Source organism: Megascapheus bottae, chromosome 31, assembly GCF_031878675.1.
Source record: "Megascapheus bottae isolate mThoBot1 chromosome 31, mThoBot2.hap1, whole genome shotgun sequence".
Lineage (NCBI taxonomy): Eukaryota > Metazoa > Chordata > Mammalia > Rodentia > Geomyidae > Megascapheus > Megascapheus bottae.
Window position 1 is genome coordinate 402788 of NC_143539.1, and position 64206 is coordinate 466993.

The 64206-nt window shown below is 56.9% G+C and overlaps 3 protein-coding genes across 5 annotated transcripts; 2 read left to right on the forward strand and 1 right to left on the reverse strand.

The window, feature by feature from the left end:
* The first annotated feature begins 21338 nt into the window (after positions 1-21338).
* Positions 21339-42780, forward strand: Peg3 (paternally expressed 3). Its single transcript, XM_090322055.1, has 10 exons — positions 21339-21414; positions 23543-23617; positions 24690-24769; positions 24924-25432; positions 29537-29684; positions 30694-30797; positions 35976-36078; positions 36905-36997; positions 37092-40275; positions 40396-42780. The coding sequence occupies exons 4-10, from the start codon at positions 25010-25012 to the stop codon at positions 41534-41536; spliced, it is 5196 nt and encodes a 1731-aa protein (XP_090178181.1). The 5' UTR covers positions 21339-21414; positions 23543-23617; positions 24690-24769; positions 24924-25009; the 3' UTR covers positions 41537-42780.
* A 3900-nt stretch (positions 42781-46680) lies between these two features.
* Positions 46681-55294, forward strand: Zim2 (zinc finger imprinted 2). 3 transcript variants are annotated; one of them, XM_090322034.1, is made up of 7 exons: positions 46681-46823; positions 47766-47854; positions 48805-49223; positions 50449-50537; positions 50626-50752; positions 51938-52030; positions 53571-55294. In XM_090322034.1, exons 3-7 carry the CDS (start codon positions 48857-48859, stop codon positions 54380-54382), a joined length of 1488 nt encoding a protein of 495 aa, XP_090178160.1. In that variant the 5' UTR covers positions 46681-46823; positions 47766-47854; positions 48805-48856; the 3' UTR covers positions 54383-55294. The 3 variants fall into 3 exon arrangements, with proteins under 3 accessions (XP_090178160.1, XP_090178163.1, XP_090178162.1); XM_090322037.1 differs by lacking the exon at positions 46681-46823 and adding an exon at positions 46830-46887; XM_090322036.1 differs by lacking the exon at positions 46681-46823 and having other exon boundaries at positions 47747-47854.
* A 4147-nt stretch (positions 55295-59441) lies between these two features.
* LOC150043356 (olfactory receptor 6Z7-like) lies at positions 59442-60377 on the reverse strand. Its single transcript, XM_090321929.1, has one exon. It carries the CDS (start codon positions 60375-60377, stop codon positions 59442-59444), a length of 936 nt encoding a protein of 311 aa, XP_090178055.1.
* Positions 60378-64206: the final 3829 nt, after the last annotated feature.

The following is a 64206-nucleotide window of genomic DNA, read 5'->3' on the forward strand; positions in this document are numbered from 1 at the left end:
TCACATGACGACAGCACCCCGTCCCCGCATCGTCACACACAGGCCCGGGACACATGAACGTGGCCTCTGAGTACAGACACTTGCTATGGGATTCTGATCACAGGGGACAAGACAACCCCTGCCCCCCCCTCGACACACACACACACACACACACACACACACACACACACACACACACACACACACACACACCGGGTCCCAGGGATCTGGCTGTGGAACTACCTAGCTTTGGGGATATGGCAGTCCTTCCTGAGGCAGAGCAAGCCACCTCATCCACCAAGTATAGGGGCTATTGTCCCCCTCCTGCCCTTTGACCCTTCCCAAATAACTGGGTCCCCAGGAAGAGCTAGAGAAGCATGGAGACCCATGGGAGCTAATCTGGACCACAGGCACCCACACTCTACTTCTCCAGTTCTCCATCTTTTCCACCCAGAACAACAGAGGGACTCAGGTGTGGACTTGGTGACATTTTCCTGGAGTACACTCACCAAAACATCATAAATCAACAGTAAACAAAAACAAAAAGTCCTCCAGGAGGTTTGTCCGGGATGTCCGGGAAGGAGGTGGGAAAGAAGGAGCAGAGAGGCCGGCAAAGAGGCCAGAGTGCCTGCCTGCCCACCTTCACGATGCTGCGCCCCACGCCCCCAGACTTGGGAGAAGGCATCTGGATGGAGTCCTGGCTCCGGGCTCCGGGCTGCCCACCCACAATGGCCATCCATTCACAGAGGCTCACCTTGGGAAGGCAGCAGAGAAGGTCTGAATGGGTTGATCCAAGCATCTCATTTTATTCTGCTTTGTTTTATTTTGGAGGCTGGGGTTTGTACTCAAGGCCTAGAATATACTACGAAAGCCCTCTGACTGACTTCCACCCCTAACCTCGACGGAAGCATTTTGAATTTGGGGAGTGAATCTTCTGTAGTGAATCATGTGGACTTTATCGTGGCCTGGAGGAGGTACAGTGAAGCAGTGCAGGGCAGAAAAACAAAAACCAACATCACCACCACAACCGTCATCACCATCATTATCTACATCATGGTGAGGGACATTAATGAGTTCAACTCCACCTCTCACCCTTTCACTTATTGATTGAGACCAAAGAATCCTCTTTTGTGTGTATGTAGGGGTCGTGGGACTTGAACCCTGAGCTCTTCAGCTCAAGCCTACCACTCTACCCCTCGAGCCACAACACCACTTCTGGTTTTCTAGAAGTTAATTGGAGATAAGAGTCTCACAGACTTTGGTGCCCAGGCTGGCTTTGAACCATGATCCTCAGATCTCAGCCTCCCGAGTAGTTTGGGGGACAGGTGTGAGCCACCAGCTCCGGCCACTTTTCCTTTCTTTCCACCAAAACCTAAGTCTCCATGAGCACAGGTGTCAGGCCTGTTTTCAGCAGTGTGGTCCCCGGCCCACAGCAGTGCCACGCTGTTGAGCGTGGAGTCGCGTCTTGGGGGCTCTGCTCTGAGTTTCACTCACCCTGACACGCAGGCCACTCCCGCTCACCACGGCTTGCACGTGGTGAAGGGAAGCCAGCCGTCGGATCACACGCGGCCACAGAGGAAAGGAACACAGCGGAGGCCTCGGGGAGGACTGCTGAGCAACCTCACCCCCACCCCACGGGGTGTGCCAGCACACACCGCATGCTGCCACAAGCTAGGGCTGTTAGTGAGGATGGCCCTCGGGTCCCCAGCCCAGCCCAGCCCAGCCAGGTTGATGGGGGGCCAGGCCCCAGGCAGCAGGGCCCCTGGCCTCTTCCAGCAGGGCCTCACCTTCGTCACTGTGGCCCGGCTGAGTCTGTTACCATGGGAACGGCAGCCGGCATGAGGAGGAGGGAGAAGGCCGAGCGAGGGACCGACAGCCCTACCAGGGCCATCAGTCTCCAGTAAGCATTGGGGGGGGGGTGTGATTTCATGGAGACAAGAGAAAAGAAATGATCACCACCCAGAGTTTCTGCTAAGAAGAAACAGCACCGCCCATTCTGTCCTCTCTTTCTCCGTGGTCTTGGGCCTGCCTCCTCATGGACCTTACTCAGACTTCAGGTGTTGTTTCCTTCCCTCCTTCAGCCCCTCCTCACCGCCTGAGAGGGCGCCGCGGGTGGGGAGCCTCCAGAGGGGCCACGATTCAGCCTAAAACAACAAAACCTCACCATCGCTTTATCTGAAATTCAAACTCAACCCAGTCACCCTGTGTTGTTTTTTCTTCTTTTTCTTTCTTTTCTTCTTCTTTTTAAATCTGACAGCCTTGGCTCTCACACTAGGCTATCTTGTTGCAAATACAAAGTTTGTTTCATCAAGCAGTGGTCAGATAGCCCTGTTAACCATCACCCCAACATGGGGTACCCCTTCAGATGCCTCCACCCAGGTCACAGGACCACTCGCCCCCCCAGCAGGTAGAGAGGCCTGACCCTCACTGATTGCAGGCCCTCATCTCAGGGCTCCCCTCCTAGCCACACACTGGCCGGCCTTCCACTCCCCAATTACACTCAAGGCCTTTGGAAATCAGAATCTCTCTGGAAAGCCGGTGATTGCATTGCCTAGGTGGCCACGTGGAAGTGCTGTGGGTGCTCCACCTGGCTCCCCCTGGGCCCCTGGGAACGGCCCAGGCCTGCCCGCCGCTCCAGATCTGTTTCCAGGTCAGCTTCCTCGGCTTCCTGGGGGCAGAGGTCACGTGGCCAACGGGCTGCTTCCCACCTCGGCCTTCTCAAGGAGCCGAGACCGAAGGCACCTGGGCCACCATGCCTAGCAGGAGCGGTGAGTGGAGGGAGTCGTTTCCTGACCTTGTGGAGGAGCGGCCGCTGACCACAGCGGTGGGCACACACAGGCGAGGCCTGGCCGGAAGCCAGGGCTGACCCCTGCACAAAGGCCTGGGCCCTGCCTTGTCTCAAACTCGAGTGAGAATTGACCAGGTGGGTGGAGTTGGTGGGCCTGCTGTTCCTCGGGAGACCCCTCCGCCTCCCCAGGGTCTGGACCGTGACTGAGATGGACACAGAGCGTCTCCGGCTCATTTGTGGGGTTGTGGGGCCTCTCCTGTCCCATTCCCCTCCTGGTCGTGGCAATCCCAGGCAGTACTAGTTCTGTCTCGAGAGATGTTGCTTCTCGGGATGTTTCATGGAAATGGGATCTTGGGATTTGTTGAATGCTGTTGAAGTTCATTCGCGTTGCCGCGTTGATCTGGAGTTTGGTCTCGTTTCACCTGCGTGTGTGCGTGCACGTACACTGGTCCCGGGGCTTGAACTCAGGCCCCTCTATGAGCTCTTAACTCATGGCTATCACTCCACAGCTTCACTTCCAGCTTTCTGATTGTTAATTGGAGGCAAGAGCCTCACCGATTTTCCTGCCCTGGGCTGGCTTTGAACTGTGATCCTCCGCTCTCAGCCTCCTGAGTAGCCAGGATTGCAGGATGCCCACTGAAGCCTGGGTGGGCTCTGCAGACTGCGCCCCTCCCCAGCCCTCACACCTGCTTCTCTCTTTCTCTTCTCCCTGGATCAAACGTGTTTTGAGTTTGGGGATGTTGAGGACTCTTGAGGTTGCTGGTTTTGCTGACTGTGTGTCACGGCCTTGGGGCCAAACCTTTTGGTCTGCTAGTCGAGTGACTGCACAAATCTTCCAGTCTTGGGGCCCCGGTCATGGGCCCTGCTCCTACACGGAGTGAGCTGTTGGGAAGGGAGCATCTAGACAGGGTCGGGGCGGTGAGCCAGGCGCACAGGACCCTCTGTGTGGGGAGAAGTGCAGGTGGTTTAGAGACAGGATCAAAGGCAACTTTAGTCTCCTAGGCCAGAAGGTCAGGGTTGGCCCAGAAGCCTGTTCTTTTACAACCGAGTCACCCCGTGGCACACCCGCCCTCTCGGTCACCGGTGGGGCGTGCGTGACCCCACCCAGCAGGAGTTATGCTAGTTTTGGAACTTACATGTTGCCAGGAAACGATCCATTTCCTGATTATCCACAGGTTTATTGGATTAAAATTAAACCGGCATGGTGTGAGGAGCGGAAAAGCGGCTGGAGAGACTGGGGCGCCTACGCAGCTGCAGGGCGTGTGGGAAGCGGGCCTGGCCTCCAGGGGGTCCCGGCCTGGCCTCCTGGGGCCGAAGAGGGCAGCAACACCCCAACAGATGCCAGCAGTGGAGGTGTCTCTCCTGCCTTTGCCGGATGCTGGCAGCCCGGGGGAAAGGGCCGTCAAATCTTTGTTATTTTCATTACGCAGAGTTCTTTCCAGTGAAAACAGCTTGGGGATTGCAAACCTCGGAAGCAGCTCGTGGAAATGGTTTTCCAGGCCCTGGCACACCTGCTGGAAAGGGGAAAGGACTCGTTCCTTGAAAGCTGGGAAGCATGTCTCCTTTCCTGCCCCGTCGCCCTGGAAAACCGTGCTTTTTCTTGCTTTTTTTTTTTTGTGGGTTTTTTTTGGGGGGATGGGTATATTTTTGTGTACTCCCCATCATTTATTTCAGTGAAGGTTTTGCTTTACTTTGCTTTGTTTTTGTTGGTCCCAGGTCTTGAACTCAGGGTCTGGGCACTGTGCCCATGCTCTTTTGCTCAAGGCTAATGACCTGCCACTTTGAGCCCCAGCACCGTTGCTGGTTTGTTGTTGTTTTTTTCTGGTGGGTCATTGGATATCAGGGACTTTCCAGCCTGGGCTAGCTTTGAACCCAAATCTTCAGATCTCAGCGTCCAGAGTACTTAGGACCACAAGTGTGGGCCACAGCAGCCGGTTTCAACGGGTAACAAAGAATGGAGGTTGGCAAACATTCTCTGTAAAAGGCCCAGTGGCTCTGTTTTTGTTTTTTGTTAAGGTTTTGTGGCATGCAAGGGACCCGTTACTTTCACTGTGGTGGGAGCCAGCACCCTGACGTCCCGGTGTGCAGTCAGACCTCGTCTGTGGGCGAGGCGCTGGGATCGCGCTGCAGTTTACTGGTGTCTTTTGATTTTCCTCAGTCACAGAGTCACATTTTGCACTCGGGGCTTTGTGAATACAGACTGTGGGTCAGAGGGAGATGTCAGGCTCTAAGCGTGGTGACCCCTGCTGTAAGGATTCTCAACAGTGGCTAGGGTTGGGGTCTGGAGTCCGAAGGATCTGGCTTTGAATCTTGGTTTGGGGATCTGCTAACTGGGTGTGTCTGAGCCATTTACAGGTCCGTCACTCCCGGCCTCACGTTCTTACCTTCCTGCCCGTGACTAGTTGGTAAAGTTTCTCTGATGGGTCTTGTCTAGTCCTGAAGGCTGATAACCATCTACCAGCTTATTCTGGCATGTTCTTAATCTTAATTGTTATTGCTTTTGGTGTCATTCTTGGAGTTGGAACTCAGGGCTTTGAGCTCTGGCTTGGTTTATTTCACTGATGGCTCATGCTCTACCTCCCACTTGAACTTGTAACTCCAGATCTGGCTTTTTCATGGTGATTCGGAGATAAGAGTCTCCTGGACTTTCCTGCCCAGGAAAGGCTGGCTTTGAGCCACGATCCTCAGTTCTCTGCCTCCTGAGTAGCTAGGATGACAGATGTGAGCCCAATTCATATTGTTTGTTTGAAAATAGGGTAAGTGTTAGGAAGTTGCCCTGGGTTTTAATCCTGGCCCATTACTAGGCACGTGAGTTTAGATCAGTCAACCATCAGGTCTGTGTGTCTCCTTATCTGTGAATCTGGAATTGTTGCATGGTTCTTTCCTTAGACCGTTGCCCCAATACTTAATAAGCTAAAACTATAGTGCTTAGAAACATTCCTGGCAGGAGCATCTCTTCAATGAAAACCAGTGTTCTTGTTTCAAAATGAAGTCTATGTGAGGTTGGGAAAAAGCAATGCTTTTCCTGAAGTGTTAGAACTGACAAAGCCAGAGGTGACTCGCGCTTAGATCCCCAAGGAAGCTGTGTGGGCATGGCGGTGTAACTGGTAAGGGCTCTGAGTGTTTTCTGAGGAAAATACTCTCTTGGCATTTGCCGAGGCTTATTCTCAGCCTTCCCTTCAAGAACGATCCATTTCATCATGTCTTTCAAATCTAATAGACTAGCAATATAGCCAGTGGCGGCTGAGAGCTTGCCAGCATCTGGCAGGTTTGGGTTTGGTTCAGAAAGCCATCAGCCACCGTGACTCGGGACCTGGAGAAAGACTCCGATGCCAGGGCTCAGCTCCCGCCCAGCATGCACGGGGAGTCTCAGTGGCTGCCTGCACACTGTCTTACCACCACTACCCCTGCCTTACATAAAATGCCTCGTGCCAGGGCCTGGCCTTACACGTTGTAAAAGTTTTATAAGTGATCGCTATTATTATTATTTTTTAGTGTGCCCTGGGCATTCTCAAAGTCAAGAAAGACCTGTGTGTGATCAAAAGCCTTTGGTTGACTTCTTAAATGTCTCCATTTCCTTCACTCCAGGGTCTGACATGCTTTATAGCACGCTTTATAAGCGTTCTGTGGTCTTAGGAGGGGCTTTTGTCAGCAGGGAGGAATGCGAATCTGCACAGGGGGCTGTCTTGCCATTCCCAGCCCGGGAAGAGAAACCAGATTGGGAGCTGTTGGGTACACGTCTTTAACAAGGGTACCGGTTTCAGGTTGTTGGGTGAACACACCCAGATGTTGATTGATTGATTGATGATTGATTGATTGATTGCGACTCCTCAGGCTTGAACTCAGGGCCTGGACTCTGTCCTTGACCTTTTGTGCTCAAATCTAGTGCTCTGCCCCTTGAGCCACAGTTCTACTTGCTGGCTTTTATTCGTTCATTTACTTGTTTGGTGCTTAATTGGAGATAAGGATCTTATGGACTTTCCTGCTTGAGATGGCTTCAAACTGCAATCCTCAGATCTCAGCCTCCTGAGTAGCTAGGATTCTAGGCCTGAACCAGTGGTGTCAGGCCCAGATATTTGTTCTTGTTATTATTATTTTGCCAGTCCTGGGGCTTGAACTCAGGGCCTGGGTGTGTCCCTGAGCTGCTTTTGCTTGAGCCACAGTACCACTTCCAGCTTTTCCTGTGTATGTGGTACTGAGGAATCAAACCTAGGGCTTCATGCATGCTAGGCAAGCACTAAGCCACATTCCTAGCCCCAGACACTTGCTTTTACTAGCAGCTTTCTCAAGGCATAATTCATTTATCTACAGTTTGCCATGTAAAGTATGTGACTCAGTACTGTATAGTACATTCTTAAAGATGTTACATCACTGTAGATAATTTAAGGATTTTTCATTACCTTATAAAGAAACTTGCTTAGGTGTCGGTGGCCTTTCATCTTATCTACTTATGTGGCTAATGAGATCTGAAGATCACAGTTCAAAGCCAGCCGGGACAGGAAAGACTGTGAGACTCTTATTTCCAATTAATTGAAAGTTGGGCAGTGGTTCTAGGGGTAGAGAGCTAGCCTTAAGTGAAAAAGTTCAGGCCCAGGCGCTGAGTTCAAGCCTCACGACTGACAAAGAAAAATGAAAGAAAGAAAGAAAGAAAGACAGACAAAGAAACCCTCACTGTCTCCATTTCCCTGTTGCCTAGCTGAAGGCAGCCATTCAGTCTAGTTTATGAGCCTCAGTGTGTTATTCTGGACATTTCATGTAAATGATATCATGTGGAATCCCAATCTTTAGGCTCTGGTGATTGGTTTTTCACGCCTCAGTTCCCCCATGCTGTGTTTTTCATTGTCAGGCAGTACTCTGTCGTGTGGCTGTGCCGCTTTCGTTTCTCTCTCATGGTGGATGTCTGTCTGTCTGTCTGTCTGTCTGGGGCTGTGAGGCCGCCCCGCCCACTCCCGGGAGCACCCCTTGAGTAGATTCCTGTTGACATAAGTTTCCATGTCACCCAGGAGAACTGCTCAGTCAGGCGGTGCCACTTAGGTTTAACCTTTTGAAGAACCAGGGGACTGTTTTCCCATTGCCACCAAGTCTTTTTTTAAAACACTTACCCCAGAGCTTGGCCCAGAGTGAGTGCCTGGTACACGGATATTTATTCTCGTAGCATGGTTTCATTGTAAGAAATATGTTCTCGAAAGCCACTTTTCTAATTTTATTAAATGAACTGGCAAGCTTCCTGTCTGTTGCGATGCCCGGGAACAATGTGTGTAGACTAAGAATAATTTGTTCTTGGGCATTGGAAGGATATTTCCAATCACACTGAGATTTCAAGTAATTGTGGCTTCCTAAAAGCGCGTACACGTGTGTGCGTGTGTGTGTGTGTGTGTGTGTGTGTGTGTGTGTGTGTGTGTTCATTCGCTCACATTTCCCCAGTCTCCTAGCACCGAACTGTCTTCAGCAGGTGGAGGGCCTGACCTCCTGGGTCCTTGCTGGGGACACAGCTCTGAGTGGAGAGGGTCCTGACTGAGCACAGTGAGGTCTGACTGCCAGTCCATCCATGCCTGACGCTGTGCCAGCACACAAGCTTTGTATAACTGCTGGCTGTCATCTCATGAATTCTGTACACGGACTGGGACCCAGAGTCTGGAGGGTGCTACACTCATGTTCAGTCAATCACCAAGCTACCTCCCTGCAAGCCAGTGTATACACTATTGTTTTTTGTTTTATTTTGTGTGGGGGGTGGGGGTCTTCTTGTTGAGACAGGGTCTCGCGAAGCCTCTGAGGTTGGCTTCACCTTGTCATTGCAGAGGCAGCTAAGGTTAGCTGAGATTACAGTAATGAACCACCACACCCAGCTTGCTTGCTTTCGTTGTTTTGTTTTGTCTTGTCTTCTTCTGCTTTTTCCAGTGGTATGAGGGCCAAAGTCAGAGCCTCGCCCTTGCTTTGCTTGTTTGGTTAGTGCTCTACCATTTAAGCCATGCCTCCAGGTCTGTTTTCTGCTGGTTACTTTATTATTTTTATTATTATTAATTATCATGGTTTTATTATTATTTTGCCAGTCCTGGAGCTTGAACTCAGGGCCTAGGCCCTTTCCTTGAGCTTCTTTTTCTCAAGGCTAATGCTCTACCACTTGAGGCACAGCACCACTTCCGGCTTTTCTGTGTATGTGGGACTGAGGAATGGAATAACACCAGGCCATGTTCCCAGGCCTCTGCTGGTTGTGAGAGCTGGGGGCTCATAAACTTTTCTGTCTGAGTTGGCCTGGGACCACACGCCCCTGTATCTCCGCCTCCCTCCGGAGTGTCTAGAGACCACAGGCGCCAGCCAGCCAGTGCGGCGTGAGTCGCGCGTTAATTCCTCACAGTAATTGTGTTGTCTGAGGACAGCGTGCAGTGATTTCCTGTACACATCCCACCTCTCAGCCCCCAGAGTTCCTCTTGTGCACGAGTGGCGTGGGTGTTTCGCCAAAGCTGTTCCACGCACAAAGAAGCAAGTGTGAACAGTGTATGCTTCTTTTCCTTCAACAAACGTGGTCTTGTGATCACTGCTTTGTTTTTAGCTTTGCGTTTAGCTGCGAATCTTGGAGAGGATTCTGTAGTCTCCCATGACCTTCCCCTGGTCACATTATGCACGTGCCGTGTTTTATCCAGTGAGTCCACTCTTGGTAACTATTTTGGTCATCCCTGGGATTTTGTTTTTAATCTTTTTCCTATCTGCAGCTGTATTCCTGCCTTCTGCCTCATGTGGTACGGTCTCCGCGACGGTCTTTCCCCTACTCTCTTTAGCTTCGTCTGTGGCGCAATCTAATAGGAATGCCTCCTCTCCTGGCCAGCTCTGCGCTGCGGAAGGCAGATTCCTTTGCTCACTCAGGGTCGGGCTGGCCTGGCCTGGCCTGTCCCCAGGCGGTAGTGTGTGGCGGGTCCCTTGTGACATTCCGCAGAACTCTGGGAGCTGACCCTACCAGGGAGGAATCCAAAGTGTGCTAGAGGTCCTCAATCTGTGAACCACCTGCAGGGCCCCACAGCCTCTCCCTCCGCTCCCTCTCCAAGCTCCCTCCGACCTTTACCTTAGGCCCTCTTGGCTCTCCAAGCCCATGGCCTCTCCCACCTTCAGCCTGTGTGCCCCTGGAACCAGCTGTGAGGGGGGAGGTTTCCCCCCACCTGGACCTTGACCAAGAAAAAAAATTACATTTCTTCTCATGTTTACTGCCAGCAACGTCGAGCTATTTGTATAGTTGCTGGATTCAACAAGCACCAAGTATCAACACCGACTGTGCCATGCGGCAGTAATAGAGTGAATTTAGAAATTTGCACTCAAAAGATAATTTGGTTTATTTTTATTTTTTCTTTGTAAAGAACTGGGAACCCGAAACACATTCCTTAATGCCACCCACAGATACGCAGGGCAGAACTGGAAGTGTGGAAGTACGTGGGGCGCGACCCCAGGCACACAGAGGCACACGAGGAGCTAAGCGCGTGGTTAGAACGTGAAAGGAGCTGGGCGAGGTGGCTCACTCCCGCCATCTTACCTACCCAGGAGGCTGAACTCTGAGGATCACGGCTCAAAGCCAGCCTGGGCACTAACGTCTATGAGGCTCTTATCTCCAGTTAACTAGTAGGAAACTGGAAGTGACGCTGTGGCTCAAGGGGTAGCACAGTAGTCTTGAGCTGAAGAGCTCAGGAACAACACTCAGGCCCAGAGTTCAAGCCCCATGATCAAGAAAAATAAAATAAAAAAGAAAGAAAGAAATGAAATAAATATGCAACCAAAGAAGCTAGGAACACCATCACCAAGAAGTAGGAAGGAAAAAATAAGCAGAAAAGAAGGAGTGGGAGGAGGAGGAGGAGGAGGAGGAGGAGAAGGAGGAGGAGGAGGAGAAGAAGAAGAAAAAGAAGAAGAAGAAGAAGAAGAAGAAGAAGAAGAAGAAGAAGAAGAAGAAGCAGCAGCAGCAGCAGCAGCAGCAGCAGCAGCAAAACAGCAGCAGCAGCATTCACTTTAAAAAGACATTGTCGGGGCAAGGAGTTTAGCCTAGTGGTAGAGTGCTTGCCTAGCATGCACAAGGACCCAGGTTTGATTCCTTGGTACCACGTGCATAGAAAAAAAAAAAAAAAGACTTGGTTGGGAGTTTGGCCTAGTAGTGGAGTGCTTGCCTAGCATGCACGAATACCTGGGTTCAATTCCTTGGTACCACATACATAGAAAAAAGCTGGAGGTGGTGCTGAGGCTCAAGTGGTAGAGCTCTGGCCTTGAGAAAGTGCAAGGACAGTGCTCAGGCCCTGAACTCAAGCCCAGGACTGGAAAAAAAAAAAGCCATCATCAAAATTATCAAATCTTTAGCAAAAAAACAAACAAACAACTAAAGTGAGACAGTGAGACATAACCCTCCCCTGAGAAAAGATGACACATTTCGGGATAGAAGTCCAAGTGATGTTTTAGGGCAAGTGTAACCTTCATACCAAAACCAAACACAGATGAGGTCATTTTTCTTTAAGTGAACAAAAGTAAAATGTAACTCTGCATGACTTGCCAGCAAGGAGGGCTTTAAGATTCTGTTTCAACATCAGAAAATCTGCCCTAACTCTCTGGCTTATCAGATGATGTGGGATAACAAGATGTCTTCTCCAGAGCTGAAGAAAAGTAGCCACTTAAACTTAAGTGACACGCTCTTAATTAGGACTAAAGACAAATCTCTAATTTCTTCAATAAAAAGGCTTTGCAAAAGAGATAGAGAGGAAAAGAAAAAAAAGTTTTAAAACCGTGTCATTATGATTAAAACCTTCATTAATGAAGATGTGAGTATGAGTTTAAAAAAAGGAAGGAAAGAAAGAAAGCCAGGAACATCGACAGCAAACTACAGCCAGCAAATGAAAACAGCAGCAGCTTATGCTTCTCAGATACTCACACCCCAAGTCAGGCCGTCCATCTTCACTGCCCCTCAGAACTGCCAGTGTCCCCGGGAGTGAGGACTGTGGAGAGGAGGAGATGCAATCTTCAGGTCCACGTCCAGTTCTAGATGGAACCTGGGTAGAAGGAGGACCTCTATGTGTGTTTTAAGACGTCTGCGTGACCATGGCCCACACCGAGGCATGTGAACGGCTGTGAAGGGCTAGCTGAGGAGTCCTGCAACCTTTGTGACCCTTCTTTAGGTCTGAAATGGCCTTTGAAAGTTGTCGGTTAGAGATAGGGGAAACAAGGACAGAAATAATCTTCCTAAATTCAAATGGCAACTTTGTGGGGGGAGGAAGGGAAGGGGAGATTTGCACGATATTGCTGTTGGAGTCCACAGACCCAGGCGGCTGTCCCAGGGGGAGGTCTTGACACCCCGCTGCCTGTCCATTATCCTCTGGGTTTAGTAAAAGACCTTCATAGAGATCGAGACCTCGGTAGGCAATTCCAGCAAACTTGGCAAGTGGATTCTCTATGAAAACTACAAAGAGTCAGACATTTGAGTGTGTGTGTGTGTGTGTGTGTGTGTGTAAACTAAAGACAAACAAGGTGAAGCCATTCCACCTCCAGAGGTGAGGATGCGGAGGCCGTGATCGTGATTCTGGCAGCAGCAGGGACTGACTGACCGGATCCGAGAGCTCACCAAGAGGCTACTTGCGGACAGAAACAGGGCATCACCTTGGGGTGGGATTGAGGATGGGGGTCTGATCCCTACCACAGGACAGGAGCCAAGAGAAGCCTTGAAAAGTGAACTTTGAGAGGGCTTGGAGTGTGGCCTAGTGATGGAGTGCTTGCCACGCATGCATGAAGATCTGGGTTCGATTCCTCAGTCACATATACAGAGACAAGCGGAAGTGGAGCTGTGGCTTGAGTGGTAGAGCTGCAGCCTTGAGGATAAAACCCAAGGACAGTGCCCGAGCCCCAGGACTGGCAAAACAACAACTTTAGGGAGGGCTTTTCTTAAATAAGGCATGAAATCCACAGTCCTGAAGGGAAAGATGATAAAAAAAAAAAACAACTTTATGGCACCATGATAAAAAAAAAATATGTCCAAGACAAAAATACGAGGTGCCTGCTCACTCTGTGGCACTTAGGGTAGAGGGCAGGAGGTGATTCCTGCTGGAGCCTGATGTCACTCTGGGCTCCAGAGCCCGGTCCCACGCCACGTGTGGAATGTCGGAGGGCGAGGGGGGCGAAACGGTGGGACATGTCTGGGGTGTGTCTCGGATGTCCAGTCAGCACACCGGCACGGACGGGATGGAGTACACCAGCAAGCACACTTGTGAAAACTTGCCCTGCAGCAGCTGGTGATGTTCACAGAGATGGAGGAAGGGGAGACGAACGCTTGTCTTGTGTGTTTGAGTGGCTCCTCGGTAGCCGACAGTGGACGGCTGAGAGGCATGGGTTGGGCCAAGCCTCTCCGTGAGGAGGAGAGGAAGCAAATGGCTGAGGCTGGAACACCCAGCACGGGTGCACACAGGAAGAGCCGGCAGTGACAGGCAGCCTGAGGGGTTTTATTGGGGGGTGGAAGATCCAGAACACAAAGAATTCCCCCAAACATGAGAAAAATAGCGTGGGGTTTTGTTTGTAAAGGTTTTAACTCAGATGCTAGCTGCCAGCATACGCGAGGAGAAGTTTTCTAGTCACTGAAGGAATTGGCAGAATTGTCAGATTTCGGGGCTGGATGCCAGCCAGGGTAAGGTTTACTCTAGCTGGGAAGAAAGTGCAAACAGGGAGGGCCTGGAGTCGGTGGGGACAGGCGTGGGGGCACGGAGCCACGGGGGTTCTGGGGCAGGTCCCACTCACTAAAATGAGTGACCCACAATCCAGAAACTGGCGTTGTGGACGGATGCCTTTGAGGAATGAGGATGGGAGCCTGCCTGGTTCTCACACCGTGTGAGAAACCACCTGGGAGACCTTCCCCATACAGCAGGATTTGTCAGGAGCTCCAAAACCAAAACCTCTCTGCAGAACGCGACTCAGAGCTCTCAGTGCTGGGGTCCTAGAAACCTCCATTGTTTTACCAGTTTCCTGGGCAAACAAAACCTCATGAATAGCCAGGCTTGAAAAACAACGTTGACCTGAGCTAGTCGCACGTTCCCGCGGGGTGCAGGCAGCTTGTTTGGAAGGTGTTTGTTCACCTCATAAGCACAGAGTTTCCATTCATATTTTATTTTTAAGTGTCATGGCTGTCTGAGAAGGGACTGGAATGTCTGGGAAGTGTAACACACAACCCACCCTGAGCGGGGACTTCTCGACACAGCAAGGACTCAATCGGCCACTGGTTTCTAATTATAAATGTGAATTTTAATTTGGGATGTGATATTCTGCTGTGTGTGCCCAGGCAAACCGCTTTAAGAAGTCCACATCTCATGAATATTTTCCCCTGTGAAAATAACATCATCACTGCGATTTTGTGCGCCTGATGAAATGTTGTGTCGTTTTAATTTTTCACTGGCTACATATGGATCCCCGCCCCAAAAAAGCACAGTTGGGTTCTGCTCTTCAGAGTGCGTTTCAGATGATGACCTTCTGCCCTGCAATCTCTCTGCACAGCCTTGCTCATCTTCTCCCCGCTCTGGGGTCTGGGTGGAGGTGGTGGACGTGAGCTCACACGAGTTCACCCATTGTACTTGGTTTTTACGAGCAGAAGGAAATCTGCGCTGCTGGGGACACTGGTGGAGGCGCAGGAAGATCCTCCCCTGGCTCCCTGGAGGTGCTCGTGGTGCCCCACACGCCCGCGCACAGCCCGCGCGTGGGAGCTCGCGTCCCCGCGGCCGGGCACACGCGTGTGGATGCCGCGCGCCCAGGGAAGGCGCCCCACACAGGTCCACTTCTTCCCACAAGCTTCAGCCTCGAGGTCCGCCTCGCCCGGACCCGGGCGGCCTCCTGCCGCTGACCTGGCGCTCTCCACGCCTCAGCCCAGCCCTGCGGCACGGGGCGGGGGCGCGCGGGGCCCGGCGGGGGCGGGGGGCGCGCGTGGGGCCCCGAAGGGGGCCGGGAGGGGCCGGGGGCGCGCGTGGGGCCCGGAGGGGGCCGGGAGGGGTTGGAGCGCGCGTGGGGCCCCGAAGGGGGCCGGGAGGGGGTCGGGGGCGCGCGGGGCCCGGAGCAGAGCGGGCTGACCGCGGACCGGCCACGGCGCGCGGCACCGCTCGTGCTCCGACCCCGGTTCCCCTTCTCCCTCGTAGATGGGGCCGCCATGTGCCCGTTACGCTATAAACGGTCAGCTTTGCCCCTGCGCCGGGAGACAACGCGACGTCCTGGGAGGCTCAGGAGGGGCGCGGGGCCGGGGCCGGGCGTCGTGCCGCGGCGTGGATGCTCGGCACACTCTCGTGCGGGTGCGTCCGGCCCGGCTCTCCGCGGCCTCCGCGGCCTCCGCGGCCTCCGCACCACCTCTGCCGAAGGTGCGCGGCGCTGCGTGGGTTTCCGCGCCGCGTTGGCACCTGGGTGTCACCTCGGCGGCCGGCGCGGCCGCGCGCGTGTCCGCGGGGCTGTCACCCCCCCCCACCAGCCGCGGCCCCCGGGCCCTTCCCCCGCCCCACCCCCCACCCCCACCCCTGGCCCCGGCCCCCGGCCCCCGGCCCCGCGGGCGCTGCTGACGTCAGCCCCGGCCTCCGCGCCAAGCCGTCGGCATGGCAACCGCCGCCTGATTGGCGGAGGCGCGGGCGGCGAGGGTCCCGCGGGGCGGGGCGGCCGCTGATTGGCCGGCGCCGAGGCCCCGCCTCTGCAGAGGAGCTGACAAGGAGGCGTCGCGCGGCGCTCGCCGCAGTCGCTGGAGCCGCGGGAGGACGAGGCCGGAGGGAGCCGCGGGAGGACCGGACCGTCCGCACGGCGATGTGCACCCTGCAGTCAGGGCGCCGCTGGGCGCCCGGCGCGGTGCGGGCGCACTAGACGGCGAGTGCCGCGGGAGGTGAGTCGGCCGCCCGCCCGCCGGCCGGCGCCGCCCTCGGCCGCTGCCCGCGGTGCGCGGCGGCATCCGGGCGCGCGCTGCGGGGCCGGGGCCGCTGCGCGGCACGGGCGCGGGGATGCGGGTGCCCTGCGGCTGCAGTGCCGCGGGCGCGGGATGCGGCCCCTGCCGGGGTGTCGCGGCCCCCGGTCCCTCCCACCCCGTCCCGGGCAGTCGCGGCCGTGTTGCCGCGCGGCCCCGGTGCCTCCCACTCCGTCCCAGGCAGTCGTGGCCACGTTGCCGCGCTGCCCCGGGTCCCTTCCACCCCCGTGCCGGGCAGTCGCGGCCCCGCGGCACGAGCCCCCCTGGGCCTCCTCGACTCCACTGCCCGGGGTGGGCGGGGCGGGCGCTGGATGGCCGGGCTTCCCTCCACCGGGAGTCCAGCCGGGGACACCCGGCGCCGTCCCTAAGGGTGCTGTCACCAAGTCGCCGCCCTGCGGCGCCCTCCCGCAGGCGCCCCTTTGCTCTTCAGGGCGGGGGAGGGGTGGCGGGGACCAGGTGCCCCAGGCCTCTGGGTGTTGGGCTGGCTGGACCCCTGTCGCCCGCCCCTGCGCCTCAGCGCCACCTCCGGGGGCGGGGCTGGATTTGCCGCAGTGGCGGTGGGCGGGGCTGGGGCTGCAATGGGGCGGGGCCAGCGCTTGCCCGTCAAGCTCCGCCCAGCCCGCAGCACTGTCCTGCTAGCCGCAAGTTGCCGCGCAGGCGCTGCTCTGATTGGCCGTGGGGAGGAGGGGGCGGGGCCAGGGCCGCCTTTCAAGCTCCGCCCAGGCCGCGGCCCTTGGCCGGCAGACGCCGCCCTGATTGGCCGTGGGAGGGAAGGGGCGGGGCCAGGCCGTGAGACTGCGGCGCGGCCTGCTGGGGGCGGTCTCCTCAGGTCCCGGCGCCATATTGGTGGCGCTTGCCGCGCAGGTGCGGCCGTGCCGCGACCCTCTGTGGTGAGCAAGGTGCTGAGGCGCTGCGCCCGTGTTCCTCCTTGGTCCACTGGGCCGCAGTTGCCCGGATAGCCGTTTGCGGCTTCCAATGGAGCGGAGCGCGGAGCCTGGAGTCCTCTGCGGCAAATGCGGCCGCCACGCCAGGTTCATCTGAATGTGGCGATGCCGCCTGTGCCGACGTGGCCGCGGGACCTCTCCACGCTGCGTTCTGTGTGTGTGTGTGTGTGTGTGTGTGTGTGTGTGTGTGTGTGTGTGTGTGTGTGTGTGTGTGTGTGTGTGTGCTGTTGCCATGGTGTGCATCTGGCCACCCTGGAAAGGGCTGCCGAGGGGGGCAGGGGGCCGGGGAGGGGGAGGGCGGCGGAGCTGCGGGGCCCACTGCGCAGGCGCCGGCGGGAATGGCCTGGGTCCGGGGGGCGGGGCTGCCGTCTGAATGACAGGCCACGGGCCCCGCCTGCCGAGATGACGTCTTAGCGGGGTGACGTACGGCACTGATGATTTCTGAATGGTAGTGACTCTAAGGGACGAGCCCGAGGATGGGGCTCTCATCCTGAGTGATGGGTCCGCAAGCCCCGCCCCGCGCCATCTTTCCGTTCCCTGTTTGGAGCTTTATGAATGACAGTGCCTAGAGACCGGGGCCTGGGGGCGGGGCTTCCTTATATTGAGTGAAGCGATTGGCCTTCAAGCTCCTCCCACTCTGGCGCCATCTTTGTCGTTCTCCGTGTGGAACTTTATGAATGACAGTGCCTGGAGGGCGGGGCTCGGGGGCGGGGCTTCCTGACGTTTAGCCAGAGGCCCCGGAGCTCCACCCACCTTGGCGCCATGTTTGCGATTCCCAGTGAAGCTGCATCAATGACTGCCTTGAGGGCGGGTCTTCCCCGCAAGCCCCGCCCACCGGGCGCCATCTTTGCCATTCCGTGTATGGAATTTTATGAATGACAGTGCTCGGGGGCGGGGCTTGCGGCGGGCTTCCCCCGCCCACCCTCAGTCCGGCTCTTCCTCGGGAGCGTTTTGAATGACAGTGCCCGGGGGCGGGGCCTCCTTATGTTTATCAATGGGTGGTGCAGCTCCGCCGGCCCTGGCGCCCCGTGGTGGGAATGACGGTGCCCGCAGCGGGTGGGGCCGGGGCTCCCTCCCGTGGGGTGGCGGCCCACCAGCCTCGTCCTCTCTGGGGCTGTATTTGGTGAGGATGCAATCATACTCACCTCCATTCCGTGTGTGAAGGACAGTAGCCACCGAGGGGCGGGGCGGCTGGAGTGACAGCCAGGCTGGTTTCTGGGCCGGAGCGTGTCCTGCGCTGGGAGCGGGCTGCGCCCGAGCGGAGCGCGGCAGCCGGGGTGGGGCCCCTGCGGTCCATAGGCGGCCACTGATGGGGTGGCATTCTCGGGGCTAATAGACTCAGGAGAGGAAGACTCCTGGCAACATTAGAAATTTTACCTTAAATCCTACACTGCGGACACTGGATCTCTAGGCAGACCCGGGAAGGGTGGGTCCTGACGCTGGGAAGAATCGTGTTTGAGCAGGTGCCACCCACTTGGGGGCCTCCGGGCACTGCTGTCAGTCTAGGGGCGGGGGCGGGAAGACACTGTTGTCAGTCTAGGGGCGGGGCCAGGAGGATGCACTCTCAGCCTAGGGGCGGGGCCAGGAGGATGCACTGTCAGTCAAGGGGCGGGGGAGGGAAGACGCTGATGTCGGTCTAGGGGAGGGGCCAGGAGGATGCACTCTCAGTCTAGGGGCTGGGGCGGGAAGACACTGCTGTCAGTCTAGGGGCGGGGCCAGAAGGATGCACTCTCAGTCTAGGGGCGAGGCCGGCAGGATGCACTCTCAGTCTAGGGGCGGGGCCAGGAGGAGGCACTGTCAGTCTAGGGGCGGGGCCAGGAGGAGGCACTGTCAGTCTAGGGGAGGGGCCAGGAGGAGGCACTCTCAGTCTAGGGGAGGGGCCGGGAGGATGCACTGTCAGTCTAGGGGAGGGGCCGGGAGGATGCACTCTCAGTCTAGGGGCGGGGCCAGGAGGAGGCATTGTCAGTCTAGGGGAGGGGCCAGGAGGAGGCACTGTCAGTCTAGGGGAGGGGCCGGGAGGATGCACTGTCAGTCTAGGGGCGGGGCCAGGAGGATGCACTCTCAGTCTAGGGGCGGGGCCAGGAGGAGGCACTCTCAGTCTAGGGGAGGGGCCGGGAGGATGCACTGTCAGTCTAGGGGTGGGGGCGGGAAGACGCTGCTGTCAGTCTAGGGGAGGGCTGGGAGGATGCACTCTCAGTCTAGGGGCAGGGCCAGGAGGATGCACTGTCAGTGTAGGGGAGGGGCCAGGAGGATGCACTGTCAGTCTAGGGGAGGGGCCAGGAGGATGCACTCTCAGTCTAGGGGCGGGGCCAGGAGGAGGCACTGTCAGTCTAGGGGCGGGGCCAGGAGGATGCACTGTCAGTCTAGGGGCGGGGCCGGGAGGATGCACTGTCAGTCTAGGGGCGGGGCCAGGAGGATGCACTCTCAGTCTAGGGGAGGGGCCAGGAGGATGCACTCTCAGTCTAGGGGAGGGGCCGGGAGGATGCACTGTCAGTCTAGGGGTGGGGGCGGGAAGACGCTGCTGTCAGTCTAGGGGAGGGCTGGGAGGATGCACTGTCAGTCTAGGGGCGGGGCCAGGACATGCACTGTCAGTCTAGGGGCGGGGCCAGGAGGATGCACTCTCAATCTAGGGAGGGGGCGGGAAGGCACTGCTGTCAGTCTAGGGGCAGGGCAAGGAGGATGCACTCTCAGTCTAGGGGCGGGGCCGGGAGGATGCACTCTCAGTCTAGGGGAGGGGCCGGGAAGATGCACTGTCAGTCTAGGGGAGGGGCCAGGAGGAGGCACTCTCAGTCTAGGGGAGGGGCCGGGAGGATGCACTGTCAGTCTAGGGGCGGGGCCAGGAGGATGCACTCTCAGTCTAGGGGCGGGGCCAGGAGGAGGCACTCTCAGTCTAGGGGAGGGGCCGGGAGGATGCACTGTCAGTCTAGGGGTGGGGGCGGGAAGACGCTGCTGTCAGTCTAGGGGAGGGCTGGGAGGATGCACTCTCAGTCTAGGGGCGGGGCCAGGAGGATGCACTGTCAGTGTAGGGGAGGGGCCAGGAGGATGCACTGTCAGTCTAGGGGAGGGGCCAGGAGGATGCACTGTCAGTCTAGGGGCGGGGCCAGGAGGAGGCACTGTCAGTCTAGGGGCGGGGCCAGGAGGATGCACTGTCAGTCTAGGGGCGGGGCCGGGAGGATGCACTGTCAGTCTAGGGGCGGGGCCAGGAGGATGCACTCTCAGTCTAGGGGTGGGGGCGGGAAGACGCTGCTGTCAGTCTAGGGGAGGGCTGGGAGGATGCACTGTCAGTCTAGGGGCGGGGCCAGGACATGCACTGTCAGTCTAGGGGCGGGGCCAGGAGGATGCACTCTCAGTCTAGGGGAGGGGCCGGGAGGATGCACTCTCAGTCTAGGGGCGGGGCCGGGAGGATGCACTCTCAGTCTAGGGGAGGGACCGGGAGGATGCACTGTCAGTCTAGGGGAGGGGCCAGGAGGATGCACTGTCAGTCTAGGGGCGGGGCCGGGAGGATGCACTGTCAGTCTAGGGGAGGGGCCGGGAGGATGCACTCTCAGTCTAGGGGAGGGGCCGGGAGGATGCACTGTCAGTCTAGGGGAGGGGCCAGGAGGATGCACTGTCAGTCTAGGGGCGGGGCCGGGAGGATGCACTGTCAGTCTAGGGGCGGGGCCGGGAGGATGCACTCTCAGTCTAGGGAGGGGGAGGGAAGGCACTGCTGTCAGTCTAGGGGCGTGGCCAGGAGGATGCACTGTCAGTCTAGGGGCGGGGCCAGGAGGATGCACTCTCAGTCTAGGGGAGGGGCCGGGAGGATGCACTCTCAGTCTAGGGGCGGGGCCGGGAGGATGCACTCTCAGTCTAGGGGAGGGGCCGGGAGGATGCACTGTCAGTCTAGGGGAGGGGCCAGGAGGATGCACTGTCAGTCTAGGGGCGGGGCCGGGAGGATGCACTGTCAGTCTAGGGGAGGGGCCGGGAGGATGCACTGTCAGTCTAGGGGAGGGGCCAGGAGGATGCATTGTCAGTCTAGGGGCGGGGCCGGGAGGATGCACTCTCAGTCTAGGGAGGGGGAGGGAAGGCACTGCTGTCAGTCTAGGGGCGTGGCCAGGAGGATGCAATGTCAGTCTAGGGGAGGGGGCGTGGCGTCTAGGGGCGGGGCCGTGGCGTGGTGTGAGCTGAGGGCCCCACCCAGGCTGGTCAGAGATCCGCATGCGCAGAGCCACTAGAGGGCTGCAGAGCGGCGGCCCGGGAGGAAGAGGGGCCTGCGAGGCCTCTCATGGAGGCGGGGAAAGCCGTGCCATTTAGATAACACGGTGTTTTAGTTCTAATCGAAGTCCACGCGGTGGAGGACCAGCATTGAGCACGGCTCCCGTCCCCTGGAGACCGGAGTCGGGATCGCTGCGCCGGCCCTGCGGACAGCACCCGGGCAAGGCTCGCGGGCATCTCCGGGCGGGGCGGCTCTGCCTGGTTCTCCCTAACCTTTGATCAGGAGCTGGAAATGCCGCTGGAGGAGCGTGGTGACCACAGCAACCTGGGATCTCATGTTCTCCTTTCTTCTCACAGCTCTGCTTCTCGACCTCCACCCTTCTCGACCTCCACCCTTCTCGACCTTCACCTTTCTCGACCTCCACCCTTCTCGACCTTCACCTTTCTCGACCTCCACCCTTCTCCACCTCCATCCTTCTCCACCTCCACCCTTCTCCACCTCCACCCTTCTCGACCTCCACCCTTCTCGGAGACGGACTGGCAAGAGGAGGTGGGACTTCGCCCAAACGCGAGGTGGCTGGGCCCAGGTGAGTAGCACCCCTCCTCACATGCCACAGCCCTTTTCTTTGGCGACACTGCCTTCCTGAGCCTCGCTGGTGCTGCCACCACGCTGGCCTGCCGGGTGACCCACCTTCCTGGAGAGCACACACCCCCTCCCAGTGTCCCACACCCCTTCTAACTCTCAGGGACTCTCAGCCCTCTTTTTTACTTACTGGGTAATTAAAGAAGCACTACATTGTTGAGCGGGTCTGCTGGTATTGACCATACGCATGCTTTGTGCCAGGTACTGGGAATACAGTCTCCCTGTGGGAAAGGAAGTAGTTTTCTAATGCACCAAGCATACAGGCAGATACAGTGTAGAAAACAAAATTGCATGGTTTATGCCTTTGGAAGAGAGTATTTGCTAGGGGCAGCTAACTTCACCCTGGAGAGGCCACATAGGACACCACCCAAGGTATTTGGGGGACTTGAAGGTGAGCTCTGAATGCTTGTGAACGGTGATTGTAAGGGAAGAGTAATCCAAGCAGAGGGGACAGAGATGTGCCCAGGGGATGCGGAAAGAAGAGCCACAGAAAGAGACCCGGTGACATCTGACTGAGGCCGGGAAAGGTAAGTGTTTGATTCATTGTGAAATATCCTCGAATTGATCAGATCTGGGCCTCCTGAAGTTACGTGCTCATGATGAAAGCAATACAGCAGTCACGCATGCCTCACCTGGCTGCAAGACACAGAAGGCGGGGGCAGGGCGGGCGCTGGGCAGGCATCCTGAGGCTCAGGAGGGTGATGGCGTGGCCCTGGGGGAGGGAGTGTGCCAAGGAGGAAGGCTTGGCAAAACCACGGTTGTTCATATTTGCTGACTGGTTCAGCTGACCCTGTCTGAGTCATGGTGTGGGGAAGTGAGAACAGCCAAGATCGTTTGTTTGCTCAGTGTCTCCGGAAGTGTTGGTATCCAGCCAACTTTGGCCCTCTAGGAATGAGGCGTGTACTCTCTGCCCTCAGCAACCACTGCATGAAGTACGGACTCCAGGAGGCTTTTTTTTTTTTAAATAACATAGAAATACTTTATTTTGGGCTGGGAGTGGTAGAGTCCTTGCCTAGCAATCGTGAAGCCCTGGGTTCAATTCCCTGGTACCACATACACAGAAAAGGCTGGAAGTGGTGCTATGGCTCAGATGGTAGAGCTTTATCTTTGAGAAAGTCCAAAGATAGTGCCCTGGGCCTGAGTTCAAGCCCCAGGACTGGCAAAAAGAAAAAGAAATACTTTGTTCTTAGTTTATTTGGGAAGTTATTTTAGCATTTAGATTCCTTCCCTGGAGTTGTATTTTCAGCTTTCTTTGCTATTTTTGATTAAAATGTGTTGATTTTCTGTTTGACTTTTGAAGATCATAGATCTTACAGTTTTTGCCAAGTGCTTCAAATGCATGCCTATTAGAGAGTGAAATTCATATCTATGAGGAGGTGTAAGTCCCATAAGAGACAATGGTAGTCTTATTTTTTCCTTTCTCTGTGTCTTGGATAAAACTCCATTGAATAATGTCCAACATCATTCATTTCTAAGGCCAGAGGCATGGCTTAATCGATAGATCTTAACAAGGACAAGGCCTGAGTTCAAATCCCAGTGGAGTCAGCAAAAAGAACAAAACCAGAACCATTCATATTTGCCTTGGTGAATAAGTTTGTTACATGAAGAATTCGTAGGATTTGTGCTGACATTACCTTGAGATTTAACATTTCTCTGTTTTTTTTTTTCCAGTCCTAGGGCTTGAGCTCAGGGCCTGAGCACTGTCCTTGGACTTTCTCAAGGCTAGAGCTCTACCACTTGGGCCACAGCACCACTTCTGGCTTTTTCTATGTATGTGGTACCGAGGAATCGAACCCAACTCTTCGTGCATGCTAGGCAAGCACTCTACCACTAGGCCAAACTCCTGGCCCCATTTCTCTAGTTTAATAAAAAGAATGGAAAGGCTTCTTTCTCAGCTCTGGTTTGGCTCTGTGGTATGGGAAGGGCTTTTTTTTTTTTCCTGAAGAGGGGCAAGGCCAGACCCCACCACCATCCCCAGTCGTGGACACATGGGAGGTGATTCCCTAACACTCTCTTTACACTTCTTCCACTTTTTCTTAGTGCACATATCTCTTTCTTTAAAACGTTTGCAGGTGCCCGTGTTTTGACTTGATTCCTGAGGGTAGCCGCTTGGTCTGACATTCCGGAAGGATTCTATTCCCAGACAGGTGATTATAACACCTGCGGCACCTCTGCCAGACCGGAGATCCAGGGCAGTGCTGCTCTGGAGTGTGGAGGCTGCAGAGTGGGGTCTGGGGGACCCCTCCCTGCCTCCCCCCTCAGGCGGAGGCCCTGCTTCCAGTCTGAGCGCCTGGCACTGCCCGCATTCCTGTTTGCAAGGCTGCTCCTGTTGTCTGTGAGGCAGCAGCAGTGTCCCTACACCATCCCTGTCCCCTGTCAGGGTAGGGCCTTCCCATGCCCTCCTGGGAGCACGTTCAGGCTCCTCCTCCTTCCCTGGCCGGTGCGGGGGAGTCCCCAGGCCGGAGGGGAGCAGGTAAACACATGCCCAGAATATTCCTATGGAATTTCAGTTGGGAAGGTAATCTCCTTGTGGTGATAAAGGTGAGCCCAAGACAATCTGTCCCCCTAGAAACACCGGCACTGCTGCTCGGGGCGCATTCGAGCCTCGTTTGCGAAGTGCCACGGTGCAGCTCACATCCTGCTTGTGTCAGACGTTGACGCTGGGGAGTGTGCGAGATGGGAAAGCTCCCTGCTGCTGTCTCTGGAGGTCCCGAGGACTGTGGGAGGTCAACAAATAACTCCAAATAGATAGGCGGTTGGGAGGGGCTCCCAGCTCCCCACAAGCCTGAGCAGGCCGGCGGAGGTGAGGATGGCGAGTTCTTATTTCCCACCTGGCGGCCTCCAGCCCCTTGGTCCGCCCTGCCTGGCACTTGCAGTGACCAGTGAGGAGGTGCAGAACTTCCACTCGACTACATTTTCCTTGGGATCGCAGTGTAGGACTGAGGCGGGCCTGTACAGGACCCTCCAGGGTCCAGCACTCGTAGCTCTCCACCCTCTGCCTCTGGATTGCTTCCCAGCAGTCACAGCCTGGGGAAAGTGACAGGACTCCCTCGCTCCTGTGTCCTCCCTGCCCTTTGGCTGCAAAAAGCCTCCAATCTACTTTCAGTAGTGGAACAAGTTCCACGCACTTTATGTGGGGCAGGGAGGCCATGGGTTCCCCAGCTTACTGGAGCATCATGTTCTAAACAGAATGTGGGTGCCATTGTACCCCTTCTGCAGATTTCCAAGGAAGTCTCCAGGCTACTGGCAGAGTGGGCCACTATCACATTGGCCCTTTGTCGGCTGACGCCTGAGCACAGGTCTGTATGACCCGTGCAGCCCTCTGTGTGTGTGTGTGTGTGTGTGTGTGTGTGTGTGTGTTCTGGGGCACCTCTTATCCCAGAGCCTGTGGGCAGCCAGGCCGGGCTGGCCCTCAACCTGTGGGACATGTATGTATCTCCTTACGATCCACAGGTCCCCGAGTACTGACTGTCACAGGCTGCCGCGTCTTTCCCGTTGACTCAGGTTTGGTTCCTCCAGTGGGGACCTAACTTAGAGAAATGCTGCCTCCAAATCCCTCGCTCACCACCAAACCTGAGATGTACTGGGCCCCAAATCTCTATGAGCTAGACAGTGACTTGACTAACGAGCCGGACGCCATCCTAGGAGAAGGCCCAGCGGTCTGTGAATTGTCTCGTCAGAGGTTTCGGAACTCACTCTATGTGGATTTTGTTGGGCCTCGGAGAACCCTGGTCACACTCAGAAAACTCTGCCTCGATTGGTTGCAGCCGGAGATTCACACCAAGGAGGAGATCATCGAGCTCTTGGTCCTTGAGCAGTACCTGAACATCGTCCCTGACAGGCTCCAGCCCTGGGTGCGAGCTGGGCAGCCAGAGAGCTGTGAGGAGCTGGTTGTCCTCCTGGAGACACACAGGATGTACCAGCGCGAAGGTGACGACTCCGCTCGGGCTCCGGCGGGGGCGGTGGGCGGAGTGGCCCGGTGTCGGGGCACGCTCCCGGGGTGGGCTCTGGCCAACGTGGCAAGGCGAGGCTGGCCCCAAGTGTGGTGAGGGCCCTGGAGGCCCTGTGCGCTGCAGGGCCTCGTGCAGGGCCCTCCTCCTACCCCACGCGCCTCCACATATGTCTCAAAATGTGTCCCAGATGCCCTGGCATTTGGGCAGAAGGAAGGGTGATGCATTCGCTAGAGGAGCGGCATCCATGTGGGGGTCTTCTCGGGTGCGGAGCCTCTCAGATGTGGCCTGCTGGCCACACGTGGTGGTAGTGTGCTCTCTCTCCAGCCTTCCAGTGGTGCAGGTGGCAAGTTTAGAGGGAGAAGGAAGGTCTCAGCTCCCTGAGATGAGAGGAGTGGGGACAGAGGAAAGAGGAGGAGTGGGGGGGGGGTGGGCCTGGGGGCAGAAGGGAGAGGAGGAAGGGGGGGGTGGATCTGGGGACAGAGGAGGAGGAGTGGGCCTGGAGGCAGAGGGGAGAGGAGGAGGAGTGGGGGGTGGGTCTGGGGGCAGAGAGGAGAGGAGGAGGAATGGGGGTGGGCCTTGGGGCAGAGGGGGGATGAGGAGTGGGGGGGGCAGAGAGGGGGTGATGAGGAGTGGGGGGGGCAGAGAGGGGGTGATGAGGAGTGGGGGGGGGGCCTGAGGGAAGAGGGGGAGGATGCAGCATTAAGAGTATTTGCTGTCCCCAGACGACGCCAACGGCAACGGCGACATGAGGTGGAATGGAGAAGGAGCCTCCCCGACCCGCCCAGCCCCGTCCTCTAGCAGTGAGTAGTCTGGCCACCTGCTCCAGTGTACCCCACCTCAGGACACCCCACCACACCTACCACAGGACACCTGACCACATCCCACCACACCTCACCTCACCACATCCTACCACAGGACACCCCACCACACCTACCACAGGACACCTGACCACACCTACCACAGGACACCTGACCACACCCCACCACAGGACACCTGACCACACCTACCACAGGACACCTGACCACACCCTACCACAGGACACCTGACCACACCTACCACAGGACACCCCACCACACCTACCACAGGACACCCCACCACACCTACCACAGGACACCCCACCACACCCTACCACAGGACACCCCACCACACCCCACCACATCCTACCACACCTCACCTCACCTCACCTCACCTCACCTCACCTCACCTCACCTCACCTCACCACACCTCACCTCACCACACCTCACCTCACCTCACCACCACCACACCTCACCTCACCACACCTCACCTCACCACACCTCACCACACCTCACCACACCACACCTCACCTCACCTCACCTCACCTCACCACACCTCACCTCACCACACCTCACCACCACCACCACACCTCACCACACCTCACCACACCTCACCACACCACACCTCACCCACCCCACCACCCCACCACACACCCCACCACACCACACCTCACCACACCTCACCACACCACACCTCACCACACCACACCTCACCTCACCACACCACACCTCACCTCACCACACCTCACCACCCACCACACCTCACCTCACCACACCACCACACCTCACCACACCACCACCTCACCACACCTCACCTCACCACCTCACCACACCTCACCTCACCACACCTCACCACACCTCACCTCACCTCACCACACCTCACCTCACCTCACCACACCACACCTCACCACACCTCACCACACCTCACCCACCACCCTCACCTCACCACACCTCACCTCACCACACCTCACCTCACCACCTCACCACACCCACCTCACCACACCTCACCACACCTCACCTCACCTCACCTCACCTCACCACACCACACCTCACCTCACCTCACCTCACCACACCTCACCACACCTCACCCACCTCACCACACCACACCACCTCACCACACCACCACACCTCACCACACCACACCCACCACACCACACCTCACCACACCTCACCACACCTCACCTCACCTCACCACACCTCACCTCACCACCTCACCTCACCTCACCACACCTCACCACACCCACCTCACCACACCTCACCACACCTCACCACACCTCACCTCACCTCACCTCACCACACCTCACCACACCTCACCACACCACCCCACACCACACCACACCACACCACACCTCACCACACCTCACCTCACCACACCTCACCTCACCTCACCTCACCACACCTCACCTCACCTCACCACACCTCACCTCACCTCACCACACCTCACCTCACCACACCTCACCTCACCTCACCTCACCACACCTCACCACCTCACCTCACCACACCTCACCTCACCACACCTCACCTCACCACACCTCACCACACCCACCTCACCTCACCACACCTCACCTCACCACACCACACCTCACCTCACCTCACCACACCTCACCTCACCTCACCTCACCTCACCACACCTCACCACACCTCACCTCACCTCACCTCACCTCACCACACCTCACCTCACCTCACCTCACCTCACCACACCTCACCACACCTCACCTCACCTCACCACACCTCACCTCACCACACCACACCTCACCTCACCTCACCACACCTCACCTCACCTCACCTCACCTCACCACACCTCACCTCACCTCACCACACCTCACCTCACCTCACCACACCTCACCTCACCACACCTCACCACACCTCACCTCACCTCACCTCACCTCACCACACCTCACCTCACCTCACCACACCTCACCTCACCTCACCACACCTCACCTCACCACACCTCACCACACCTCACCTCACCTCACCACACCTCACCTCACCACACCACACCTCACCTCACCTCACCACACCTCACCTCACCTCACCTCACCTCACCACACCTCACCACACCTCACCTCACCTCACCTCACCTCACCTCACCACACCTCACCACACCTCACCTCACCACACCTCACCACACCACACCTCACCTCACCTCACCTCACCACACCACACCTCACCTCACCACACCACACCTCACCTCACCTCACCACACCTCACCTCACCTCACCTCACCTCACCACACCTCACCACACCTCACCTCACCTCACCTCACCTCACCTCACCTCACCACACCTCACCACACCTCACCTCACCACACCTCACCACACCTCACCTCACCTCACCTCACCACACCTCACCTCACCTCACCACACCTCACCTCACCACACCTCACCTCACCTCACCTCACCACACCTCACCTCACCACACCTCACCTCACCACACCTCACCTCACCTCACCACACCTCACCTCACCTCACCACACCTCACCTCACCACACCTCACCACACCTCACCTCACCTCACCTCACCTCACCTCACCACACCTCACCTCACCTCACCACACCTCACCTCACCACACCTCACCACACCTCACCTCACCACACCTCACCTCACCTCACCTCACCACACCTCACCTCACCTCACCACACCTCACCTCACCTCACCTCACCTCACCTCACCTCACCTCACCACACCTCACCTCACCACACCTCACCTCACCTCACCACACCTCACCTCACCTCACCTCACCACACCTCACCTCACCTCACCTCACCACACCTCACCTCACCTCACCTCACCTCACCTCACCTCACCACACCACAGAACAGCCCACCCCAGGGCCATCTCCAGGTGCCATCTGGGGAGGACTCTATGCAAACAACTCTCCGTGGTCACATCATAGATGTCTGAGGGGAAAATATGTGAAAAGCAATGTTTTATATCAAAGCAGACATGGACAGATGTGGTCAGCTGTTCCAAGCTGCCCCAAGAGCTTGCACGGATCGTTCCAGGGAAGAGCTCGGCAGCCTTGCCTTGGCCTGGCTCTCTGCAGTAGAGCCATGTGCAGCCTGACACCCACGGGGAGGGCCTCCCTCCGTCTCCAGAATTTGGACTTGAACTGGGAGAACAGTGGAACAGGGGGGGCCAGCAAGGGGAGGAGGCTTCAGGTTTGAGCAGGGGAGTGTGTGGCCTTAGATTTAGATCCATCTTACCAAACAAGGAGTCAGGCTGTCCCCCTTCTGGAGGAGAGTAGAGCTGGCTGCATCACCACCCTTTGCTAATCACAGAGTCATCTTACCCCTCTCCCCCCAGGTGACCGGGACCAGGACCAGGAGCGGGAGCAGGAGCAGGAGCGAGAACAGGAGCGGGGCCAGGACCAGGACCAGGACCAGGACCGGGACTGGGACCACAGAGGCAGAAGCAGAGATGTGGAGCCTCGAGACCGTTGGGCTCACAGCAGGAGCCCCAGAAACAGTAAGTCCATGGCCTGTACTTGGAACATGGGCTGTGTGCACAGACTCGGGGAGAAGTCCCAGCTGCTCACCCAGAATGAGTAACCGGTCCTCAGAGCTCAGCCCAAGGCTCTGGCTGCTTAATCCCCACTGGTACCATCTTGGCAGTCTGAGCTGTAGATACCGGCTCCCTGTGCTTCTGTGGCACCACATTTTTCTTTATTAGGCAGCAATCAAGAAAAAGCGTTGGGGGCCGGGAGTGTGGCCTAGTGGTAGAGTGCTTGCCTAGCACTCACAAGGACCCGAGTTCGATTCCTTGGTATCACATATATAGGAAAAAAGCCAGAAGTGGTGCTGAGGCTCAAGTGGTAGAGCTCTAGCCTTGAGAAAGTCCAAGGACAGTGCTCAGGCCCTGAGCTCAAGCCCAGGACTGGAAGAAAAAAAAAAAAGAAAAAGCTTTGAAGACTGGGTGCAGTGGTTCACACCTGTAATCCTAGCTATCAGGAGGCTGAGACCTGGGATTGCAGTTGAAAGCCAACCCGGGCACTAAGAACTGAGAGACTCTCATCTCCAATTAACCACTAGAAAATGGGGAATGGGGCTGTGGCTCAAGGATAGGGCAGTAGCTTTGAGATGAAGAACTCAGGGACAGCGCCCAGGCCCAGGGTCCAAGCCCCACGACTGACCCCCCCAAACAATAAGAGCTTTGAAGGTTCTGTCTGGGGTTACTTAAGTAGCCCAGGTGGCCCCAAGGCCAGGCCTCTGGTCCCTGGTGAGAAAACCAGTAAACAGGCCCAGCTCCTGAGGGGAAGATTGCTGGGAGCAAGGCTGGTGAGAGTTACACTTGGACCCTCAAGAAGGTCGGGTCTGACCCCACCCAGCTCTGGGAGAAGAAGCCAGAGGCCAGGGCCAGGCCCTGCCTCCATGGGGGAACACCCAGCTTCCGGCTAGCCACGTCCCCAGACCCAGCCTGGGGGCGGAGAGGGGGTGACAGACTGGGCCTCGGGCTCCTGATGCGTTTTTTCCTCCAGGGCTGCCTCAGCGTGACCTGTCCCTTCCTGTGATGGCCAGAGCAAGCCTCCAAATGGAAAGAGCAGGCAGCAGGGCATCCATGGACTTTGAGACCCGGGCCCAGGTATGCTCAGGGTCCTAGATTGCCAGAGGCTCTCTCATGTCTCTAGACATAGGCTCATCTGTTCCAGGGGTGCTTGTGGCCACACAAGGAGTCCAGGCCCTTCCCAGGGGTAGCCAGTGGCTGAGTCCCTGCAGCCTGCTCCCCAGGCCCCCCCGCACGCCTCCCCCAGGCATGTGGCACCTGGCAGTGGGTGTGGGGGGGTGATCCAGAGCACAGAGCAACCTGGCTAGAAAGGAAGGGTGTGGAGCTGAAGAGACTTGAGCTTCACCCAGGCTCTGCTGCCTGCTATGGTGTGGGCCTGGATATTTGCCAGCAGAGCCAAACCTCAGCTTCCTCACCTGTAAAATGAGTGAAACTCAGATTGGCAAACGCGTGCACACACATGTGCACACACACACATGCACAAACACACGCAGGCACACACCCTGCCTGCTGTGGGGCCCAGTGCAGAGGGGCTTCCCAAACTAGGAGCTGTGCAGTCGCTGGTCAAGAGGCTGATGAAAGAATTTGAGCCAGACATTGAGGAAGAGCCAGACGAGAGCCCAGGACCTCAGCCTCAGGCTCTGGCAGGAGAGAGGCCTCACTAGCTGAGCTTCCTCTTCTTTAGCCAAGTGCCTGCTCCTCTGCAGAGGGTGGGGAGGCCGAGACAAGCAGAAGGGGCCAAGAGTGCTCCCTGCCCCGCGCTTCAGGGAGGGGTAGCTGGCAAGGAGTGGTGTATGTAACTGCCCAGTGTGGTGTACTGCACACAAGCATGGAACACTAACAAGTAGTTTGGATGGAAGGAACAAATCTTAAAGGCATAGAACATGAGCTCCGTTGGACATTAAACCTAGAGACCCCTTGAGACCAGGGAAAACACCAATAGTCCCCTGAGAACCAAAGGAAACAGAGAGATCCTGGGAACAAGACGAAGGAAGCCACAGACCCTGGTAACCAGAGAAAAGAGAGGTACCCAGGGACCAGAGATATGAAACCAGGGACTCTGTGAACCAAGGACATGCAGCAAGGAACCCAGACATCAGGGAGATGTACTGAGGATCCCACACACCAGGGAGACGCAGTGAGGACCCCAGACACCAGGGAGATGCAGTGAGGACCCCAGACACCAGGGAGATGCAGTGAGGACCCCAGATACCAGGGAGATGCACTGAGGATCCCACACACCAGGGAGATGCAGAGAGGACCCCAGACACCAGGGAGATGCAGTGAAGACCCCAGACAGCAGGGAGATGCAGTGAAGACCCCAGACACCAGGGAGATGCACTGAGGATCCCACACACCAGGGAGATGCAGAGAGGACCCCAGACACCAGGGAGATGCAGTGAAGACCCCAGACACCAGGGAGATGCAGTGAAGACCCCAGACACCAGGGAGACGCAGTGAAGACCCCACACACCAGGCAGACGCAGTGAGGACCCCAGACACCAGGGAGACGCAGTGAGGACCCCAGACACCAGGGAGACGCAGTGAGGACCCCAGACACCAAGGAGACGCAGTGAGGACCCCACACACCAGGGAGACGCAGTGAGGACCCCACACACCAGGGAGACGCGGTGATCAACACACACACCAGGGAGACGCGGTGATCAACCCACACACCAGGGAGACGTAATAATCAACCCACACACCAGGGAGACGCGGTGATCAACCCACACACCAGGGAGACGCGGTGATCAACCCACACACCAGGGAGACGCGGTGATCAACCCACACACCAGGGAGACGCGGTGATCAACCCACACACCAGGGAGACGCGGTGGGTGATCAACCCACACACCAGGGAGACGCGGTGGGTGATCAACCCACACACCAGGGAGACGCGGTGATCAACACACACACCAGGGAGACGCAGTGATCAACCCACACACCAGGGAGACATAGTGATCAACCCACACACCAGGGAGACGCGGTGGGTGATCAACCCACACACCAGGGAGACGCGGTGGGTGATCAACCCACACACCAGGGAGACGCGGTGATCAACACACACACCAGGGAGACGCGGTGATCAACCCACACACCAGGGAGACGCAGTGAGGACCCCAGACACCAGGGAGATGCAGTGAGGACCCCACACACCAGGGAGATGCAGTGAGGACCCCAGACACCAGGGAGACGCAGTGAGGACCCCAGACACCAGGGAGATGCAGTGAAGACCCCAGACACCAGGGAGACGGAGTGAGAACCCCAGACACCAGGGAGATGCAGTGAAGACCCCACACACCAGGGAGACGCAGTGAAGACCCCAGATACCAGGGAGATGCAGTGAGGACCCCAGATACCAGGGAGATGCAGTGATCAACCCACACACCAGGGAGATGCAGTGATCAACCCACACATCAACGAGACGTAGTGATCAGTCCACACACAAGGGGCGTGGTGATCAACCCACACACCAGGGAGACATAGTGATCAACCCACACACCAGGGAGACGTAGTGATCAACCCACACACCAGGGAGACATAGTGATCAACCCACACACCAGGGAGACGCAGTGATCAACACACACACCAGGGAGACGTAGTGATCAACACACACACCAGGGAGACGTAGTGATCAACACACACACCAGGGAGACGCAGTGATCAACATACACACCAGGGAGACGTAGTGATCAACCCACACACCAGGGAGACACAGTGATCACCACACACACCAGGGAGACGCGGTGATCAACCCACACACCAGGGAGACGCGGTGATCAACCCACACACCAGGGAGACGCGGTGATCAACCCACACACCAGGGAGACGCAGTGATCAACCCACACACCGGGGAGACACGGTGATCAACCCACACACCGGGGAGACGTGGTGACCAACCCACACACCGGGGAGACACGATGATCAACCCACACACCAGGGAGACGTAGTGATCAACCCACACACCAGGGAGACGCAGTGATCAACCCACACACCAGGGAGACGTAGTGATCAACCCACACACCAGGGAGACATAGTGATCAACCCACACACCAGGGAGACGCAGTGATCAACCCACACACCAGGGAGACGCAGTGATCAACACACACACCAGGGAGATGTAATAATCAACCCACACACCAGGGAGACGCAGTGATCAACCCACACACCAGGGAGACGCGGTGATCAACCCACACACCAGGGAGACGTAGTGATCAACCCACACACCAGGGAGACGCAGTGATCAATACACACACCAGGGAGATGTAATAATCAACCCACACACCAGGGAGACGTAGTGATCAACACACACACCAGGGAGATGCAGTGATCAACCCACACACCAGGGAGACGCGGTGATCAACCCACACACCAGGGAGACGTAATAATCAACCCACACACCAGGGTGGTGCAGTGAAGAACCCTGCAGAGTTGCAGCAAATGCCTGGAAAAGGGGCCGGCATGGATGTTAGACTTCTCGCCAACAGTGAAGGTTTCCCGCAGTGGGCAGTCAGTAGCTGTTCTTGTTCTATCTTGTGTGTGAGCCATCTTGGCCTGCTGGGATCCTCCGGTGTCTGTGTCTGAGGTGGAGGTGGCACAGCCGGTGGCGCAGGCCGTGCTTCATTGGTGGGCAGCCACCGTGTCCCCCCTGGTGCCTGCTTCACTGCAGTGGGAGCTCTCGGGCAGCGGTCTTGAGGCCTTTGGTGTGTGCTCAGGGCCTCTGCTCGGCCTGGACTGCATCTTCCGAGCCCTGCGCAGCACTGAACTGTAGCCTCGGGTTGGTGTGAAGGGTATGCCCTCCTTTTGGTTTATAGGAGCCAGGTGGTTGAGAATTCAGTGAGTATTCATTTTTATTTGAACCAGGCAGATGGATAAAGAAGTATGAGTAATTACTGGGCTCTGTGCCCCAGGGGTAGCAGCTCCCTTGCTCCTCAGGCCTGGACTCTTTTGTCCCCTGTCACTCTCCAAGCCTAGAGCCCTGGTGTCCTCGACCAGCCAGGCACAAGGCTCCCTCCCAAACCTTATCAGGATGGCATCATGCCCCCCACCTTAGGAACGGTACCTAGGGAGACTAGCCAGCTGCAGGAGGACAGGGTGCTAGTTCTGCCATGCCCTAGCCCTTGGCTGAAGGTCTGCTTCGTCTCCCCTCTGCCTCCGTTGTTGTCTGCTTTGAAGGCCTTGGCATGGGCCTTGCACAGAAGAGGCCCTGCCTGCTCACACACAGGGCCGGGTGCTCTGCCAGGCGGAGGTGCCCTCAGCCGTCCCTTACCTCACACTCTGCACGTTGCTGTAGTGTCCCCGCCTCTCCCTGTGGTGAAGGGATCGTAAATCAAGTATCTCCCATCCCTTTTCTTAAGATTCAACCAAGGCATGTGGTTGCAGAAAACCCACCCTTGCAATGGCGTTGCCGGGTGCTCTCCCGCCATTTCACACTGAGGAACCTGAGGGCCTGCCAGGCTGCTGTGTCTGTGCTCGTGTCCGCTCACCCACGGCGTGTGTTTCTCTCCAGCTCCACCTTGCGGGCCCCATGACCGTGTCCCCCGCTTCTAGTCCCTCTTCACACTCAGGGCCTCACCTGGCAAGAGCAGTGCAGGTCTAGTGCAGCCCCGACCCCAGCGAAGCCCTTGGCAGAGGCGGCACAGAGCCGTCTCCCAAGCGACGCAGGGGAATTGTCAATCTCTGTAAAGTACTTGTGGAGCCACGCGGCAGCGTAAAATGAAAGCCCTTGACGCTTGTGCTCATCCGGCACCCCCGGGAGGCCTCATGCTGGAAGCCTCAGGGTGGGCACGCCACGGAGTGGAGGAACGGGCGGGACCAGACACTGGCCTGGCACGACTCTGCGCCACGGGTACCCGCGCATGTCCATATTTGGCCTGCTCTCGCTTCCCTGCCAGTCCCCGTCCATGCACACTGACCCCTGACCTGCTGCTCAGGACCCCCGAGTTGCCCTGGCAGAGCCCCTCCACACCGATGAGCTGAGCCCAGTGTACTATCACTGCTAACCATTTCACCAGTCTTTTTTCTCCAACCACACTATGGCTGCATGAGGGCAAGGATATGTGTCATGCGTCTTGGGATCTGCCTCAGAGTAGCGCAAGGTAGGTATGGCCTAGGCCTCTAGTCACGCTCGGATTTCTCAGGCCCCCTGCACGGGCGCCTCCTCTGTGACGTCATGTATGTAGCCCCGCCGCCACCCTGCACTCCCTCCAGTGGCTGGGGCCTGTGCGTTCTGAGAGCCCTGCGCTGCTGTTGCAGGACGCCGAGTCCTACCAGAGCGCCATGGGGGCCGCTGAGGACAGGAAGCCGCAGAACCCGATCCAGGACAACATGGAGAACTATAGGAAGCTGCTGTCACTGGGTAAGTGGCCACAAGGCAGCTGGTGGGCCTGAGTCCGGGGCAGGCAGCGGACAGCCTAGCCGCAGAGGTGATACTCTTCCTGGAGCAAGGAGAGTGGAGGTCCTGGAGCAGGTTTATAAGGTGCCTGTTCAGAAGGCACCGTACTCCGCTGGGACGAGCGTCTGCGAATGCAGGCCTATGGCTGTGGGTCCCGTGTGGAGCTCTGGTGCTTGGTAGATGAAGAACGTGGAGGAGGAGGAGGAGGAGGAGGCGGCGGCGGCAGCTGGCAAAGTGGCATAGTTCTGTAATTTCAGTATTCATGGGGCTGAGACAGGAGCATTGTTAAGTTTGAGGCCATCCCAGGTCCATATTGAAACCCTGTCTCAAAAAATATTAAAAAGTAGGCCAGGAGTTTGGCCTAGTGGTAGAGTGCGTGCCTAGAATGTACGAAGACCCGGGGGTGGTGCTGAGGCTCAAGTGGTAGAGCTGTAGCCTTGAGAAAGTCCAAGGACAGTGCTCAGGCCCTGAGCCCAAGCCCAGGACTGGCAAAAATTAAAACATAAAAAAGTAAAAAGTAAAAACAAAGCAGAAAAAAGGAAAAACTTGGAAAGCCAGAGCCATTGAAGCTGAAGGAGAGGGCTGAGGGGAGGCCCCCAGAGCCCGGGCCCTGAGGCACTGGCAGACTTGAGCATGTCATCTAGGGACAGGCTTCATGGGCGGAAGGGAGTGGGCCGAAGAGTGGAGAGTGGGTGAATGCCACTTCCCGCATAGTGCCTCAGAGAAAGAAACGTGAGCACACGTCCATCTTCCAGTCACATGCGAGCTCTTGTCTTGTTCCTGTGAGCAGGGGTGCAGCTTGCTGAAGATGACCGCCACTCCCACATGACACAAGGCCATTCCTCCAGAGCCAGTCGAAGTGCCTACCCGAGCACCAGTCGAGGTGAGTGCCAGGGCAGGCCCATGTTCACACCAGCCCTCCTGCATGTTCAGGGAAGGAGGGCTGGGGAGTGTTTACCTATGGGGTTTCTTTCCAGGTCTGAAAGCTATGCCTGAAGCCAAAAAGCCAAGCCACCGTCGGGGCATCTGTGAAGACGAATCTTCTCATGGTGTGATCATGGAAAAATTCATCAGGGATTCACCGCGGGGGGGCAGATCAGGAAGAGCCAGGGAGCCGGGTAGTGGGCTGCAGAGGGGCCCCAGAGTGTTGGAGGAGCAGTGGAGAGACCCCCCGCTGAACCGGAGGGAGCCGCTGAACCGGAGGGAGCCGCTGCTCCCGCCCAGGGGCCCCCCGGGGGGCGTGTACAGAGGCGGCTTGAGGTTCAACCCCAGCCTTTTCTCTAGAAGGAGGGCTCTGGTTCTGGACAGGAAAAGGCGCTACCCCTTGGATGCCGATGGGAAGGGCGGGGCCAGGAAGAAGCCCTTTGAGGGTGGCAGCGATCTGAGGAGGTCCGTGAGCACCAGCACCAGCAGCCTGGGCTCGGCCTCCTCCGGGGCCCGGCCGGGTGACCCTGGGGCCACGTCGTACGTGTGCGACGAGTGTGGGCGGTCCTTCACCGTCATATCAGAGTTCGTGGAGCACCAGATCATGCACACCAGGGAAAATCTCTACGAGTATGGGGAGTCCTTCGTCCAGGAGCCGGCCCCCCGGGCGAGTGCAGGCCACTCCAGTGGAGCGCGGCGCCTGGAGTGCACGGAGTGTGGGGAAACCTTCAGCAAGAGCGCTGCTCTGGCAGAGCACAGCAAGACCCACGCCAGAGCCCCACTGGCGGAGAATAAGGACCAGGACAGTGAGGAGGGCGTCATGGCCAGCCCTACTTTCCGCGAGCTCCAGAAGATGTATGGCAAAGACAAGTTCTACGAGTGCCGCGTGTGCAGGGAGAGCTTCCTCCACAGCTCTGCGCTCATTGAGCACCAGAAGGTCCACGAGGGGATGAGCTGTGGCAGCGCCCAGCCCAGTGAGCGCGACCGAGACCGCCAGCCCGCGCGCGGGTCAGCCTTCATGCCCAGCGCAGCCCTGAGAGAGTTTCAGAAAATGTACACCAAGAGCAAGATTTACGAGTGCAAGGTGTGTGGCGATGCCTTCTTCCATAGCTCGTCTCTGAAAGAGCACCTCAAGATCCATACCCGGGGGAACCCCTTTGAAAACAAGAGCGAAGGAGCCTGCATGCCTAGCCCGTCCCTTAAGAGACGTCAGAAAACCCATGCTAAGGAGAAGCCATTCGACTTCAAAGGTGGCAGGGGTCCCTTTATGCCCAACACAGACCTCAGTGAGCATCAGAAAGTTCAGTCTCGGAAGAACTTGGATGGCCGCGGGTATGAGAAGCCGACGCTGTGCAGTGCACCCTTCGTGGACTCTCCGAAGAGTCACACCATCACCAGACCTCCCCAGGACGAGAACAGCGCCACCACCTCCAGCGCCAGCCTGAGCCCCGAGGTAGCCCAGACACGTCCTGCCAAGGAAGACGCCCGCCAGGGGAACTTCCGAGAGAAATCTGATACCCGCTGCTTCGGCTCTGTGGAAGCTCAGAAGAGTCAGGGTGCAGCCGGGTTTAGCAAACCCAAAGTGCCTGCAGGCCCTGCCATGCCGAGTTCAGAGGTCCCCAGCCACATGAGAGCCTGCTTTGGAGGGAACGCCTCCGCGGGAAAGGAATACCTGGCTTCCATTACCCGCAGCCTGGCTATTCCCAGGTCTCTGAAGCGTTACTATGTCAACAAAGAAGATGGCTGTGGTGAAAAGGGAGAGTCCTCCACTTACTTCTCAGACCTTCACAACAAGCGCCGGAAGATTGCTGCCAGAGAGAGCCTTTATGACGAGGATAAGAGTGATTACAAGGATGCTGTCCTGCCAAGCACGTCCTATGCAGAGCCTCGAAGAAGCCTTGTTGGAGACAGAGCAAGTGAATTCAAACAAGATGGTGTCTTTTCAGTCCCCACCTCCAGTGTCCGCGGTCACCAGAAGGCTCGAGCCAAGAAGAAGTACATTGAGGCTGCTATCGGCCACTCCCTGCCTTTTGGGGAGCCACCAACAGCTGGCCCCCGAGAGAAGCTCTATGAGTGCCAGGAGTGTGGTGAGTCCTTTGATCGCCGCTCCGACCTCACTGAACACCAGAAGATTCACGACAGAGAAAAGCCCTCTGGAAGCTGGTATTGTGAGCAGTCTGTCAATCACAGCCCTGCCCCTGCTGGTCCTCAGGCCAGTGATACCCAAGAGCAGTGTGCCGGAGAACAAGCCCAGGATAAATCCAAACCTGCCACTAGCACCAGCCTTCCTACAGAAGATGAAATCTGTGCCCAAGAGAAGACTCCTGGGGAGGAGACCCAGGGTCAGAAGATGGATGGTCAGGAGATCCAGAATCAGGAGATGAATGGTCAGGAGACCCGGGATCAGAAGATGGATGGTCAAGAGACTCAGGATCCAAGGATGGATGGTCAGAAGATGGATGGTCAGGAGTCCCAGGATCAGAAGATGGATGGTCAGAAGATGGACGATCAAGAGACCCAGGATCAGAAGATGGATGGTCAAGAGGCCCAGGATCAGAAAATGGATGGTCAAGAGGCCCAGGATCAGAAGATGGACGGTCAAGAGACCCAGGATCAGGAGATGGACGGTCAAGAGACCCAGGATCAGGAGATGGACGGTCAAGAGACCCAGGGTCAGGAGATGGACGGTCAGGAGATCCAGGGTCAGGAGATGGACTGTCAGGAGATCCAGGGTCAGGAGATGGACTGTCAGGAGATCCAGGGTCAGGAGGTGGACTGTCAGGAGATCCAGGGTCAGGAGGTGGACGGTCAGGAGATCCAGGGCCAAGAGACCAACAGTGAGGAGACCCAGAGTCAGGATACAGGTGAGGACACCATCAGTCAGGTGTCGAGCTGTGATGAACAGAAGGATGAAGATACCATCTATGCATGTCCGGAGTGCGGGCTTGGCTTCCTGTATCTCGCAGACCTGACCAGCCATCAGGACGCCCACAGCAGGACGTGCCTGGTGGACAGCCGAGAATACGCACCCTCCGAAGCCCATTCCCTCAGTGAGTTCCAGAAACAGTGCACTGGAGAGCAGCTCTTCGAGTGCTCCAAGTGTGGGGAGTCTTTCATCCACAGCTCCTTCCTGTTCGAGCATCAGCGAGTCCATGACCAAGACCAGCTCTACTCCACCAGCAAGGGCGGGGATGATAGTTTCATCTGCCTCTTGCCAGTGAAGCCCAGGAGGAACCATGATGACGACGACGATGATGATGACGATGATGATGATGCCACCGCCGCCGCCGCTGCCGTCGCTGCCGTTGCCGCCGTCGCCTCCACATCTGCCACCAGCACCACCACCACTGCCGCTGCTGTGGCTGAGAGGAACCCCGCTGCCGTGGCCGGGTCGGCCATCCGGTGCGTGCAGTGTGGACAAGGCTTCCTCCACAGCTCAGCCCTCAACGAGCACCTGCGGCACCACCGAGAAGAGGAGAGCCGGGAGCCGGCGGCCGAGGGAGACGGGGAGGTGTTCATCCAGACGCTGGCCCTCACCGAGTTCCAGGGCAGCGAGGCTGAGGAGAAGCTCTTCGAGTGCACCATCTGCGGGGAGTGCTTCTTCACGGCCAGGCAGCTGGGCGACCACCACTCCAAGGTCCACAAGGACGAGCCCTACGAGTACGGGGCCGCCTTCACCCACGCCTCCTTCCTGGCCGAGCCCCGGCGACGCCCCGCGCCCTTCTACGAGTGCAGGGACTGTGGGCAGGCCTTCATGCACGACACCATCCTCACCAAGCACACCGTCTTCGACCCCGACGAGGACGACGACGAGGACGACGACGAGGACGACGACGAGGAGGAGGAGGAAGCCGCCACAGCCCAGGAGGTTGAAGTCAACGTCCTCATTCCACAAGAAGTTCTGCGCATCCAGGGGTCCAGCGTGGAGGCCGCCGAGCCAGCGGTGGAGGCCGCCGAGCCAGAGGTGGAAGTGGCTGAGCCAGAGGTAGAGGCAGCAGAGCCAGACGGAGAGGCGGAAGGGCCGGATGGAGAGGCGGCCGAGGCCGATGGGGAGGCGGAGCAGCCCAGCGGGGAGGCTGAGCACCCCAGCGGGGATGGGGATGAGCCAGATGGGGTGGGCATCGAAGACCCTGAAGAAAGGGTGGAGGAGCCCGAGGGGGATGCCGACGAGCCAGATGGGGCAAGCATCGGAGATCCTGAGGAGGAGGAGGAGGAAGAGGAGGAGGAGGAGGAGGAAGAGGAGGAAATCCAGGTGGAGGAGCCCTACTACAACTGCCAGGAGTGCCCGGAGACCTTTGCTTCCAGCGCAGCCTTCGGGGAGCACCTGCGAGCCCACGCCAGCCTGGTCCTGCCGGAGTCCGAAGATGCCCCGGGCGAGGGCGCGGGCCCCAGCGACGCCCCTCAGGCAGACCACCAGTACTTCAGATGTGACGTCTGCGGCCAGCTCTTCAGCGACCGCCTGTCCCTCGCCAGACACCAGAACACCCACACCGGCTGAGCAGCAAGGCCGCCAAGCCTCTCGCCCAGAACTGGACTGTGCCAAACCACAAAGGACTGGACCCACGGGCACACCAGGAAGAAACCACCTTAGCACACATACACCCAACTCAGCTCAGACAACCCGGACAGAGGCAGGGGGCCAGGCCTCCCTCCGTCCCAGCCGCTCCCGCTGCCACCTTCACCCCAGGAACTGGGATGCGAAGTCTGCCCGAGCGAACTTCCAGTGCCATTCCGGTCCCTGAGGAACGTTTCCTTCCTGCCATGTATATAATCACGCAAATGGTTGCCAAAAGGGGAGCATGTTTATTTGGATTTAATGTGATAAACGGTCACAGTTTACTGGGCAGAGGCACCTTTCCTGGCTCTGATTTTTTTATTGTTTTTTGGAGGAGGAAGAGAGCAACAAAGTAGAATATACTTGTGTCTTAGATCCTGAAAAACTTGCTATGCTTGAACTGAACCCCCCTAGTTTATCTTTCTGAGTACTGTGTTTGATCCTTTAAGTTGTCTTGTGAGGTGTGGACACCTCTTCCCTTTGCTATTGGAGAGAGGTCCCTCTAGCTTCCTCTGGCAGCTGTTTTGTCCGCACCTGAACCGCAGTGCCGTGGAAAACGGCCTTCTTCACCCAGGCCCATCTGTAGCGACATTGTACGTACCTTGCTGTGGTTCTCACGCAAAAATATTAGAGTTAGGTTTTTACAAGTGTTTTGTGTTTTTTACACTAGCTCAGTGTGTGTTGAGTAGTAAACTGAGGCTTCTCCCTGTAAATGTCCTATCGCTGCCTTCAACGAAGGGGTTGTGACGATGGCTGGATCACAGCAGTGCCTGAGGAGCTGGCCCCAGGCGTAGCTCTCTGCCAGCCTGGCCACTTCAGCCCCTGGTGGCTCCATTCCACGCTGCCACAAGTCTGCTGGCCCTGGATGCCCAGGGCCAGCACCTAGAGACTCTTCTATTGCTAAGTTCTCCTGTTCTTTGCCTGTCTGAGTCTGTACCTATGTCTAACTTGCTTTTTTAAAAAAAAATCTGAAAAACACAAAAAAAGCTTTGTTTCTAGTCAACCCAAGCTTCGTGTTACGGACTCAGGTTTCCCCGCAGCCTTAATTTGTTTTGTTACCATCGATCCTCTCTTTCAGCCTTCCTGCGCATTTCTGAGCTGTCAGTGTAGTGTTGTGTTGTCTGACCTGACTTTTCCTCTTAATCTCAAATTGGCCTCACAGCTTGGGGTGTCCCCATATCCTCCTCTGCTCCTTTGCTTCCCCTCCCCTTGCATAATGGCTAGATAAAAAAAAATACTTAAAAAATTGCCCTTGAGTTGGCTGGGGAAAAAAATTAAAAATTAAAAAAAAAGGAAGATGTGTAGATGAAGAGTGCAGGCGTGAACGCAGGTCATCTGACAAGGTGACCCCTGCGGGAAACGCATCTGCTCGCCCTCTTCCAGAGGTGCATGGGAGGTGTGAGGCTGAGGGAACACCAGAGTGCAGGCAGGCCAGAGAGCCACGCTGAGCTCGAGGAACCACCAAAGAGGGTCCTCACACAGGCACCAGGCCCAGGAGGGGAAGGAGGGGGCTGGAAAGCCAGGCTGGTGAGAACGAATCCAGCAGTGTCCTGCACAGTCTGGAAGAAGTTGAAGGGCATAGAAAGACACAAGGTTGGCATGGAAACCAGGGGCAGTGGGTTCACTGCATAGAAAGACACAAGGTTGGCGTGGACATCCAGGAAACCAGGGGCAGTGGGTTCACTGCATTGGGATGGACCGGGGGGGGGGGGGGGGGCTCGTCAAGAGGTTAGGGTGTCCGTTCCAACTTTGACTGGAAGTGTAGGAACAGTGTCAATGCCAAACAGCAGAACAGTTGTCAGTGAATCCTTCAACTCTTGCAGCTGTTTATGAGTGATAATCACAAAGAGTTATGTAGTAATGGAAATATATTTACAGAATAGTAAGTGAAGAAAGCAGGACACAAAATTATATTTATACTACAATTATAACTGTTTAAAAAGGTATGCTTATAGTCAAAAAAAAGCTATTGTGTTGTAGGTATATAGTCGAGCATTATTTTCTTAACTTTCTTGAATGTTCTCTCATGGTAGTGTTAATACAGAGTTAATGGTTTTATTTCCATCGTGAACATGATGTGAACTCATTATAAATCACTTGGAAAACAAAAAAGTGGAGGAAAAACTATCTATACCCCCACCATCCAAAGACAGACTGACTCTTCAGTATCTTACTCTTGTCTCTGTGCCCATGTTATGATTACAGCTGTGTCAAAATGTGTACTCAAGATACTTGTTCAATTATGCTTGTGGAATTATGACAATAATTTCATCTTATGTTCTCCCTTACAATTATGTCCCAGTAGCAGTGTTTATTATGTCTGTCACTGTTTCAAGCATCCTACATATCCAGAGGAATTGGAAAACAACAAATTTAGGGAAGTAAAAACTCCATCCATATTCCCCAATACCCAGCAATTACCATTAGGATCATTGTAATTCCTCCATTTTGTGTCAGTGCACACCCTTGTAACTACAACAGTGTTAAATATGTCTAAAGTCTAATCTAAAATGAAAAACAAATGTGGAAAACAATTAAAATCGTGTTGTGGGATTATGGTTAAATATTTTGTTCCAAATTTCTAGAATAATCTTTGGTCATTTGGTAAATGAGTTTTATGTATGTTTTTCCATTACAAATTTAGTACACGCTCACAGAAAACCGGGCAATTCAGTAAAGTGGAAGAAGTGAATCCACTTCTGCTCCCAACAATGAGCGTTTCCACCTTGATCTGTGATAAGACGGATACGTGTGAAAAGCAGGTAGCAATCTGGAGAAGACTTGAGAGCGCGCTGTGTGCTGGATGTGGAACTGCCCTTTGCTGTACTGCCTCGGGTTCTCTGAGTGGTTTTCATCATAGTGTTTGGTAGTTTGCTTCTGTTACCATGTATGTCATTATAGATGCAGTATCTGTTCATTATAGAAACCTTGGAGCTGTGGCAGTGTAGAAGAGAAACTCGCCATATTTTCACCATCCAAAGACTGTGGTTAACATCTTGACGTATTTTCTTCATTTTGTCTCTGTGCACAGGCTTTTAGTTCATTAATATGGTTGTGGTTGTTCTACCTGTAATAGTGTCACCAATAAAAATAAAGTTAAAAATAAGATCTGAGTCTCCTCTTTCAGCCATTTTATGTGTTTGGAGTTGTTAAATATGTGTGTGTGTGTGTGTGTGTGTGTGTGTGTGTGTGTGTGTGTTGGGGGGGTCATGTTTGTCAAAATTACAAGTTCAAAAGCTTGGTGTCTCCTTAATATCCAAGAACTTAGCATTCCCTCAAGTCTAAAAAGTCTGCTTTAGGCGGGCGTGGTGGCTCAGGTCTGTCATCCTAGCTACTCTGGAGGCTGAGATCTGAGGATCGCGGTTCAAAGCCAGCCCAGGCACTAAAGACCAAGAGACTCTCATCTCTATTTAATCTCTATTTAAAATCAGAAGTGACGCTGTGGCTCAGGGATAGAGATGTAGCCTGGAGCTGAAGAGCTCAGGGACAACACCCAGGCCGAGTTCAAGTCCCATGACCGACACACACACAAAAGAATCAGTGCTATTACCTCCGCCTCCCAAGTAGCAGGGGTTACGGAAGTGTCAATTGAGAAAGATGCAAGGCCAGGGCAGAGGCTGGACTCCGTCTCCCCAGGTGTGGTGACCCCTCAGGAGGACATTCCCAGGCCAGAGTTCTTGAGAACATTGGGGGGAGGGAGGTAGTGAAAAACACAGGTAAGGAAGCACAAGATGCAGACACAAGATTCCACGCCTGGTGTTTTCTTCATCTAATTCCTTGATCTGCAGGGAAGGCTCAACACCCAAGCCCTAAGCGCACAGCAGGACCCACCCCTTGAGTTCACTGCAGGCCCCGAGCCCACGGCAGACCCCGAGCCCACGGCAGGCCCCGAGCCCATGGCAGGCCCCACGGCAGGCCCCGAGCCCACGGCAGACCCCGAGCCCACGGCAGACCCCGAGCCCACGGCAGGCCCCGAGCCCATGGCAGGCCCCACGGCAGACCCCGAGCCCACGGCAGGCCCCGAGCCCACGGCAGACCCCGAGCCCACGGCAGGCCCCACGGCAGGCCCCACGGCAGACCCCACGGCAGGCCCCACGGCAGACCCCACGGCAGACCCCGAGCCCACGGCAGACCCCACGGCAGGCCCCACGGCAGGCCCCACGGCAGGCCCCACGGCAGACCCCACGGCAGACCCCGAGCCCACGGCAGACCCCACGGCAGGCCCCACGGCAGGCCCCACGGCAGGCCCCACGGCAGACCCCGAGCCCACGGCAGACCCCACGGCAGGCCCCACGGCAGACCCCACGGCAGGCCCCACGGCAGGCCCCACGGCAGACCCCGAGCCCACGGCAGACTCCACGGCAGACCCCACGGCAGGCCCCACGGCAGGCCCCACGGCAGACCCCGAGCCCACGGCAGACTCCACGGCAGACCCCACGGCAGGCCCCACGGCAGACCCCACGGCAGGCCCCACGGCAGGCCCCACGGCAGACCCCACGGCAGACCCCACGGCAGACCCCACGGCAGGCCCCACGGCAGGCCCCACGGCAGACCCCACGGCAGACCCCGAGCCCACGGCAGGCCCCACGGCAGGCCCCACGGCAGACCCCGAGCCCACGGCAGACCCCACGGCAGACCCCACGGCAGGCCCCACAGCAGGCCCCACGGCAGACCCCGAGCCCACGGCAGACCCCACGGCAGGCCCCACGGCAGACCCCACGGCAGACCCCACGGCAGACCCCACGGCAGGCCCCACGGCAGACCCCGAGCCCACGGCAGACCCCACGGCAGGCCCCACGGCAGACCCCACGGCAGACCCCACGGCAGGCCCCACGGCAGACCCCACGGCAGACCCCGAGCCCACGGCAGACCCCACGGCAGGCCCCACGGCAGACCCCACGGCAGGCCCCACGGCAGGCCCCACGGCAGGCCCCACGGCAGACCCCGAGCCCACGGCAGACCCCGAGCCCACGGCAGACCCCACGGCAGACCCCACGGCAGACCCCGAGCCCACGGCAGGCCCGCGGCCCCAGGCCCACGCCGCGTCCGCCTCCGCACTTCCGGCGGAAAGGGCCTGGCACGGCGCGGAGGGCACGGCGCGGGCGCGGTCTGCGCATGCTCCCGGGTTTAACCGCCGCTCTTCTCCTCCTCCCTCGCTCGTCAGGCCACGGCGGGCCCTGCAGCGAGGCGGCGAGCCGTGCTGAGAGGCCCGGGAGGCCCTGCTGACAGGGTGACAGCCCCAGCCAGGCCCCGGCGAGGCCCCAGCCAGGCCGGGCGCCTGGCGCGGAGGGGAGGCACGGAGGGAGGGCGGGACGGAGGCGAGGCCCGGGTGGGCCTGGGGGAGGCCCGGGTGGGCCCGGGGCCTAGGAGGGACTGAGGCCCGGGTGGGGTTCGGGGCCTAGGAGGGACTGAGGCCGGGTGGGGTTCGGGGCCTAGGAGGGACTGAGGCCGGGTGGGGTTCGGGGCCTAGGAGGGACTGAGCCCGGGTGGGGTTCGGGGCCTAGGAGGGACTGAGCCCGGGTGGGGTTCGGGGCCTAGGAGGGACTGAGGCCGGGTGGGGTTCGGGGCCTAGGAGGGACTGAGCCCGGGTGGGGTTCGGGGCCTAGGAGGGACTGAGCCCGGGTGGGGTTCGGGGCCTAGGAGGGACTGAGGCCCGGGTGGCCTAGGAGGGACTGAGGCCGGGTGGGGTTCGGGGCCTAGGAGGGACTGAGCCGGGGTGGGGTTCGGGGCCTAGGAGGGACTGAGGCCTGGGTGGGGTTTGGGCCCTAGGAGGGACTGAGGCCTGGGTGGGGTTTGGGCCCTAGGCAGGACTGAGGCCTGGGCTGGAGGAGGCCTGGGTGGGGCTGGGCCTAGGCGGGCCTGAGGCTGGGTTGAGCAGAGGTGAAGCTGGGCGGGGTTTGGGGGAGGCCTGGGCGGGGCTGAGAGCAGGCCCTCACCCTCAGGCCGCCTCCCCTACCCTGTGCTCCCACCTCCTGTCTCAGCCCTGGTTCTTCTGTTCTGTCTCCATGCCTCCTCTTGGTGCTGTCTTCCTGGGCTTCTCTGACTTTGCCCTCTTCCCCCCATGATGACTTGGGTTTGGGTTTGTTTGCCTCCTGAGATAACCAGAACCCTATCACGCGGGGGTGTTTTTGGCCTCGTTTCTTCAACGAATCATACTCTGCTTTCTCTTTAGAATTGCAGTTTATTACCATCTCTTCTATTGTGACCTCATCATCTTACAGTTCATATTAGTTTACCCTTCCCTTTTGGATGTCTTGCAAGGTACATAATTTTATGCCATTAATGATGTCACTGTACATTTCTGTTAAACAACAAAGTTGAGTCATACTTGTTTATTGGTCATATAACAACTTTCATATAATACCAATTTGATCATTTTACCTTTTTTGCTGTTTTGGTTTGTATGAGTTCTTTATATAATTTATATATATTGGGCCTGGGAGTGTGGCCTAGAGTCCTTGCCTAGCATGCACAAAGGCCCAGGTTCAATTCCTCAACACCACATACATAGAAAAAGCCAGAAGTGGTGCTGAGGCTCAAGTGGTAGAGCTCTAGCCTTGAGAAAGTCAAGGACAGAGGGGTGGGGGGGGGAGGGAAATGGGGACTAAGACATGTGAAAGGGTATCAATGTATGGGAATACACCATCTATCTGGCAAATATCATGTAACCCTTCTATTAATTACAATAAAAAATATATGAAAAAAAAGTCAAGGACAGTGTCCAGGCCCTGACCTCAAGCCCGGGACTGGCAAAAAATAAATAAATAAATTATATATATATACACATATATATATACACACACATGTTCTGATCTTTGTACTTTGTAGTGATTGGATAACAGGTATATATTGCATTTTTCTCATTTTGTATATTTTAACTCATTTGTGCTTTTACATGAAAGCCATTTCTTATCAACTTAGTTGCATTCGTCATGGCTAACAGCATGAGTCTTTCCCCTTCAGTGCCATTTCTGACATGCTTCCTACCTCTAAGGCTTTTCTAGACTTGAGACTAGAGGGAAAGCATCATTTTTGTCTGTGGCACATGAATATCCAGGGATATATACTTAGGCATGTATGTGAAACTCTCTTTACATGAGAGTTTACTTGAAAGTTGTATCCTGCATCCACAGCAGTAGGCCATCTGTGTGTGCAGGTCCTGGCCTCTGGCTGTCCCTTTTTCTCATAGGGCTCTGCTCATTGGCTTCCAGGATTCTGCCCTTGAAAATACCTCCATCCCACAAGGAGGGTCCAGCTGTAACGATGCAACGCACACCAGAGCTTTCCGATACGTCCACAGATCCTCATGTTCCTCAGCATTGTCAACAGGAGAACCTTGAAACCATCCGTGCAGGAACCCTGGAGGCTCTGATAGCATCGCATTCAAACTTCAGTCATTTTCAGTGTTGGTTAGTGACAAGACTGTGCCAAGTGATGAGCCAATTCCAGGCTTGTTGGCAATGGTTAAGTCCAGAAATCCACATCATAGAACAGCCACCAGTGCAACTGCTCATGGAGCAGGCTCCAGCCACCCTGCCAGAAGAGGTCTGGAGATCAGAACAGCCCCAAAGCAGCGGAGAGGCAAGCACCCTGGCGACATCAGGATCCACTCTGGCACATGAAAAGACAGGTAAGGCAGGGAGAAACCAAGTGGTTTCTGATTATTTTATGTCTGTGTTTATGCTTGGCAAGCAATAGGAGCTTAATAAAATATGTTGACTGGAAGAATGAACTTTATCTAGTTTATTCTGCTTGGTCTTGTGTGAAATGGATGAAATTTTGAGTTTGGTTTTTACCCTAATGTCTTTTTTTTTTTTTTTTGGCCAATCCTGGGGCTTGAACTCAGGGCCTGAGCACTGTCCTTGGACTTTCTCAAGGCCTAGTGCTCTACCACTTGAGCCACAGCATCACTTCCAGCTTTTTTCTATGTATGTGGTACTGAGGAATTGAACCCGGGTCTTTGTGCATGCTAGGCAAGCACTCTACCACTAGGCCAAACTCCCAGGCCCCTAATGTCTTTTTTACTTTTGAGAGTATCAGCTTTGGGCCCTCTCCCACATTTACTATCTAGGCTAAACACTGGGATCAACATAAAATTAATATGTTGGTGCATTAATATAGTAATATTAACATAGTAATTTATTAGTATAGTAATAATTTTGGTAAAATGTTTGTTTTAGTGTTCTCATTCAGAGACAAGAATTATATTTAAATATGAGTGGCTAAATTTTCAACTCAACAGGGAGCCTTAAGAGAGCCTCAAGAAAGACTCAAATGTGGGAAATATAAGGTCTAGTTCAGCCTGCCAAAATGTATTGGTCTCTCAGAAACTTAAGTTGTTAGATTACAACTAAGGAGGGCATTTCAAGGATAGGAAAAGAAAGCCAGTAAGTCCTTATAGTTCTTTGAATAAAAATAAAATGTTATTTCCAGCATCTATAGCATAAGAGAACAATAAAATCCATACCTGTATAACACTGCAATAATATATTTTAAAGATGGCACTGTCATCATAGCTACTCAGGAGGCTGAGATCTGAGGACAGAAGCCAAAGCCGGCCAGGGCAGGAAAGCCCCCATGAGACTCATCTCCCATAAACCAACCACCATGGCACACTGATTTTGAACCTCCCCTACTGCGTGCTCCCGGGCCCTGGGTTGGGGTGGGAGGTTGTGGGCTTACTTCTGATAAGCTAAGGTCCCAGGGCTCCAGGGAGATCCCTGGAGGATCTCATGCTGTCCCCAGCCCTCCGTGGCACGGTGGACCCAGGATGGGCTCCTGGTCTCTGACCTCCTTCTGACCGCGGGCCTGTGGTGTCACCGAGCCCCTCACCTGCCTTTGCCCTGCTGCTTCAGACGCTGTCCTCGAAGTAAAGAAAGAACCGGAGGACCAAGAACAGGATGAAGCCGTCACGGCAGGCACTCAGCCCGCCTCTGTGGCCTCGGTGAGTGTGGGATCCTTCCCCTCCTCATTCATTCACGGCCTTGTTGTGGGTAAGCAGCGTTAACCACTGGGAGTTTTTCTCGTCTTAGGATCAGGTGACCTTTGCGGATGTGTGTGTGGACTTTGCGCCAGAGGAGCTGGGCTGCCTGACTCCTGCTCAGCGGGCCCTGCACCGGGACGTGATGCTGGAGAACTACCGGAGCCTCCTGGCTGTGGGTGAGGGGCTGGCTCGCCCGCGGGCCTGGGTCAATAGCCACCTGCCCGCTCTTCTGTGTGCCCATTGTAGGCACAGCTTCCCATGTCAGGGGCAGGCACCAAATGAATAGCCAACCCTTGGTGCTCTGAGAACCTAGCTCCTTCCGTCTCCATACTGGTCTAGGAGAGGGAGCCTCTTCCTGTGACTGCTACTGCCATTGCCATTTTATAGATGAGGGAGCTGAAGGCTTCCATGAGGGACTTGACCGCGAGTAGAGTGGCTCTGCAGCCTGGCCCTCCACCCCGGCGGCGGTGGCTGCTGCCGCTGCCGCCGCAGTCTTCTTCTTTCCAGTCCTGGCAACAGGGTGGCCTGTTCACATGTCCCTGCTTCTTGTCAGTTGGCCACTTTAGCAAAGAGAGTAGAGCTTGGGCCTGAACTTGACTCAGGCAACAAAAGCTTCGTAGACGTCAACAGCTCTGCGTCCGTTGTTTTATTCCCTCTAGGATTTTTGTTTGGTTTTGTTTTTGCACATGATACTGATTTCCTTTTATGGGATCAGCATAATACATCCACTTACGTGCATTTTAGGTTAACAAGGAAGGTGAATGAAGGACAAGTATCAAACGTACTAAATGCTAACTACAAATGGCACGTAGCCGTGCCGAGTGTGACGTGCCCTGCGTCCCCTGCGCGTGTAATGGAATCCCTGGGTTCTTGGAGGGGAGAGTCGGCTCATAGACCAGTGAAGATCGGGTGTTGCTGTGGTGGCTGATGTCTGGGACAGGAGGAATGAGGCATGGGAAGGAGGCCATCACGGGAGGGAGGGACTGGAGCGTCCCCTTTGGATGGGACATGTCAGGTTCTGTGCTCAAGCACGGAGCCCAGTGCTCCGCCCTTACTCTGCCTCTCAGTTTTTACTGACTCGCAGCATTTCAGACCTGGCATGTGAGCACATGGCGTCAGACATTCCTTTGGTGAGGCTGTTACTGGAGAATGTGGAACCCCCGACCCCAGCTGCCAGGGCCAACACTGGGGTGGAAGCCGGCCCCCCACGTCACCACGGGTCACCATGCGTCTGCGGAGGGAGGGAGGGAGGCTGCTGAGAACCATTGCTTCATTTTATGTCTGGAAGATTTTTTGGAAATTCTAAGGACCCAGGATTGGGAGCTGCTGAACCCCAAGTTACAAGTCTTCCTCCTCAACAGGGTGCCAGTTCCCCAAACCTGACATTATCTCGCGCCTGGAAGAAGAAGCACAAGCAGTGAAGCAGGAGAGCGATGACGAGCTATGGCCACAAGGTGAGGGGGTAGAGAATGGGGTCCCGGGATGGGGATCCCTGCCCACTGCAGGCAGGGAGGGAGCGTGGCAGAGACCCGAGTCAGGAAGCCGTCTTCAGACCTTCCTTGCCTGGCTCCAGGACAGTCGGTGTCCCTTGGTCTCGAGTTCCAGTGCTTCCATTCGTGTGTGCCTTTCTCTTGGCGGCTACAATCATAGGTTTTTCTCATCATCTGATTTCTTCACATTTTGGCCAGAAAGTCACTTCTTTGCCTTATCTCTCATAGACCTTCCATTAGCATCTCGTGTCTCTGGCTTCCCGTGGCTGTGTTTTCATGATGCAGTGTCGGCCACTTTCCTTCATACCCTTGGCACTGCCTGCAGAGCCCCAAGGCCACCCCTTCCGCTAATGTTTCGATGCCACCATTCCCAGCCCCTGTCCCTGCCGTCGACTTAGTCTGATTGCAGTCCTCCTTACGGACTTCTGACGACCATTTGGTGGGGAGAGCCTAGTGCAGAACAGACGTGTCAAAACACTGAAGAGCTTAGTTACTGGGCAGGGAAGTTGGGTGAAGGGGAGGCTAGGATCCAAGGAAAGAGCATTCTTTGCTTAATTCTGAGCAAGAGATTTTGTCCTCTTCTTTCCAGTGCTTCTTCAATAACCCCAGATAACCATAGTCACAGGCATTCTGTTCAGATGTCCCATGGCAAAGCCCGTTTTAGAGAGTTCTGTAGGTTCACACATTGGGGTTTGCATTCGGGACCCTGTGCTTGTTAGAAGATGCTCTACTGCCTGAGCCAACCCTGGTGGCCCCCTTTTCTCCCTTCCTTGTGGTTGTTTTCCAGGGAAGGCCCCTGGTCTTCCCCTCCACAGGCTTCCATTTTAGTTAGCCTGGCTCACAGGTGCAGGCCTGCACCCCTGGCCCACACCTCCCTTCCTTGAGATCCAGAATGGGAATTCATGGTTCTGAGAGTCCTGCGGGAGAAAACCTGTTGTCACGTGTGGAGCATCTCCCAAATCCACCGGACCATGAGCCGCTTTAAGTCAGGTAGGCTAGGTGTTCAGAACGTTAGTGGTCAGTCAAACATGCTTTGAAGATGTGGATAAACCCAGCATCGGGTCTTTCTGGTTTCCTAGTGCTATGGATCTAGCAGCGTAAAGTCCACCGGATTAGCTCTTCCCTTGCTTGCTTGCTTATTGTCCTTTCTTACTCTTCCTTAGTTTGTTCTAAGAAAACTCTCAAAACACCACTTCTAATAGCTTATTTCTAGCTTATTTCTTCTATAAAACAACAAAAACAAAAGTAAGCCAGGCGCCGTGGCTCACGCCTGTCATCCTAGCTACTCAGGAGGCTGAGATCTGAGGATGGAGGTTCAAAGCCAGGCCAGGCACAGAGGTCGGTGAGATTCTTACTCCAGTTAACCTCTAGAAAATGGGAAGTGGGGCCTGACTCCAGGGTAAGGAGGTGGCCTTGAGCTGAGGAGAACCGACAACAGCAAAGTCTACGTCTGGGGTCAGGAGTGGGGCATCTGGAAGTAAACAGCTTCTGTTTGTCTGTGCAGGAGGGGCTTCTCCCAGCAGCCTGCCAGAGTGTCCTCAGGACGCCCAGAAGCCACTGCCTCTGGGTTTTCTAACCGTGAGTGGCCCTGAGACCCTAGCTCAGGAGAGAAGCCGTGGCGCAGGTGAGTTTGAGAGCACCTCTAATCTTGCCCAACAGTCAACGAGCCTCTCAGGAAGGGAGCTCCCCGCCTGCATACCTCCTGTAATCAGATCCAGACCCCCGCCTGTGGAACACAGATGTAAAGTGTGCCAGCGAACTTTCAGCTCCAGGGTGGCTCTTGGGAGACACGAGCCGATCCATACCGGAGTGAGGCCCTTCAAGTGCGCTCGCTGTGGTGAGGCCTTCTTTCTCATGCCGCATCTCACGAGACACCAGAAGACTCGCTGCAGCAAGAGGGGAGACACCCACCTCCCACGTGGACAGCTCCGTGGACCGGAAAGCGCTGGCGGCCAGGATGCCTACCACGAGTGTTCCCAGTGTGGCAAAGCTTTCGTCCAGGAGACACATCTTGTTCAACACCTGGAAGCCCACGAGAAAGCCAGAGCTCACCCTCCCCGGCCGCCCTGCTACAAGGTGTACTTAATTCACTACTTGAGGAAGCGCGACTCTGCCAAAGAGCAAGTCCACCAGTGCTGCGACTGTGGCAAAGTCTTCAGTCGGAGTTCCCACCTCACCCAGCACTATCAGGTTCACAGACACGACAAGACTTACCAGTGCCGGCTCTGCGGACGGTGTTTTAGCCTAGCCACCTTCCTCACTCAACATTATCAGCTCCATTTTAAGGAGAAAACACTTAGTTGCAATCCCAACTGAAAGCTGTCTAGTCAGAGGGCAGACTTTTCTCTCATCTTTGCCTTTATGCTGCAGAGACCTTTGGAGTGGCCTGCATTTGAGAAAGCCCTTACATATGTCTTCTTACCCGTGGATAATAACTTAAGATTTTTCTGTGGTGTTACCAGAAGCAATTAAGAGCATGGGAAAACCTTGTGCAGCAGGGAATTCAGTACCCACGTCAGTAGTCACACAGGCATTCAGATGGCATGAGAAAGAAGCTAATAGATTCGTCTGCCTTGGGTGGGGAGGTAGCTTAGTTGTAGAGCACTTTACCTGGCCTGGGCGAGGCCGGTTCCATCCCCAGAAACCACCCACCAAGCCTCGGCCTTCAGTGCTGTCGGTGAACTGGAGAGCCTGGGCAAGCTTGTACTGAGGAGTCGGGCTTTACCTGAAGAGTTAGCGTGTGCTGTCCTCAGATCACAGAGAATACACCAGAAGGGTAAAAACATTTTTGAGGTGTCATTAGGCTGATTCTGTCACAGAGCTGGTGTAATGTGTAATAGATTTACGTAGTACCTCATAGTTTACAAAATGTCTGTCTTGCTACCCAAGACAAGGCGCTCTTGGAACTCTGAGCTGTAACAACTGGTGGTGTAGGAGGTGAGCTCGGACCTCTGCATCTCTGCCAGGTCTCCTGAAGATCAGGAGCAGGGCTGGACTGCCCGAGGCCCCTGTCCCGGGGGCAGCCAGCCACCGAGGCACTCCCTTAGAGGGAAGCGCTGAGAGTCGTGGTGGCTTCTGAGACACGAATTCAGGAAGTGCTTGCTTGGTACTGTTCGTTTAGATTGTAAAGCTGTTACCGATCACCTTTTATTGGTTTGGGTTTGGTTTAGTAGCTAAGAGTAGTTTTTACCTTCTTATTTCCCTACCTCATTAAAAAACAATGCATGAAAGTATTGTTTGCGTTCTCTTGAACTCTGGTAGCATCCACAGGGCCAACTTCAGCACAACTGTTCCTTTTCTAGGCACACTTCATTCCCTCGTTGGCACTAGGAACCTGTCTCACACCCTGTGTTGAGATGTTGATAGCTTTCTGGGAAGCAGGGCCTGCTGCCCTTCCCATCCTGCTCAGGACAGCTGCATGGACGCTGGGTGCCAGTCTGCCCCAACGAGACACTGAAAGGCCTGTTCTCAAAATAACCAGCAAAAAGCCTGGCTCAAGTGATAGAGCACCAGCAGAAAGCCCGGCTAGGGGCCTGGCTCAAGTGATAGAGCACCAGCAGAAAGCCTGGCTAGGGGCATGGCTCAAGTGATAGAGCACCAGCAGAGGGGGGGAAATATCTCAACCAAAAAAATCTCAGCCAGGAGGCTTGAAGTAAGCCCCAGTACAGGACAAGGAGAAAAACGTTCTACTCCCTCGCCCCCAGCTCTCCCTTCTCTCCCCCACCTCCGTCACACATCAGTAAATGCTTAGAGCAGGCTCAGAAGGTGCCCTGAAATGCAGGACCTGAAAGCTAGGCCCAACGCCATTACTCATGAGAGGAATGGGACAAAACTGTCAGGCCCTGAGTGCAGCGGGCGACTCCACTGCTCATCCCAGCTGCTGGCGAGGCGGAGATCCAGAGGCTCAGTCCAAAGGCAGCCGGGGAGAAGATGAGTCAAGCGTGGTGCTTTGTGCCTGTCATCTCAGCTGTGCAGCCGGGACGGGGGCCGGAAGTCTGAGACTCTATTGCAAATATACATATATAAACTCGAGCGACAAAAGGGCTGGGGTGTGCCTCAAGTGGCAGTGCAAGGTTCAAAGCCCAGGGCCCCACAATGCAGCACAACAGTAAAAACGGCCGGGCGCCATGGTCATGCCCGTCATCCCAGCCACAGGGACAGGACACTGCCAGACTGTGCCAGGCGAGCCTGGGCAAAACTTGCTGGGGGCTGGGTTTGGCCTCGGGGCCCTGTGCTTGTCAGGTAAGCACTCAGGTCACTTCAGCCATTTTTGCTGCAGTCACCCTCGGACTGTGATGCTCTGATGCCGCCTCCTGCCTGTCTCCACGCCCGGCATGCATGTTGAGATGCAGCGGTAGCCATTTGCCTGGATGGGGCCCAGGCGGAGATTCCCCACCGTCCACGCTCCTCTTCCTTCTTCCTGGGGCTCCCACCACAGAGCAGACCCCGAGACGCTGGCCTCCTCTACACACATCTTCTGGGCTGGTGTTTGTGGGGCTCCCTGGAATCCATGTTCTCCTCCTCTGCCCAGGCTGGGGTTGGAGGGGTGGAGGGGGTCGGCTGTCAAGGGAGGGAGCACATGACTTCAGCCTCGGCCAGTCAGGACCAGGGACTAGTCCAGCAGCTGGGGACATGACCTCAGCCTGGGCAGGGTTCCAGAGCTCAGGCGGGGCTGGAGCACGCAGGACACCCCCACCCCAGCCCCTGGCTCCTCTGGCTGCTTTCTGAGTCTGGGGCCCAGCAGTCTCAGATTCCCTCCTCCTACTTGTCCTGTGCCTGGCTTCCATCACCAGGCCATGGCCGCTCCTGCTCGAGGCTCTGTATTGGTTACAGCTTGGCAAAGGAAAGCCTGACTTGGGCCTGGGCCTGACTCTCCCTGGGCCTTGTGAGGAGGCAGAACCTGGCGACAATGGAGGCCTGTGGGAGAGGAATCTCCCCTCACGGGGACAGAGGCCAGCCTGACCCTCGCCCTCCTCCCCGGCTCCCTCCACTTCCCCTCTCAGGGCCACCAGCAGGGACCACGTGTCCTGCACAGGAGCCTGCAGGGAGCCACTCCTCATGCTTGCTGAGCAAATACTTTGCCAGCAAGACATATCCCAGCCCAACAAACAGTTCCAGTTTTCTCTGTCCTGGTCCCCACTTCTGGTTTCCAGCACTTCTGGAGACACTGGGGGCTCCTGGCTCCTGCTGGAGGGATGGCCGCTGGCACCTGCAACCCCCGCCACAAACCAACTGAAGCAAACCAAAGCTGGACCCTGGAGTGCAGGAGAAAGTCCAGGGTGCAGGGGCTCTGCTGGCTCCCCCGATGTCCTGGTCATTAAGGTCCCTGGGGGGGGCAGGAATGAGGTTCTCAGGAGGTGTCAGAGGAACAGCCGCAGAGGACCAGAGGGCTGACCATCTGCCCCCACCCCTAGAGCTCAGAGAAAACTCCCAAGTGGATAATGAGACCTGAAAACACAAAGGGAAAAAAGTATCTAGAAAAAAAAATTGACCAAACCTTGCCATGTAAAATAAGTATCTGATCTCTCGTGCCGCACAGTAAATTTCACTGTTCTTCAGCTTAACTTCAAGGGACGTAAACGTTTCCCTGCATCGCTCCGGTGACCAACTCCTTTCTCCCATCGCGATGGACCTTGTCCTGTAACCTGCCTGCACCTACAGGAGACCTGACGGTGGTTTTGTTTGTCTCTCTGTAGATGGAGAGCTTCCCGGAGCCGGCCAACCCCACCCGGGGCCAGAACTTCGTCGTCCTGGGCCTGGCCGCCCGGCCCGGCCTCAGGGCCGCGCTGTTCCCCGTCTTCCTGGCCCTCTACCTGCTGACGCTCCTGGCGGGCGCCCACCCCGAGCTCCGCAAGCCCAGGTACTTCTTCCTGGCCAACCTCAGCTGCCTGGAGATGAGCTACGTGTCGGTCACCTAGCCCTGGGGTGGCACTTGAGCCATGTGTCCAGCGCTCTGGCATGGACGATGCTCCTCCTCTTCGTGCCTCCCAGGCTGGGTTAAGAGCCCACACTGGGGCCCCAGCCCTTGGTTTGATTGGGGGGGGTCATCTCTGACTCTCTGCCTGGGCCAGCCTGGAACTGCAGCCCTGAGCCACCACCCGACCTGGATGGCAGCCCCGACCCCGGGGCCCTGCCTATCATTGAGATAGGAGTCACAGGCTGCAGGTTTTCACCTGTTTAAATGCCAGGTTCAGTGACTTATTTTTCCAGTAACTTCAGAGTTTTGTGATTGTCACCACGACAAAATCAGGACATTTCATGGCACCCATTAAAAAAAAAATTAGAAGTCACTGTCAATGTCGCTTGTACCCCAGACCACTCTCTCCAGAGACCCCACAGGCCAGGCAGGGCTTTCGGGGGAGGAAGTGGCTGAGACTCCTCAGGGCTCTCCGGCCTCCGCTCGCTGCCCCTCCTCCAGACTCTGGGTGTGCGACTGTGCCCACTGCCACGCCAGTTTTGCCAGGGTCGTTGGTGCCACAGGAAACCGTGTTGCTACATTCTCGTGCCGGCGCCCCGCCCAAGCACGTGCCTCCGGCTTCCTTGTTCTGTCTTCATAGCTGCCAACCAACTCCCTTGACACCCCTGTCAGGCCGCCCTCGCAGACCCCCGACGGAGACCCCTCCCTCCAGTCCACCGCTGCTCCCTCCAGAGGCTGTGGTGGCATTCCTTCACCCTCTCTTCTTCCTCCCCCCACGCTGGTCGGCTTCACTCCCTGTGCCAGTCCGTGAGATTCCACATACGGGTCTGTACCACCGTGCGTGCCTGTCTTTGGGGTCCAGGTTCCACATGTGAATTAAAACACCAGGCGGTGTTTGAGCCGGCTGCCGCCTCGTCCCTCGTCATAGCTTGCAGTTGCATCCGTTTGCGGTGGTTTAATTCTGGTGATGGCGGCCTGCCCTTCTGCGGTGCGTGCGTGGGAGCTCAGGGAAACTCACTCCCGCCTCCCAGCCCAGCTGTGTGTCTGTCCTCGCCAGCCATGGGCCCACATGAGCCTCCCTTGCCGCGGTGACTCCTTGACTGACTACTCCAGGCATTTGCCCAAAGCAGCGTGGACCTCAAATGCCACAGTTTTCCAATGGTCACTCGGTGCCTGGGTTCTGGGCATGGAGCCATGCAGAGCCAGGCAGAGCCACACACACGCACGCACTGGGGGGGTGCCAGCCCTCTCGCACACTCACCGGTGACACGGGTGGCCAGTGGCCTTGCAGGTCACCAGAAAGTGGCTGTCCACCTTGCTCAGGTTCATTTCCCAGTGGACGACTTCTGGCCTTCGCCTCAGCCAGGCTCCGTCGGGAGGGACTGGAGCCTCCTCCCCTGTCCCCCCTGGGCCCTGACCCCCGCCCCCCCCATCCACCGTCACCCCGGCTGCGGCGGCTCAGGGCTCACGGGCTCCCCGCAGCACCGCCCGGACCTCTCGGCTCCGCAGGCCGTAGACCACCGGGCTGCACGCAGGCGTGATCACCGAGTACAGGACCGACAGCACCTTGCTGAGGTCCGTGGACTTGAGGAGGCCGGGCCAGGAGTACGCAAGGAGCACCACGGAGTAGAAGGCGCCCAGGACCGCCAGATGCGAGGCGCAGGTGGAGAAGGCCTTGCGCCAGGCTGCGGCCGACGGCATGCGCAGCACCGCCCGGCCGATGGCCACGTAGGAGGCCACGGCCACCAGAAGGGACCCCCAGAGGATGACGAGGGCAGAGGTGAGGTCCAGCAGCTCCACGAGCGCCACGCGGGTGCACGACAGGCGGAGCAGCGGGGAGACGTCACAGAAGAAGTGGTTGAGGACGTGGGGGCCGCAGTAGGACAGGCTGGCCATGCACGCGGTCCTGACCACGGCGACGGCCAGCGCCCCCAGCCAGGAGGCCGCGGCCAGGGCCAGGCAGACCCAGGGCCGCATGAGCAGGGGGTAGTGCAGGGGGCGGCAGATGGCCACGTAGCGGTCGTAGGCCATGGAGGCCAGCAGCGAGCACTTGGTGCAGAGGAAGGTGATGAAGAAGAAGAGCTGGGCCAGGCAGGCGGCGAAGGGGACGCGGAGGGGCCCGGCCCGCAGCCCCAGCAGCAGCGTGGGCGAGGTGACCGACACGTAGCTCATCTCCAGGCAGCTGAGGTTGGCCAGGAAGAAGTACATGGGCTTGCGGAGCTCGGGGTGGGCGCCCGCCAGGCAGGCGAGGAGCCCGTTCTCCAGGAGCGTCAGCAGGTAGAGGGCCAGGAAGACGGGGAACAGCGCGGCCCTGAGGCGGGGCCGGGCGGCCAGGCCCAGGAGGACGAAGTACTGGCCCCGGGTGGAGTTGGCCGGCTCCGGGAAGCTCTCCATCTACAGAGAGACAAAGAAAGCGGGTGGCAGGATGGCATCTGGGGGTCCAGGGTCTCGGGTGGTTTGGGAAAGGACTGCGGTGCAGCTCTCGTGCAACTGCCCAGCAAGTGCAAGGCTCTGAGTTCAAATCCAATGGCAGAAAACGGGGGGGGGGGGGTGGCATTGAGAGTGAGCCAGGCAGTGACAGTGTGAGGCCACCAGGTGCTTCCTGTCACACAGGGAGACCCCACGGCCAGGCCACCACAGTTGCTGCTCCCTCCCTAAAGGGAGGAAGAAGCAGGGAGACTGGTTCGTGGGCTGGCACAATTCTTCATTAAGGTATACGTCATTTCTTGGAATAGTCATTCTCCTCCCTGGACACATACATGGAAAATGAGCTGCACAACTTGTGAGTGGGGCGGGAGGGGGCGGGGGGGTCATGCCCCCCCAAGGCAAGCCTGCCTGGCCTGGCTTAGGCAACTGTGGCTGCCATGTGCATCATCTTTACTGTAATAAAAACCAAAAAAGAATAATTCCACCTCCTCCTTCCTCCTCCTCCTGCTCTTCCCCCTCCTCCCCCTTCCTCCCCCTTCCCCCTGGACACCATGCTTTCCGGGCAGTATGTGGCTGGTGATGCTCTCACGTTCTTTTTTGTTTTGTTTTTTGTTTTTTTTCCCGGTCCTGGGCTTGAACTCAGGGCCTGAGCGCTGTCCTTGGACTTTCTCAAGGCTAGAGCTCTACCACTTGAGCCTCAGCACCACTTCTGGCTTTTTGTCTATGTATGTGGTACCAAGGAATCGAACCCGGGTCTTCGTGCATGCTAGGCGAGCACTTTAACCACTAGGCTACACTCCCGGCCCCCCATGTTCTTTTTTAACAATACTTTTTTGCTTCCGTTTTTATTTATTGAGAAGAGACCTTGCTCCTTCCCAGGGACTGGCCTGGAGGAGACAGTCCAGCCATCTCTACCCCCATGGGGCCTGGACAGACAGGAGCTGCTTCTAGCATTGTGTTTCACAGGATGTGGCCCATGGCGCTGGGGGCCTCCTGCCCTGGCCTCCCGCTGAGCCTGGCCTCAGCTTCCAACCAAGCCCTTGCCTCCCCCAGGCCGTGTCACTGCTTGTGGCGCCTGGCTGCTCCCCAAGGCTGCAGCCTGCGGGGAGGTCTCCCCCCTCCGTCCCCTTCTCTCCCTCTTGCCTTTTCTCTCCCACTCCCATACTGGCTTTGCCAGGTCGAGGATGGTGAGTCAAATGTGATTTGCCCCAAATCAAAGGAGTGGAGGGGGTGGGGGTCAGAGGATGGGAGTGGAGGGGGAGGCCGGCAGGGGATGGGAGGGCAGGGGGAGGCCGGCAGGGGATGGGAGGGCAGGGGGAGGCCGGCAGGGGATGGGAGAGCAGGGGGAGGCTGGTCCCCACGTGCTGAGTGAGGGTAAGGTGAGGATGGATGGCTGGGGAATGGCAGCCCTTGTGGTCAGCCTGGTCTCTCCATGCCTTCCCTGAGGCCTCGGCCCCCTCTCCCCCACCATGGTGGCAGTGAGAAGGCCAGTTCTTCCTCCTGGTTCTTCCTCCTGGTTTTTCCTCCAGCCCAGGCGCCCACCACCCAAGAATGCATGGAGAAAATGGATACATTCAGCCACAAGCAAGGCTAACTGGCATCTTGTCAGCTAGCGGGAGGGGATGGAGGCCCGGGAGTCATGGGGCCCCGGTGTGTGAGCCACACGCAGCAGACCCCAGCAGGCTGGCCTGCTCTCCCAGCCCTGGGGCGGGGTGGGGGGCAGAGGGGCAGGGAGCCTGGTCCCAGAATGCAGCCCCATCTCAAACACAAAAAGGGTCTGGAGCAGTGCACCCCACAATAGCCAACAGACACGAGGGGCTGGAGAAAGGGCTCCTCCCTCCCTCCCTCAGGACACCTCTCATGCACGACAAGGGAGCCAAGGAGAGGCCCCAGAACGGCCAAAAAACACACATCTCCTTGGCCGCAAAGGAGACAGATGCAAATCAAAACAGCCCTGAGCATCCATCTCACCCTGGTAAGATTCGCCAGCATTGAGAGGTCACCTGTGAGGATAAAGGAGCCTGCTACACCGGTGGAGGAAGGAAACCCAGAGCCAGCACTCTGGGCGGCCGTCTGGAGGATCCTCAGAAAGTAAACGCAGACCTTCCTACGACCAGACCCAGCCACACCACTGCCAAACAGCTCCACCCCAGCCCAGGAGTCAGATGACCGGGACACCCGCGCAGCCACGGAGAGCACTGCGCTGTTCTCAATAGCCAAGAGAGGGAGACGGCCCAGATGCCCCACAAGAGATGAGTGGACCCCAAAACGTGTCACCTGTACACAATGGAATTTTAGCCAGCCACTAGAAAGAATAGAATAACGTCAAGTGCAGGGAAACAGAGGAAACTAAATACATCATATTTGAATGCAGTAAGCTGAGAACAGAGAGACAAACACGGCATGTTCTCTCTGACGTGGAAATTAGATCTAAAACACGCCGCAATATGGATTCTAAACACATAGTGAGACCAAAAGAGGATTGCCAGAGGAATCACCAAGCTGCCTCTTCACTCGGGTATAAAACAACGCGCATTCCTAAACTGCCTCTGTGGCCCCAGGCCTCTGTGCTCTTCAGTGCTATGTATTCTCCTCCATGGCTGGGGGGGGGGGTCACAGAATCTGAGGAGAAAGGGGGAGAAGTGTAGCAGTGGCGCTCACTGGACACAGACAGATGGAGGGACGGACATGAACCACAGGACCGGGGGGTGGACAGGGGAGGGAGGGATGGGGAGGGGACAGTGGACACTGCAGGAGAGGCCACATGAGCCTTACCTGACCCCGTAGCTGTCACGCCGCTGTGCATCACCCCAGAAACACCCCAAACAACAAAACGGCTGGGGTGACAGGCCAGAGAGCAGCTGCTGCACCCCTGACCTCAAACCCAGGCCTTTTCTGGAGCCAGGGAAGGCGGTGGCTCCCCGGGGGAAGCAGGGGTCTGTGGGCCCAGGGCGGCCTGGCAGCTCCGGACTCAAAGCTGGAAAAACGGACCCTTTCCTTCCTGATGCTCCCGAGCCCTCACCCGTGGGCAGAAGGCGGGCAGTCCTCTCCAGGGCTGCCGGCAGCAGAGGCCAGCGAGCTTCCTTCTGCACAGGGTCCACCTGGAGGGCGGCCTGCGCTTCCGGGCCTGCGGCCAACTGGAAAGGCCGGCCAGGAGGCAGAGCTTAAACCAGAGCCCGGCCACCCTGGAGACAGGCCTTGTCCCTGTGGATCACAGGGCAGAGGAGGCAGGGACGAGGGGAGGAGGGAAGTAGGGGAGGGGAGGCAGGAGAGCCCTGCAGATGAGGTCGGAGTCCTGGAGCCCTCCTGCTCCCCACGGAGGCCTTTCCTGACCCAGCTTCCCTCTGCCCACCAAGCCCGCAGAGCCCGTGAGGCTGCACCCGCCCGGCGGGAGCCCAGTACGTGGGCAGTGGAATCATGAAACCAGTGACCCGTGATGGACCTTGCTCCTTTTGGGGGTTACAAGCAGATGATCTCACACGCACACACACAATATGCATACACACACACGCGCACACACACACACACATACACATGCATACACACACATGCACACACCCGTGCACACACATGTACACATACGTACACACATACACACCCACGCATACATGCACACGCACGCATGCACATGCACGCACACACACATAAACACATGTGTGCACACACACACGCTGGCCGCCTAGCATAAACGGGGTGTGGTAACCCACCCCAGGGCTTGTGAGCGAGCATCACCCCCTCTGCGGGCCAGGCATACACCCTGCCGATGGCCGCATAGGAGGCCACGGCCACCAGAAGG

What these genes read in the sequence shown, in the direction of transcription:
- LOC150043356 (XM_090321929.1), bottom strand. Translation starts at nt 60,377, where the DNA reads ATGGAGAGCTTCCCGGAGCCGGCCAACTCCACCCGGGGCCAGTACTTC.
- Zim2 (XM_090322034.1), top strand. Translation starts at nt 48,857, where the DNA reads ATGCAACGCACACCAGAGCTTTCCGATACGTCCACAGATCCTCATGTT. An exon ending in CCGGAGCCTCCTGGCTGTGG is followed by an intron (nt 50,753 to 51,937) that starts GTGAGGGGCTGG and finishes CCTCCTCAACAG; the next exon opens with GGTGCCAGTTCCCCAAACCT. An exon ending in TGACGAGCTATGGCCACAAG is followed by an intron (nt 52,031 to 53,570) that starts GTGAGGGGGTAG and finishes TTGTCTGTGCAG; the next exon opens with GAGGGGCTTCTCCCAGCAGC.
- Peg3 (XM_090322055.1), top strand. Translation starts at nt 25,010, where the DNA reads ATGCTGCCTCCAAATCCCTCGCTCACCACCAAACCTGAGATGTACTGG. An exon ending in CAGCAGGAGCCCCAGAAACA is followed by an intron (nt 29,685 to 30,693) that starts GTAAGTCCATGG and finishes TTTTTCCTCCAG; the next exon opens with GGCTGCCTCAGCGTGACCTG. An exon ending in TAGGAAGCTGCTGTCACTGG is followed by an intron (nt 36,079 to 36,904) that starts GTAAGTGGCCAC and finishes TCCTGTGAGCAG; the next exon opens with GGGTGCAGCTTGCTGAAGAT.